This window comes from Podarcis melisellensis, assembly GCF_964234715.1.
Source record: "Podarcis melisellensis genome assembly, chromosome: 5".
In the NCBI taxonomy this organism is placed as follows: Eukaryota; Metazoa; Chordata; class Lepidosauria; order Squamata; family Lacertidae; genus Podarcis; species Podarcis melisellensis.
This window is the reverse complement of record NC_138537.1, coordinates 98,509,009-98,569,842: the sequence shown is the minus strand read 5'-3', so window position 1 is coordinate 98,569,842 and position 60,834 is coordinate 98,509,009. Positions and strand designations below refer to the sequence as shown.

The 60,834-nt window shown below is 44.3% G+C and overlaps 1 protein-coding gene across 2 annotated transcripts; it reads right to left on the bottom strand.

The window, feature by feature from the left end:
- Window positions 1-4,981: 4,981 nt before the first annotated feature.
- FBLN1 (fibulin 1) lies at window positions 4,982-58,953 on the bottom strand. Of its 2 annotated transcripts, XM_081913299.1 has the most exons (17): window positions 58,756-58,953; window positions 52,151-52,250; window positions 49,055-49,187; window positions 46,968-47,136; window positions 45,072-45,131; window positions 44,165-44,266; window positions 42,083-42,214; window positions 41,412-41,549; window positions 41,042-41,185; window positions 39,468-39,596; window positions 38,451-38,576; window positions 37,485-37,604; window positions 36,778-36,909; window positions 35,042-35,165; window positions 23,199-23,341; window positions 22,026-22,157; window positions 4,982-7,016 (listed from the first exon to the last, which is right to left on the bottom strand). In XM_081913299.1, the coding sequence occupies exons 1-17, from the start codon at window positions 58,820-58,822 to the stop codon at window positions 6,877-6,879; spliced, it is 2,091 nt and encodes a 696-aa protein (XP_081769425.1). In that variant the 5' UTR covers window positions 58,823-58,953; the 3' UTR covers window positions 4,982-6,876. The 2 variants fall into 2 exon arrangements, with proteins under 2 accessions (XP_081769425.1, XP_081769426.1); XM_081913300.1 differs by lacking the exons at window positions 4,982-7,016; window positions 22,026-22,157; window positions 23,199-23,341 and adding an exon at window positions 29,716-30,178 and having other exon boundaries at window positions 58,756-58,948.
- Between the last annotated feature and the right edge of the window lie 1,881 nt (window positions 58,954-60,834).

Below are 60,834 nucleotides of genomic sequence, written 5' to 3'. Positions count from 1 at the left end.
CATTATTGGCCAATGTTGCAAATGCCTCAGGGCCCCCAAAATATAAAATGATGATGACAGTTTGTTGGTGCTGAAAGGATAAATTGGCAGTGATTACTTTGCAGTCCGTGACAGTACTAAAGTACTGATTAATGGTTCTGCTGTGTAGGTGGATTGTACATTACAAACTTGCAGTTAAGGTTTACCCGGAGTTTCACTCCCAGAACCTCCATTAATTAAAACATTTGGATGAGTTAATTTACTCATGGTCATAGTTGATTGATGGATTGCTGTCCTCCAACATCTCTCTTTTTCTTCTGGCTCTAGATTTTATTGGTTTATAACTTGTGGTTGCCACTTTGAGTGTGGTTGCCACTTTGAGTATAGGCAGCCTAAATATGAGATAGAAATGTTTTCAACAGTAATAGTTTGGCACCTTCAGGAGGGGTGGTATATGGATGGGGGATCAACACATGTTGAGATTCCTGCATTGCAGTGAGTTGAACTAGGTGACTCAACTCTATGATTCTATATTGAAATAATAACGATAATAAATTTGAGGAAGTCCAGACATGCCCCATGGGAGGTGTGCAGTGTGCATGGATCATGAAACTAGGCTGTACTTGTTTTGTGCATACTTTGCTGCACATGAACTTATTTGTGGTACTTGCAGAAGAGTGTCATTTATATGTGGAATTCACTTTCCTCATACCAAAACAATTTGGCGGGATCTTTATGACTCTCCTTGGTTTGTCTATTACTGTTGCTTTTAAACCTTGAGATTAAGCCTTGCTCCTCATTTTCCCCTCCTCTCTGTCAGAAAATTGTCCATCTTTTGCTTTATTTGCTTTCTCATCTGGAGCATCATTTCTTGAATAATTAATTCAAGAATTAATTATTGTAAGTTCCATTGTCATCTTTACCTGAACAAAAATTATGCACATTCAGTGAAAGACACTGTAAATTTGGAGGGCTTATCAAATATTCAGGGCCAGCATTTCGCCACATAGGAATGGCAAAACATTCTATTCTAATTTCTAAATGCTACACAGCTGGCAACAGTTAAGACACCATCTAATACTTTCTGGTTAGCCTTCCTTAAAGCACATATCGGTAATTTCCAAAGCCTAAACTGCAGTTATGGAGTTATGAAGATATCCATTACTCTGATGCCCTTTTATCATTATTACTGCTTCTGCCCCCAAACTCTGGCAGTCACAAAACAATTCAACTGCAGTATGTAATTTGAAACTGCAGTATGTCACTCCTTATCCGAGGACAGGGTGGTCTTTCAGATCAGCCCCGAGGTTGGTGATAGGGCGGGGAAATCTACTGATTGTTTCACATTTGACCAATGGAGTATGATGAGTCTCTGAGATCATATGTCTTAAGTCATAGCTCATAGGCTGGATCAATGAATGAAAGGGTGAGGAACACATTTGTCTACAGTGCATAAGTAGCAGTGTTGTCATTCGCAAAAAGAAACATCCCAAGCCAGGACGCCCAGCTGTGGGACACCAGCAACTATCAGGACATCTGCAGCATTGATTAAACTGCCAACCATGAAAGACCTTTTCTGGTAGATGAAGGAACACAGCCATGATAAGTTAATACTCTTTGTCAGGAGTGTGTGCAGGAGCCAGGCCCTGTGACCAGTAGGGCTTTGCAGGACTGGGGCCTTCCTGAGTTTGTTCTGGAGAGGCAAGACACGGCCGCACAGGTGAGGCTGATTGGTAATTCACAGCACCTGGTGGCAAGAGCATTTCTCTGTGGCTCTTCACCACAGCAACACATTTCCTGCCTTGCTGTGTTTGGCTTCTTGCTTCCTGATCCTCGGACCTCGGCTTTGTGACTCCTTGCTTCTCGACCCTCGGACCCTTGACTTCGTTACTCCCTGCTTCCTGACCCTTTGATCCCTGGCTTCTGGACTCTCGTTCCTGCTCCCACCCCACCATCTTGCCCCCGTTCCTGACGTCCTCAGCTGGGACTTTGATCGCCCGTAGACCAGACCGTGACACCCTTAATCTTTGGAGGCCAAACCGGGGGGGGGGGGCGCTTCACAGAGCTGGATTCAAATCTGAAGGCCACAATCTCAGATAGACTAAGATTAGGTATACCCTGTGTTGTTTGTAGCTCTTGGGGCCTTCAGAAGTACAAAAGAAAGAGGAATCCAGAAGAGGTGTTCCAACAGAGCTGGGTTAACCACTAAGCAAAATAAGGGAGGGGGAGGTGCCACAAAAAAGTTTAATTGCCAGATTTTTAACATTAATTGTCACAAATTGCTCAGCTGAGTGTTCATTTTCTCAATTGAAGTACAGTCACACTTTGGAAGTCAAATGGAATCCGTTCTGAAAGTCTGTTTGACTTCCAAAACGTTCAGAAACCAAAGTACGCCTTCCAAGTGGCTGCAGGAAGCTGTGCCAGACATTCGGTTTCCGAAAATCACTTCTGGGTTTCAATCATTCAGGAGCTGATTTGTTCGGGAGCCAAGACATTTGGGATCCAGGGTACAACTGTATATTAAAAATCCCAACAGAACAACCATGCAACAAGGCAGGCTGAATATTTCTCTACTAAATATAGAAACAAATGTGTTATGTAAGATTAGTTTTGAGGATTTGATGAAAGATTTTGCAATTTAAAAAGCAGGATATAAATAAATATAAATTAATAATAAAGAATATTACTTATAAGTATGATATGAATGATGTGATATGAAGATTCATATAGAGACAAGATTGATAAGAGAAATCTGTGTGAGAGACAGAATAGAGTTCTTTTTCTCAGGCTGAGAAAGATGGGAGCTGTCCCAGGTAGGACCTGGGAAGATGTGGATCACTGTTTGTGAATTGAAGATTAAGATGGAAGGTTGATAGAATATAAAATTTTGGGTTTGGGGGGCTGTTTCTCCCCACCCTCTTTTCTTTTCCTTTCCACCCTTTCCCCTCTTTTTAGATACTAGCTTTGTTTTATTTTTGTTATCCAAATACAAATAAAGTGGAAGTATACGAAAATAAACATTATTTTCCATCTTACTGAAGGTTTTGTTTTATTTCAAAGAATAAAATTTTATTTTACGGTTTATATCTTTCACTAGGTGCATTAGTGCATTGCCTATTTCTGCCTTATGTTGTGGCATCCAGTAGTTGTGCTACTGTAGTGAATTCATTTAAAGGAGGCCTGACCAACAGAGAATTTTTACAGAACAATATAGAGCATCATGTTAACAGAAAAACAAGCTGAAATTGCAGTGACCAAAATGGTGGGTTAAATGCCATGGACAAATTCATGGATACGTGTTTTCCCATTAGACCCACTCAAATTACTGGCATTTATAAATAACAACTACAAATAATCTTATTATATCTTTGTGTAATTTGCCATTACTGTACTTTAAATCAAAGATGGACTTAAAACAGATGAATATTTTGCCCTTCTAAGCATTTTTAAATAATCTAATTTACTTTCTGGCACAATACATGGGCACAAACAAGTACAGTACACGCTTAAAAATTTTGATCAGCCTATCTACTTAGGACATCAGAATAAAACTGCTTGCAATTGTAATATGATATTTTTTAAAGTATGTTACTTCCCAGGAACATGCTGTTTTCAAGGCCCTTTTCCATTATGTATTATTTGGTTAGAAAAGAAGAAAGGGGGGGGGGAGAATTATGTACATTACAGTAATTGATTGGGAGTGATCCCAAAATGTTACAAATCTCTATCCTAATTAAGTAAATACACATATTAAAATAAATAAGTCAGCATGTAAACTGCAATTAAGAAATGCTAATGGAGCAAGATACTGGGGTGGGGAGACCTCTCTAGGGTCTCAGGAATAAGGTTTTCTAAGTCCTGTTAATTAAAAATAAGCACAGCCCTTCTGCTATACATTAAACTATTCATTTGCTTTTGAATATTTTTTTAATTTAAAAAAATCTAAAGAAATAGTAGATCTAGGTTATTACGTATCTCAAGTAGCTGGGAATTATCTTCATTTGGTTCACCGGTGACCTGAGCATAGGATGTATTTTCTTTTTTATATATAAAAAAAGCTGGCTACTATAGAAGCAAGCATTGCCTTGAAATTCTGGCACGTGTGAACATGAGCTTCAGGGACCCCAGAAATTCCATGCAAGCAGATAATGCTCTGCACACTTCAGTCTAGCAAGCAATGCTCTGTATGTACACCCTCACTGTCCCAGCATGGTCATAAGATATACTTCTAGCTTCAGTGTCCTCTAAAGCTTTTAAAAGAAAGATGCAGCTTGCTCACTTGCAAGACTCTCCTCACAAGATTGATTTGCTTGGAGGAGCAGCCTTGGAGGGGGATGTATTTGTTCCCAACGGCCAGAGGTGGTACCATCTTTTTGGTGATGGAATGGAAGTCAACCCAGCTGGCTCCTCCTACTCTAGATGTCCAGCCTCCCCTGTTGCTAGGAAATATTTCCACTCCACAAAATGGGCAGAACGGGGAACAGTGGAACTGCCTCCCCTTCTCTGGTATCTACAGGAAAAGAGGTAGGGTCCCCATCCGCTCTCTGGCTGCTCCCTGCCAAGGACATTCTCTGCACCAGTGTTTTTCAAACTTGGGTTCTCAGCTGCTGTTGAACTACAACTCCCATCATCCTTGACTACTGGACTTGCTAGCTAGGGATGATGGGATTTGTAGTCTAACAACAGCTGAGGGCCCAAGTTTGAGAAACACTGCTCTGCACCTACTGCTCCACATCTGCCTGGTCAGACCAATAGACCATGGATGGATGGCAATCTTCAGAGGTTCCACTAATGATTCTTAACATTAACTTCTGTTTTAATTCTCTCCCTCACTTCTCTCTCTCTCTCTCTCTCTCTCTCTCTCTCTCTCTCTCTCTCTCTCTCACCCACACACACCCACACACCCACACACCCCTTAACTCTTGACTGCTTATTCCTTATGATGCACATTGTGAATATTCAGTTATATTGTTAAAATTAAGGGAACTTGGATGAACAACTGTTAAAAAAAGAAAAAGTTTATTTTCCTAAAAACGATACATGGTTGAGAGAAACTGTAGATACAAACAACACTCATTTATTGAGTTTCATTACATTATTGGGCCATACTTCAGTATGATACATAAGAAGCCACATACACAATTGCTCCAACCCAGCAAGAAGCCCTCCTGTGTGCATAATGGTGGCCTAAATCCATGCTCACCTGAGCCCTGGTGGGAGGACTCATTGGGATGTGCCTCAGTGTGATGTCCACCCACATCTGGAGCCACCAGCTGTTCTGCAGCCTATCACTGCAACTGGATTGGGTCCTTCACCATGACTAATTTTAAAAATAATTTTAGCTTCTAAAACACCAATCCCAATCTAGTATGTATCCACAATAGGGACGTACTATTTCTATGTACATATCTCTGCTGCTGGATCATGGCATAAAGGTTTCGAATTACTTGGTTCCACTGCACTGTTGATTTCATTCTAGTTTGTCACCAAAGAAATGGGGATCTCAAAAGCCACTAAAAGTAGTATAGTCTAGAGGATGGGAGTCAGAACCTGCCATCCCTGGACAGCTGTCAGGGCCCCCCACTCTGGAAGGGCCCCCTCCTTTTCTACCCTAAGAGGCGTAACTCTAGGGTAGTATCTGGGATCTGCAATGCCTTGAGCTGTTAACGCCTTTGGGGATCTTGCAGATTAAGGAGTACCAAATTCACGCATTTCCCCCTTCAGTTCTAAACCTTCAGGATGCACAGCTAAAAGAAGATGGAGAAAGGGCCTGCAGCCCTACCTTGGGCAAGCTCAAAAAAGATTATTGCTTGTTCCTGTTGCACTTTTTTTTTGTTTGCTTTAAGCAGAAAGCTCTCCTGCCATATCACAGACTGCTTTTGAAACTCTCCTCTGTTTTAAAAGCAGACTGCATTGTGACATGAGAGGTTTCTGTTTGGGGGAAAACCCAAAGTGCCATTTGGACTTTGGATCCAAGACAATGAATCATGAGCACATCCTTCTCTTAGCGGCTGATTTCACATCAGGTACCACATGTTAAATGACATTTCCCCCAATACTGGGGTCATTTAGCCCCTCAATACCTTGGCATATACAGTGTTTATTTTTCTACCATTTACTTTAGTTGGGGCCTACCTGATGCTAATGCCTTTTAATGAAACTTTCAGATTAAAAAACCCCAAAATACACACCTATTTTGAAGCACCAGAGAACTCCACCCACCCGCCCCACTCATTGCAAGAGAATATATGTGGAATATGTGTGGCGGAGGGGTCATTTTCGAGGTCAGTTATGCCCAGTGCTATTTTCCTAAAAGAAGAGGTGCCAGAACTCACAAGAAACGCCTCCCTTGTTCTCTTATAACGGCATTGGTGCCGACCTGAGAGGTGCCAGAACTGAGCTGAACAAAAGCCCTGGTTGTGCCCAAATTCATCAGAGGTGATTTCTGGATTTTTACAATGAAAAAATTAATTTGATAGCCTGGCAAGGTATTCAAGAAGGTGGAAGTAGGGAGGGTGAGGGCAGGCAAGGCTCTGATCCTGCAAAATCTTGCACGCAGCACCCTGCCTAAAAAACCTCAACAAAACAGAATTTAAAACCCCATAGAAGGGCAGGGAGCTGGACACACTGCTTATTTGTATATACAATCCAGCTAGATCAGACTCAAAGGTTATTGCTCCATCCTACTTCTATTTTAGATAGTTCGCTATTGGTCCTTTAATTAAACTATAAACCAGAAATGTTACTTGAAAAAGAAGCTATTTGGTCTCACTCCCAACCCCAAACCCCATCTCACCCCTCCCTGACCCCAAAGGTAGGTCTGCATAATGTTTCTATGGGTTTGTGGTAGAGTTTCACTTGGAAGCTCTCCTGCTTCCACCCAGGTGGCGAGGTGGATCAGAACCAGTACTCCGAAACAAAGATGTGCACGTTGACAACGTTGCGGTGTGAGACAACCCCTCCAATGACGTAGTTCATCTCCAGCTTCAAGGTAGCATGGAAGGGGCCAATGATGGGTTTCACCTGGCGAACCACACCTGTGGGTTGAGGAGGAGGAAGAAGAAGAATTAGTGCCACAAATATAACTGGGATCAGCTCTGCCATACTAATGCCCTTAGTCCTTCTGGTCATTTCATTTCCCGCAGGGGATGTGGCTATTCAATTCTGTGGCCTTTGGGTTATGGAGCGTCACAAGCTTCCAGCCTATCTCCCAGGCTGTGCAACAGGCCATAGTCATCATGCATGTCCTGCTTGCAGAATTATAGAAGAGTCGTGTTGGGAGGGACCACCAAGGGTCATCTAGTCCAATCCCTTGCAGTGCAGGAACCCCTTCAGGTTAGATTCCTGTAATATTCTGTAGGAAAACCTACCTTTGGAGGCAAGTTGGAAAACTTCAGTTTGCCTACAATGCGACTACCAGGGTGTTGACAGGAAGAATGGGGCCTTTAGGAGAGGTGTTCTGCTGTTTTAGCAGTCTGTTTCAGAGGACTGGTTTTTATTTTAAAGTAATTTGGGACCAGAGGATTTTAAGCACTGCTCCCAACCACATGAAATGACACGGTCATGAAGATCAATTCATTGATGCCCTGCTCCAGGTGGTGAAGACAAGAAGCTGTGGCAGCAAGGAAGTTTAGAAGACACCATGGAGAAAAATGCCACTATGAATGTAGTTTCTAAAGAGAAGGGTCGGCTGAATATGCTGCAAACAAAGAGCCATTTGCAGATGTGTTCACAATGCCTCTGAGAGCGCCTGTGAGGTGGCTTCTCGCCCTTCGCACCCCAGGCTAAAACCTTCGTCTTCCATGGTGTCTTTGGGCGAGTTTTGCTGGTCCTCATCTCCAGCAGAATAAGGCCTAAGTAGATGTAGAATAACCAAATTAACCAAATCCAGAAACGTGTCTACCTCATGGAGGCTGTACACAAAGTGAGCGGCTCAGAGGTTGAGAAAGTATTAAAGACACTGTTTTTTTCTTTTTCTTAAGCACATAGGGACGTCAATGGGCTTTGTTTTCTTCCTTATACAAAAAGAAAAAGTTCAAGTTTGCTCTCCACTACCACAAGTGATGAAAAGTTCCACGGACCGTGTAGCAGAAGATTTTTGTTTGCTTGTACGCCAGTGTGGTGTAGTGGTTAAGAGCGGTAGACTCCTAATCTGGGGAACCGGGTTCGCGTCTCCGCTCCTCCACATGCAGCTGCTGGGTGACCTTGGGCCAGTCACACTTCTGTGAAGTCTCTCAGCCCCACTCACCTCACAGAGTGTTTGTTGTGGGGGAGGAAGGGAAAGGAGAATGTTAGCCGCTTTGAGACTCCTTAAAGGGAGTGAAAGGCGGGATATCAAATCCAAACTCTTCTTCTTCTTCTTCTTTATTTACAATGCAAACGCACAACACGGTAGAGGAGTTGACCCTCCTTTCAGCAGATAGTGTAGCCCCTAATGATCCCTTTCACAGCTTCCTAAAGAAAGCAGAATCAGCCAAGGATGCTGCAGCTCCAGCAGCCAGCTCACGGCACGGCACGGCCTCTTTTTTCTTTTTCTCAGGCCAAACTGGGGAGGGGAGAATGCCCCCAAACCATTTCCCTCTTGGCTCCAGAGTATGTCACTTTCTCAAACCTGGGTGTCATTTTAGCTAGCAATAAATTTTTAAACATTTATTATGAAAACTGTAGTGAATGTGAAAGATGCATTAATGGTACTCAACTCTTAAAGGTAAAGGGACCCCTGACCATTCGGTCCAGTCATGACCAACTCTGGGGTTGCGGCGCTCATCTCGCTTTATTGGCCGAGGGAGCTGGCGTACAGCTTCCGGGTCGTGTGGCCAGCATGACTAAGCCGCTTCTGGCGAATCAGAGCAGCGCACAGAAACGCCGTTTACCTTCTCGCCGGAGTGGTACCTATTTATCTACTTGCACTTTCACCTGCTTTTGAACTGCTAGGTGGGCAGGAGCAGGGACCGAACAATGGGAGCTCACCTCGTCGTGGGGATTTGAACCGCCGACCTTCTGACCGGCAAGCCCAAGAGGCTCAGTGGTTTAGACCACAGTGCCACCTGTGTCCCTACTCAACTCTTAACATCTGCCTAATTACAGATAGGTAGCCGTGTTGGTCTGCCATAGTCAAAACAAAAAAAATTCCTTCCAGTAGCACCTTAAAGACCAACTAAGTTAGTTCTTGGTATGAGCTTTCGTGTGCATGCACACTTCTTCAGATACACTAGTAGTTGGAAGGAATTTTTTTTGATCTGCCTAATTAGGCAGCCTTTTAAAAGAAGTTTCCACCATTTATTCATAGAGAGATATTGGAGTGGGAAAGCTCCTAACCCACCCACTTGTTGCACATTTCAAGGTTTGTGTTTTTCAAGGCCAGCCCTCCCATGAGGCAGACTGAAGCACCTGCCTCAGGCAGCAGAATCTCAGTGGAGCACACACCCCCACAGGCCCCCATCCGCCATCACTGGAGAAGCAGCAGTAGGTTCTGGCAAGATCTTGCAAGAGCCCCGCAAAATCTCATGAGATCCTAAAGAGCTCTTGCGAGATCTCACAGGACTCTGCTCAAGATCTTGCTGCTGCTCTTTTCTCACATCTCACTTTTCTGGCAGCGGCATGGGTGCCTCTTCGCACCCCCACCCCCCACAAGGGGCGAGCCCTACTTCCAAAACCTGGAAGCCACCTCTGCACAATCCTGGTAAGCAAGCCAGGGGGGGGGCACCTTACCATTTGATCTCAGGTGCCAAAACAGGATAGGCCACGCCTGGTACTTTCCTCTGTAGAAAATATACTGTTCACAATGGAAACAAGCAACTAAACTTGGAAAAAGACTGTAGCTTTAGAGAAGCTTTGATTGCCACAATGAACACCAATGTTCCTTTCCTTTCATTGTTAAGTTGGGATAAGCAGATTTTTGAAATAATTTAAGAAGAAACCCCCCCACAAAATCCATTTACCAGAAGCTGCAACAGCGGGTTGCAGGTGCTGTCTTATTGATTGTTGAGTTTAATAATAATAAAAAAATAAATATTATTTGTAAGCTGCCCAGTGGATATTTATTGCTGGCTGGTCATATATATTGTTGGGTGGCTATTTTATATATAGTTGCATATAATCTGCCTTTCAAACTGCTTTCTGCTATGAAACCCCCAATACTCTGGGCTCTGGCCTGTGGTTGCCTGACAGCATCTTCTGCTTCTCTCCCTGCAGTTTGCTGCCCTCCGCCATGAACAGAACACATGGCTGACTGTCTCCTACACTGTCAGTTTCTGAAAGTGCAAAATACAGAATAAGGAAGGGTCACATATTCAAAACCTCTGCTGAGCTGAACATTTTGGTATAGAATTGCTTCTTTCAGTTATTAGAATCCAACAGTGGCATTTAATTTGGAAGGAAACGTACAGTTTAAGGAAGGATTATTTGATATGTGTCCCATTTAGATCTTAGTTGAGGTCATGTTTCAAAAGTGGAGAGCTCGGCAGCGTGTATGGCATTCCAGAAGCAGTCTCCTACCAATTCCCTAAGAACACATTGGCTTAGGATCTGATGGGAGAGATAAACGTTTGCTTATGCCAGCTGTCAGCACCCTTTTTTCTGAATGCCGTGATGACCTTAGAGTTTTGTCCTACTTAAATACTGACTAATATCTTCAGCATGCTGAGAAATAGCAGACTTTTCACCACATTCATTTTGCTTGCCATATTCCATAAACACACCTCTCTTTTTAAGCATCCTTTCCCCCCAGTCCCTAAAACGTTACACATAAGATTCATTTCCTTGGACGGATTCCCCTCCCTTATAAAATTGACTTGTATTGGCAGGAACTGAGACGGGGGTGGAGGGTTAGGGAATCTCCCTGGAATACAGCCCTGGTTATGGAAGCGTGTTCTCTCTTTGGCATTATCTTCTAACCTATAACCCATGAATCCATAGGATGCAATCATTTAATTCAGACAATTTCTTTCCCACTCTGCATATGCCCTGGTCAGTAGGCAAGGTGGGGCCCCTCCTTGATCTAGTCAGAGATGAAGCAGCCATGGCTTCTCCTGTCTATTCCTCCTCTGCTCTTGTTATCCTGTTATCCTCTCCTGCCTGACATCTTGCTTATTGCAATATTCAGGATACTGGAGTGGAGGCGGGTCAAGCTGGAAGAGACATGGCTGCCTAGCATACATTTTGGAGGCAGATTTGGAGTCCTAGTAGAATAGCAACTCATTTTTCGTCAGGGCTTTGTTTGAAACTACACAAAGGCTGAAAGGTCAGCAAAAATCAGATCATCCCCCCCCCCCCGAAAAAACCACCACTAGTGTGAACTGGGAAATGGAATATATATCAAATAATCTTTCCTTAAACGCCACTGTTGGATTCCAATAACTGAAAGAAGCAACTCTGTACCAAAATGTTCAGCTCAGCAGAGGTTTTGAAGATGTGAACCTCTGTTATAGCATCAACACTGGGGACAAGCTAAAGAGGTTAAAGAGTCCTGGTAGTCCACTGGCAGCCAGTGCAATACTCTGCCAATTGGGGTCGTGCAATGCCACCTTGCTGCCCTAAGCAGCAAATGGGCAGTGTCCTTGTAGCAACTGGTCTTCAAGGGAAGTCCAATATAGAGGGCATCTCAGAAATACAACCGGGAAGTTCTCAGAGGCTGGATTACTGTAGCCAAGTTACCTCCATCTAAATCTGAAACTGGGCATAGGCCTTCCTCCCAGTGAGGCCACATGGACTTCCAGTGACAAGGTGGGTCTCTTTATCAAGGCCCAATTCAAGGTGCATAATGACCTGAAGAGCTTAGACCCAAAGTACTTTATCTGGTGGCGTCTCTCACACCTGTCAACCCAGGTTCTCAGATCTGATGGGGAGCCCTGTAGGGCATTCTCAGGGGCAGCACCCTGTCTGCAGAATTCCCTCCCTGTACAGATCTGGTGGCCCCAAACTGATTTTCATTCAAGTGACAGCGAAAAACCTATTTATTTGCACAGGCCTTCAGATCATAGAGTGGCCTTACTGAAGGGTGGGGGTCCTCTGGTCTAATGGAGCCCCTCAGGCCTCCTCACCTGGCCCATAAGGCCATTTTTGGCCCATACCACACCCCAGCTGACCTTCACCTGATCACTGGGTCTTGCAAAGCCTCTTGCAAAGTGCTCCACAAGACCCAAGTATCAGCTGGCACTTGGTTCTTTCAGAGCACTTTGCAAGCTGCACATTTCCCCACATAGTTTGATTTCAAACCATAGAGCTGAAAAAGGATCACCGGACATCACCATCAGGTGACTGATAGTTGGATAACCCCACCCTTCTCTCAGTTTTGACCCACGACGATAGGGGAGACAATCTGCTTCCACACCCCTGTCCTATTGAGTCAATTGCAGCACTGATTACTTTATGCCTTTGATTACTGTGTTGTGTGGGACTGTATTACATACCCCTCAACTGTCCTGTTTTAAGGGGGACATCCGGGAATCACAGACGCCAATCCCAGCTTCTGTTTGCATCCTGAGATTTCCCGTTTTTTGTTGTGGTGCAAGCCAGCAGGGTCTCACCAGGGTCCCGGGCCATCCTACTGATGAGCGCCAGAACGCTTTTCATTCCAGCACTCTGACACTTGGCAAAGGTCCAGTGCCAAAGGTCCAGTGCTTGGGCACAACCCTGCTGATGAGCACTGAAGTCCCGTTTTGGGGGGGTGAAAATGTTGGGGTTTTGTTGCGATTTTCAACACCGTTTTTACTGTTGTGTTTTATGGGTAGCTAGCCATTCTGGGAGAGGGGGAAATGCAAGAGCTAAGGCTAAAATAACAACTACAGTTACATGCACTGAAGTTTCACTTTCTGTGCTATGTCAGTTGCTGTGTCAAAGCAAGTGGGACAACATCGCTCTCCTGTCAACAGGTACATTCCAGGCTGGGATGCTGCATCAGTCAACCATGCTGACAGAGCAGCAGATCAGACCTGCCTTTATTCAGACACAGCCTGCCACTCTACGTGCAACAGGGCAAGGCAAGGGCCCTTGGGCCCAGCATGCAGCCTCATCTGAGGACGCACATCAGTGGAACTTGACAACACTGCACTGGAACTCTGGTATACAAATGTTACAAAGCTCAGTGAGTAACTCTTGCTTCGTGAAGGTGCCAAGATGCATATTTCCTGATACAGTCATGTGAATCTCAAGGGCTTGTAAGGCTCTCTTCAAGGCAAGCATGACAAACACCATCATCCTAGTGCCTGGAGAATGACCTGGTCTTCAAGAACCAACCCTGGCAAAAATACTGGATAAAGAGGGGAGACCAGGGCTCAGAGTTTGAAGGCTCACTCTGCCACATTTCTAGTCTGAGGTCAGTCACAAGGCACTTCCAAACCATCACTCTCTTTGCATGGAGGCAATCACATCCTGACAAACTGGTGATTGGGAGGTCTCGTGCAACAAACCCACTTCTCCCAAAGATTGGACTAGACTGTGAGAGTGAGGCACACATGTCAGGTCTCACAGTGAGGGGCCAGAACCAAAAGTGGGAGGCTGGAGAGAGAGAGAGAGGGGGGGGGAATGGGCATTTTCTGCTGAGCTTGATATAAAGATTGTTGGTTTTCTTGGCTAATAACTTTGTGCTCATCCACACTGAAGTTTAATGTGGAGCTGAAGCTTCCTGTGTCTCTTCTATTCTTATTCTTAAATATCCTTCTCATGAAATCATTCTCATTCAAGTGACAGCCACAATTCCTCTCTGATAAATCTGAATTATCCCAATCCGTGAATAATTGCATAAGGGCAGAAAAGTCAATACAAAATTGCACGCTGCATGTGGTGTAGGTGTGGGGTTTTCTTACATGTGTGGTGATGCTTTCCTGCCACACAGCCTGCTACCAAACCCACTACTTCCATTTGGTTTTCATTAGCCAAAGGGAAAGGATACAGCCTTCCTTTGCTCACTGGCTGTTGCTGGAGGGACATCCATGATGTTTCTATTTTTAAAGCAGCTCTTTTGCACAGAACTGCTCTTGCACAAAAAGAGAAAATAAAATTTGGCCTTGCAGGAGGCGGCAAAGAAAGGAAGCAGCAGCAATAAAGGAAATTTTTCTAAAGATGTTTTATAGATGGTACATAACACCTAGCAAAATATTCAAGATGTATAAAACAAAATCCAAAATGTGTTGGAGGTGTAATCAAGCAGAGGGGACGCTGCTACACATGTGGTGGACCTGTAATAAAATTAAGAGCTTCTGGGATATGGTATATGATAACCTGAAGAAAATATTTAAACAAACCTTTATTAAAAAAAAAAGTCAGAAGCTTTTCTGCTGGGCATATTAGACTCCAACATTGCAAATGAAAATAAGAGAATATTCCTGTATGCAACATCAGTAGCGAGAATCTTAATTGGAAAAAAGAGATAGTACCAACAAAAAAAGAGAGGCAAGATAAATTATTGATTACCTTGAATTGGCCAAAATGACAGGTACAATTAGGGGATGATCTAAACAAAAATTCCAAAAAGAATGGGGAAAATATAGAGATTATCTAACATTACTTGTTGCAAGTGCTAGGAGGGCACTGGTTTTAAACTTAGCATTGTTTGTCTTCTCACTCTTCTCCTCATCGGGATTTCTGGTACTGCAGACAGATGCTGAAGGTATTCTTTTGGCTCATTTATGTTGCTGTAAGATATAATTACATTTCCCTCCCTCTTGCCCGCCTTCAAAATATGTCAGCCCCTCAGGCAGTTCACCTTCATGTCTGGTTTCTGCTTGTATTTTGTATCACTTAGCCAGTTTGCTAATAACCTTGCATCTTAAACTTAAAAGAGCCATTCGGTTGTTTAACTCATTCCTCGCAAATACTCCTGAGCTGGCAATATGCGGAGCTGCAGAGCATCCTCCCAGAATCTAGACCTGGAATCCAGCACAGGATCCCCGAGGCCACTAGATCTGAAGTGAAGCAAGCAGATCACTTGAACTATACAAAAGCAGGAGCCAGGAACCTATTCGGGAAAAACTGGCCAACCAAAAGGCTAAATGTTAGCTGCCAATTGCATCAGTTGATGTTGCAGACCCCTGTTTCCTTCTTGTGCCAAAAGTGGACTCTGACATCTTAGCACACACAGACCATGTCAATTAGATGGGACAACGCTCTTAATGCAGCATTTGTGTTTGCATTCATGTCTCACTCAGCTTTCTGGATTTACTAATTTTCTTCACCATACCGTGAAATATTTTGCTTTGGTTAGTTTGGTTGCACTAATTGGGACATACTTAATAAAAATGTGTTGGGCCATATTCAACTGAATCATACCGCTAGTGGAAGCCAGTGCAAGGATTCCCACTAGTGCAACAGGACTTCCCCTCCTCCTGCCCCCCACGCCATCCAGTGGCGTAGCGTGGGGGTGCAGGGGGGCCGGCCGCACCGGGCGCAACATCTGGGGGTTAGGGTTAGGGGGTGCAAATCCATGGGTTAGGGGGCGCAAATCCACGGGTTAGGGGGTGCAAATCCACGGGTTAGGGGGTGCAAATCCACGGGTTAGGGGGTGCAAATTACTTGCCTTGCCCCAGGTGCTGACAACCCACGCTATGCCACTGACGCCATCTCTAAATCTGCTCTGGAGGGTGCAAGAACAGATTAAGCGGGCACGTGGGGAGAGGAGAGAGGGAGAAAATTACACAACACAAGAAAAATCCTTGTGCTGATGGAACATTAGCCTTACGCTGAATATGGAATTTGGAGAGTTCAAACCACACTGCACGTATTGCAAAGAATCTTGTGGCACCTTAAAGACACAGCCTTGCTGCACATTATTTAGTGTCATTTCAGCTTTGGCACAGTACATGGGAACATAAAAACTGCTGGATTGGCCAAAGGCCCATCTAGTCCAGTGTTATTTTTGAACGGTGGTCAGGTTGACTATTTCGGAAGTTTACAGGAAAGGCATAAAGGCAACACCCACGTCTTTTTGACAGTGTATTCAGCTCTACTACCTCTGAACATGGAGGTTCCATCTGTCATAGCTAATATCCATTGATAGACCTATCCTTTTTAAAGAACCTCATCACCACTGCCACATCTCACAGCTGTGGACCATCCAAACTAATCACACGTTGTGTAAAGAAGTGCTTATTTTTACCTGATTCCACTGCCAATCAATATAGCTGGGTAGCCCCAAATTCTAGTTTCAGGGGAGACACAAAGAGAGGGAGCGGAGGGTGGGGGAGAGCAGGATCCTGTTCATAACTGAATAGCATACTCATGTCACCAAGGCTGTGGCAAGCACCACTCCTTGACCATTTCTTGGCTATAAGCCGCACCATGGTGCACACCAGGCCACGTCTGTGTGATTCAATTTACCAAGGAAAATAAAGGGCTAATCCAGAGGATTGGGCCTGGAAGCCATTGCACAATCCCTCCATCATTACCTAGAGATGAGAGCCCAGAATTTCTGAAGAACGAATCCTTTTCCGCTGCTGTGCATTCTAATCCCTGACCAAATTCCAAGAATAAGACTGGGGAAGGGGGCTTCTACATCATCTTTAAACCCTTTAAATGTAGGTTGGGGGGGAGGTGAAGAGACCAAGATACATTGCAGAGAATGTTGTTATTTAACCTCCACAAACTGTGGTTCTGTTGAAAATCATGGGTCCCCACTACTTAGCATTACATTTAAAAAAAGCTCAGATGAGCAGCATCTTATGCACTGAAAGTAATGCTTATGTTGCTGAAATATACTGGGAGTCGTGCAGTGATTTCATGCTCTTTATTGCAGCTTGTAAAAGAGTGATTGAATTCCCGCCCCCCCAAAAAACAAAAACCTCAGGCTTTTATATACATATTTACACAATGAGTCCCGTCTGATTGGCTGATTAACTTCCTCCTGGAGCCTGATTGGTCTTCTCCCGCAAGCCAATCCGTTGTTGCATTCTAGGATCCTACCTGCCTATTGTTCTAGGATCCAAGCTTAGTACATAACAATTTCCTTTGTTCCAAGATTATGCAGTTCAAATATATTTGGGGATTTCACCTATTTTGTGCTATTTTTCATACATATTCCTTACTATTGTCTCCATGATCAGCTGCTTTGGCAGCACAATCTTTTAAGCATTCCAGGTAATTTGGGGTCGCGTTAGGAATGGCGATGCCACAGAACAAAGCAGGTCTTGCCCCCAGTTTGGTCTTAGTCACACTTAGCTTTGATCTGCTCTTTCCAGCCATGTTCTGCTAGTTAAAGCTCCACTTCCAAGCACCCCTTTTCTGCTCCAGAGTTTCCCAGTCTTTAAAGCTGAATCAGAGCAAAGGGGAATCCGTGGAAATCCTCAACTGACATTTGCTCCAATTCAGTGGTAAAAAGTGGTGCATTGTGGGGAAAGCTCAGGGCAAGGGAAAAAAGCACTTGGACACAAAGCCTGCTAAGTGTGAAGAAGCCCTTTGACTCAGCTTCAGTTCAGCATCCCACTCTCTATTCTGTGCCTTCTCTGCAGAGTTAATACCTATGCACAGTTCTGGCTATGCAGATGAAGAGAGGAATAATTATTTTGCTATGCTTTCATAAGGCTAATTGCAGGGCTTAATTTATGCCAGAGCACATCAGGGCGCAGTGCCAGTATCTGTTTTTAGTGCCTAAACTGAACCCTGGAACAGTAAGGCACAAAACCAGATGGCCGTGGATGTAGAGGACCATTGACTCGCCACTGTCTCCTCTTGCATTCGATAAATGCTCTCCTAATACGATTTTGGATTTGTCTGTCTACACTAAAAAGCACAAGTTTGAGAGGTTTACCACTATGTCCCCTGCTTTCTAGGCATGGGTCAGAGTGGTTTTCCTTTTGCCCCACCTCTTTTCCCTGGGAATAGCCACACTTGACCGCTGAATCGGAGCAAGCGTTGATCCAATTCAGTGGTAAAAAGCAGGTTTTCCCAGTGAAAAGAGGCAGGATCAGAGGAAGCAGGAAGAGCCCTGGGGTTTGATTGCTGCGGCAACACTGGGAAAAGGGGTTCCAAAACACACTTGACATCTCCTTTTTCTAGAATGCCATATGCCTGCTATAGGGGCATTCTCCGAATGTGAGCCCCATCATAATATCCTGACGGTGTTGGTTTCAGAAAAAGTTTCCTACTAACAGCAATGTTCAAGGGCAAAAGTTTCATTTTCCATTAACCAAACGTAAGTGTGTAAGTGCCTGGTTGGGGGGGGGGGGGAGAGGAGAGAAAACATCCTGCAGTTGAATGCCCTGCCTGAACACAGGTGGTATTACAGAACCCCAACACAGAGCAGAGGGGGAAAGCTGCATAGTGCTCTCTAATACCCCAGGCTTTAATAGGACCTTTTTGTACAAGCTGAAAACGAATTCTTCACTGACAGCTGGTTAAAAGGTACGAGGGGGGGGCGGAACTAAACAAAACAAAAAGGTATGTAGCAGAAAGTCTGTAAAAAGGCTTAAGGAGAACAAGCTGAGGCTTTACTTCTGTTTACCCTTTCCCCTGGTTCAGCCGTGATTTAAGGCTACAAGGAATATCTTGCAGAATGAACTGCTAAACTTTGGGGCTCCTTGCAAAGGGGCCAGCCAGGTCTCAGAACCCAAGCTTAGAAATCAGCGGGAGAATCCGGCACGTCTAGTTCTTTCCCAGCCTGGTACAGCATGTATATTGTGACCATCACCAGCCTAGGCTAAAGGGAGCTAAATTTTGAGGGCTTGGCTTTAAGGCCTTGCCTTTCATATTATCATAAATGCACAGATAAATCACAGCCAAAATTCACCAGGGCTTAGCCCCAGAAACTGTTTTCTGTGCCAAAGCTTAGAATATTGGGGGGGGGGGGGGGATGGACGACCTAGACAGATAATTTTGCCAAGCATAGTTGTATAGGTGTTCCCTATCTACTACCCCATTTCCATCAGGCTCTGCCCTGAGCCCCCAAATGTGGTGGGGTTTTGCCCACTGATCCCAAAGACAATATCTCTGGCCATTTGCTGTGTTGCACCCCTTCTTCCCTAGTTAGGCTCCAGAACTTTAACCATCGGAGCTTGGGAGACCTGGCAACCCCAGCTGGAAGGGGAGCTTGTCAGGCGAAGAGATTGAGCCATTTAAGCAAAAATAACAAAGAGTGATCCTCATACAGCAGAAAGCAATGAGACAGAACCTGAAATGTCTGTTTACATATCGGTATATATTGTAAACCAATGGTATGATAGTCATCTGGGCTTACAAAGCTCCTCTTTGTTCCCCTCTTTCAACCAGGGGAGCTCAGTGAGGAGGGCACAGAGTGGCCATTCTTCAAAGTGGCATCCGCATCGTGGAATGCACTCCCCAAGGAAACCAATCTCTCCTGTTCCCCTGCCCTTGAACAGTATTTTGCCATCAGGCGAAGACATTTGTGTTCTAAGGATGTTTCCTGTGGACTGATCTGGCTTGTGGGGCATTTTTCACTCAACAGGCTGCTGCTTTTTATTGTTGGCTTTTAGTAACTCTTAAGTACTGGTTGTTACTGGTTTTCAGGAAGGATTCAGTTGCATTCTGGACAATATCAGTTTGTGCAATTGAAGTGGATTAAAGCACTCTGGTGCAGCAATCCACTGGGGGAGAGCACACCACCACCTTCCACAGTTAGAAAAGGGAGGAGGAAATGCATTAAAATGTATCGTGGGGAAATGATTGGTTGATGGTAAAATGTATAATCTCCCAACAAACCAATTGGAATGGATGTTCAATAAAGAGCAGGCATTGTATAACTGCTGCATAAAATCAGGATAAAGGCTCAGTAAACGGGTCACCTGAAGGAGCTGTTCATTTTCAACTTGTGCAGGTGCCTTGGGTGCCATTTATAGTGGTTAATGCAGATAAAAAGAACTACTCAAGATGTAAGAACTGCCTCTTCCCATGCCATGTGCTTCTCTTGCCCTCAGCATCAGAGATCTGATCATCTTTTCCTGCTGCTGACTGAAATTTGCCAGACAGCCATGCGTGAAAGTGCTTTTTCAGTCTCTAGCTGCACCTCCATCGTACATCCCAGGGAAGGAGGACAGCTACTGACATCTTTGATTCTTTTCCTGGCTGGCAGCTCAGGGGAGTTTTGGAGAAATTGGTCCTTCGATCCTTACTATAGTTTTTCTGTCTGCTTTATTCCAGTTGTTATCAGCTACTGTGGATGTCAAATTTTGGACAGAAACGTGGGGCAATTTTTAAACAGTATCTAAAAGTTTCAAGCCGTAGCCCAGCATTGCCCAACCTGGTGCCCCTCCGGATGTTGGGCTCCAGTTCCTGAGCCTGGAGGGCCACCGGCTGCTCTGCAAAGCCATGCAGATAACAGCAGGCCTGGTTTTCAAAGGTTTGGGATGGCAAAGCGTAGGGATTGGCATCCTGTGTGGAGCTCTTTTTTATCCTGTTTAAGCGAATGGTTGCCATTCACTTCTGTGGGAAAAGCTAAGGCCCTGGACTTGTGGGTGCTCTTGGTGAAGAGAGGGAAGCCTGAGAGAGATGCTGTGAGGAGAGACAAGGTTCAGGTCACAGAGAGAAATACCTTCTTCTCCAGGAGCACCCACAAGTCCTTCCATTGACCACAATACAATAAAGAGCCCCACCCATCACAGCAAAAAGCAGGCCAGTAGCATATAAATAAGGAAAGCAAAGAACCCCGTCCACCATTTTTACATAATCTTTATCATAAACACAAAACAACCCTCCAGTTATTTAACTGTCGTTTTCATCAACAAACTCTGTTTAAGACGTGGGAGCTTATAAGCCTGCATTAACATGTTGCCTCTTGGCATGCAGCCTCACATTTCTGCTCGATAAATTATGAAATAAACCTAGATTTATGTTACAAGGATTTGGGTTGCTACAAGACAGGAAAGCCAACAGCGCCACCTTCAGGCTGAGCTACAAAAGGGTCCTCTCTCTGTGTCATGCGGCTCAATGTGGTGCCTTCCATAGTTCCAGTTACAGATAGGTAGCTGTGTTGGTCTGCCATAGTCAAAACAAAAAAAATTCCTTCCAGTAGCACCTTAAAGACCAACTAAGTTAGTTCTTGGTATGAGCTTTCGTGTGCATGCACACTTCTTCAGATACATACCAAGCTCATACCAAGAACTAACTTAGTTGGTCTTTAAGGTGCTACTGGAAGGATTTTTTTTGTTTTGACTATGGCAGACCAACACGGCTACCTATCTGTAACTCTCTCTGTGTGGCAGCTATTTCACCCCAGTGCAGCTTCTAGCAATATTTATTCAAGAAACTAATATCCATATAAGTTCAAAGCAAAAATACAGAAGGACTCTTGTTATGTGACCATCACCAAGATAACTAGTCCAACTCTTGCAATGTGCACAAAATAGCAGCCTGGTCTGCCCAGATACCAGCAGCAGCAGCAGCGACAACGTTAGTAGGAATAGTCACATTCAGTAGATATGTGCATTGCTTACACTGAAGCCTCTTAGGGAGGGTTACTGTTTCATTCTCGTTCTTGTCTTTATTGTGTGTTTTGTGTTTTTATCTTGTATTTTTATGCTGTGGACCGCCCTGAGATCTATGGATGAAGTGTGGTATACACAATTAATTAAGAATACACATATACAGCATAAAAATCCAATTTAAAATACAATTGCTTCTCAATAGCTAACCCCACCATCATCCTCAGGCTGGATGACCAATGAACAGAAGTGATTGGAGGTTTATCGCGGCAACATCTAGACAGCCACAGGTTTTCCTTCTCTAGATAATTGCAGATCACCATGCAGCTTCTTGTGTTGTTTTTGTTCAGTAACAATATTACAACAATTTAGGAAAGAGATACACATGCTTGAGCTTCTTCAGCTTTGCCTGTGTACTCCATACATTCACTTGGTGGCACTGAACAGAAAAATATCGTTGTTTTTCAAACAGGGGAGGCAAAAAGTATCATTTGATTTGATATTGTGATTTCATTTTTATTTATTTAATTTGCTTGAAAGATGCCTTGTAGGATTTGTAACCCTAAAGGCTAGGTGTATATAATGGGTATAAATAAATAAAAATTAATAAAGGATGCAATAAGCCAATGTTTATTGATTATTCCCTTGAATTCAATAATAATAGGAGAACTTTTTCCTCACCCACAGTGATGCCATCCATGTAGCGCTTGATGATGTCAAAGGAATCCCGCAGATTTCCTTCGGTGATGTCAAATATGATGTCTGCCTGGTTGCCTGGGTATGCTGGCGTGATGGCTCGAAGGAAAATAATCTCTGAGGGGAAAGATATTGGAAGTAAGTTAAAAATGGCAACAATAAAACATTTAAATCACTGCAGTACAACCTATTCAGCAACTGCAAATCAGAAAAGTTAAAGCAGAGAAATAAGAAAGCAAGATTATACTTCAGGTTGTCTTCTCCTTCATGAGACTTACAGAAAAGTCTTGCTGGGGTGGAAGGGCAGGAGCTGTGACTTAATACTGCAAGAGGAGTACTAAGACCCTGGAATGACAGAGCCTCATCCTGCAGCCTAGAACAGGGCTCAGCAACCTTTTTCAGCCCTGGGCCGCTCCACCGTCCCTCAGAGCTTGTGGTGGGCCAGACTATATTTGGGGGAGGGGAATGAATGAATTCCTATGCCCCACAAATAACCCAGGATGCATTTTAAATAAAAGCACATATTCTACTCCTGTAAAAACATGCTGATTCCCGGACCATCCGTGGGCTGGATTGAGAAGGTGATTGGGCCGCATCCGGTCCCCGGGCCTTAGGTTGCCTCCCCCTGGCCTAGAACCTGCACAGGTGTGTTAATTAATTCCCTCCCCCCATCATCTGCAACTCTGCAGAACCATCTTGCCCTGAGAGGAGGAGAGAAAAAGCCATTACAGCCTCTTCAGGGTCTTTTCAATTTTATTGTGTTTTTTGTAAAACAACAACAACTTCTACAACATTTTTTCCATTTCATTGATACTTATTGTTGTAATAATATTATGTAAATCGCTTTTTGAAGTCAGCCTGAAAAGGAGTACAGTATATTAATACCTGAAATAAAATAAAACCATAAAAGGAAGCAATTTAGGCATAGGTCCCCTGCTATATGACTGCTGTGCTACGTTCCAGCAACAGGGGCATTGGGGGGGGGGGGACTCTCTGGGGTGCAAACCCAGCAATGGGTCTGGAGGTCCTGGGCTGCCCAGAAGACCAGACCTTCTCAGCCTTGCTATGCATTTGGCTCTTAGCAATTCTTTCTGTAGGTGGAGCTTCTGGGATGTTTATCTCATAGGCTACTTCTACAGAGTGAGGGAAAGCGTTTACCTTCAGGCCTCGTGAAATCCCTGAATGTGGGCAATGAAATGACCGTGTGGGAAATGGTGTGAACTGGATCTAACATGCAGTTGACGTCATTTGGTCGGCAGGACTTAATGCAGCGAACAGTGTCTGTCTTCTCATGTCTGACTCTGAGGGAGAGAAGGGAAAGACAAATATGGAACATTAATTCACTTGTGTCGCATTGCAAGGGTCAAACAAGCAAGGTGCAGTAAAGATGGAAATTATTATTTTAGATCCTGGTCTCACTGTGAAACACTATGCATATGTATATTTTTCTTAGCCTCTGGGATCTGATCTATGTTTTGGACATCCATCTTACACTGGACTAATTCTAAAGGCAACTTGGGTAGAGCTAACTACCACTGGGTCAGAAAAGCTACAAGTCACAAAAATTGTTTGAAGAAATTGCCCTGGACAGTCAAGTCCAATGACCACCTGGACAGCTTCTTCACCCTGTACCAGAATCCAGGCTTTGACCTGATGTGGGCCCCACCGTTGTCCTGCCTGCGTAGCAGAATTTTTGAAATCTGAAGTTGGCAACTTCCACCAGTAGGACTGGACGGTTTATGAAGATCTGCATTTTGGAAGACCAAGGGAGAAGTGATCGGCTTTGCTATGTTCAAGTAATGAGTTTTTGGACTGGGAACTCTTTTGATACTTTATGCTATCATAAGTCCCTGATCCCTTGGGAGAAGGTGAAATATAAATAGAATAAAGCATAGAACTGCCTAATTATGGAACAAAAACAAAAATCGACTGTAACAATTTCCCTACTTTTTCTGCTCAGAACGGTTTCAGTGTTTTGGACTTGGCAACAGTCATCCTTGGACCAGTGGCAAGATGAGAGTAAGATAGCATCTTGCTATTTATTGAAGCTGAAAAAAATGGTCATGGCTGACTACCAGCAGGAAGCAATCATTTCTTCAAAGGATCCATAACTAAAGTTTGGGGGAAAGGTTGGAGTTGGAACTAAGCTGAAGATGTGAGATGAAATTGTGCTTTTACCGGGAAGGGGGGGGGGGGCTTCTGAGGTTGCTCTGGGGTTTTCGTTGCAGATTTTATCTAACTCCTTTGTGTGCAAGTTGAACTCTTTCCAGGTAATGTTGTGGGTAGCATAAGAATATTACAACTGAGCAGGTGTTAGCAGGGAGCCAAGAAGAATAGATTGGCTGCATGACTAATATGCAACCATTTCATTTAAATTTCCATTCCCACACCAGCACCATCAGAACAGATCTTTTTAAAAATGTTGCCAGCATTATTCATCCATAACCTAAAGCCAATTTGTCCCAAAAAACTACTTAGGGTGGATTCTCATGAACAATTTTTTAACTGAATTCAAGGCACATCCACTCCCAACCCCCCAAACCACCAATGGTTTTATGATATGGAAAGCGAGAGAGGAGGACGGGAGAAGCTGCTGCCACCAAGGCCAGTTCTGAGGGGCAGGCAGAGGGCAGGGAGTAAGGGGGAGCCGAGCACAAGGAGTCTTGCTTAAAAAAAATGCTTTGTGCATCTGCACCTAATCTTGCCCCTTTCTAAAATGTATTTATTAGTGTGTGTTTTTCTTTTTGTAAATTTACCAAAGAATAAAATAAAACCGGGATTAAGGGGTTTTCTCAGGGTGGTGGAGGATACATGTGCCCTGCTGTTGGCGTAGTGGTGGTGGAACTGCTCTGCAGGGGGCACAAACAATGGGGGGGGTGAGGAGGGTCAGTGGGAGGGAGGGAGAAATGTCCCTATTTTCATCTGAGGAGTGTTGGAGGGTATGCAGCATCAGTAAGTGGAAGAAACAAGGGTTGAGGGGGCCTCGTGTGGAGAAGCCAGAGCCCAACCTAGTGAAATGGTGTAGTGTATGAGGCTGCTAACTTTAGCCCTTCCTTTTGGACCAGAAAGGATAAAGGATATGCCACATCAGCCCCTGTATAGCAGGCAATCTTCAGCCTCTGCGCTGGCCAGGCCTGGTGTAAACACGTAAGAACATAGGAGCCTGGCTGCTGGATCAGGCAGTGGCCCCTTTAGTCCAGCATCCTGGTCTCACAGCGGCCAAGCCAGATGCCTCTGCAAAGCCCATTTGCAATACAGTGGTACTTCGAGTTACAAACGCTTCAGGTTACAAACGCTTCATGTTACAAACTCTGCTAATCTGGAAGAGTTACCTTGAGTTGAGAACTTTGCCCCAGGATGAGAACGGAAATCGTGTGCCAGTAGCGCAGCGGCAGCAAGAGGCCCCATTAGCAAAAGCACACCTCTTGTTAGGAACAGTTTCAGGTTAAGAACGGACCTCCGGAACGAATTAAGTTCATAACTAGAGGTACCGCTGTACATGAATGTCCTCACATGTTCCACACCAATTGGAGGCCCTCATGGGAAGCAGCCACGGATAGGCTTTTCCTCCATGGTTCTGTCTCCCTCCCTTTTAAACCTGTGGCAGCACCTTCCAGTCCACGCACTTGGGGGGGGGGGAGGCTCCCTTTGTTTGCCCTGATTTTTCCTATATATTCAGCTTCTTTGGATTACCTGCTATTTTTAGAGGAGGAGAAAAAGTTCTCCCCGTGAGGATTGCTGAAGAGACTTCTAAGCTGCCTTCCCCAAGTGGAATATGGCATGAAAGCATTTTAAAACAAACTGCAAAATTACAATTAAAATAATAAGGAACCACTTCACACACCTCAGCCCCTTGGCACCTCCTTACAGGTGAGATCCAGTTATGCAGACAGGCTTCCTCTTCTACTCCAGCAGCGTACAAGTGGACCTTCTCCTTTTTCCTCTAAAGGATGGTCCAGTCTTGATTTTAACATTTTCTATTTTGGAACATGGCACATTCCAATATTTTTCTTTCCTGTTCTGAACTTTTGCTTGCTACCTTTTGGGGGGGGGTATCTTTTCCATTTAATTTGTTAAATCTTTCAAGCAAGGAATCATGTTATCATTCTCATCCAGACAGGCCCCCCAATGGTGCCATATAATTATGTCTATTTAAATGTTCCAGTTAGATGCAACATAGAATTATCCATCTAATATGATTTAATCTGGACTGCAGTATGTTTTTAAAGGCAGTTAGAATAATATATGCATTCAGTAATATACTAGAATGCAGCAGTATTTTGCAAGGCACTGGGCCAAAGTCTTGCGTTCCTTATTTTGTAGCTCAAATAAGGCTTCGTTTAAAGACTTTGAAGCCAATCTAAGCTTTAGTTTTTGCTACTGGCTTGCTGAGGCATCGTGTACAGTTGACCATGCAATGAACCTGTGACCACATATCCATGGATGCTCATTGTCCTTGGAGCTAAAGGGCCTGTATTTGCAAAGGACTGTGCAGTCAACAATGAGCTTTGGGCAGCTCTGGCTACCTGACAAGTATGCTAGACATGTTTGCAGATGCATCTGTTGCAATGGCTAAAATGTTTATGCATACAACTAAAAAAGTAGGTGGAGAGGAATTATTTAGGGTGTGTGAGAGAGAGGGGGGAAGGGAAGGAGGGAGAGAATATTGAGAGTTTGTGAGATGTGGTGCCATGTGCCTGAGGATTATCTGGCCTCATACAACATATGCATCCCATGAAATCCCATAAATATGGCGGGAAGCAAAGGGCAGCCGGCAGCAACAGTGAAGCAGAAGCAACACAGGAAGGACTGGGGAGAGGCCAGGCAAGCCCCCCGCTTTTTTCTTCCACCCAAACTCTTTGGCTTGCAATCCTGAGAGAACTCCTGTCTATGCTTCGCAGCCTCTCTCTGGACGGTTGCCAGCAAGGTGGGAGCTGGAACAGAAGAGAATCAGAAGCAGCCAGGCTGGTGCTGAGGCAGCAGTTTGCCTCCCTGGCATGTTTCTGGCTGATCACGGGATCAGAGGGCAGAGTCTCTGTGATGCACATAGATATGTAATATTTATTTAACAGAATTTATATGCTACTTAATCATCAAAACCTCTAAGCAGTTTACATGAAATATGCTTAAAAATTATCAGTCAACTCATATGTTGAAAACAAGCTGACCTAAAATATTTCAAAATATAGAAGTAAAAAATAAAATTATGAAATAAAACTACACATTAAAATACACGCCAAATTTGCATGTCTGGGTAGACTTGCCTAAACAAAAAAAAATTCTGCCAGGTGCTGGCGGGGGGGGGGGCAATTCAATGAAGTCACCTGCTTAAGATCAATTAGCAGAGAGTTTCACAGTGCAGGTGCCGCCACACTGAAGGATTAAGTGGAGAATAAACATTATGTAGCATTTGCAAAGTGGTCATTTCTGCAGACACAAGCAGCTGAGTCCATATAGTATAGTCTGCTCTCCTCTGAATTGTGGATGCACTTCACAGAGATGTACATCCAACTTCATTCTCTTATGCTTTTCAATACTTTTTAGGACACTTTGATAGAACTTTGCTGCCGAACTTTGGCCAAAGTAGTCCTCTTGGTCCACATTGAAGATGTCCAGTTTAATGTATGGTCCTGATTTGGCCCAAGTAACAGAAGTGTTTGAATTTAGCTGAGACATCTACATGGCTCTGTCAAAGCAGCCTGGAGATACATACAGGATGTACTAAAGTTAATGTGAATTGTTTAACAATAGCATTTATAACTGAAAGGTTTTCAGGGCAGTATGGTGAAAACTCAAAAACTGCAGTCCAGTTAACATCATTCAAAGAGTATATGTCATCGAACTACATGATTTTCTCTCTCACTATATAGCTTTGATTTCTTTGGCACATGGGATATCCTGACCATAGTGCACATAATTTTGTAGGATCTAGCCTGTGGAAATATTGAAAACATCCCCCTTTAAGGATGTGCCAAGAACTTGTGCTCTGTACATCAGACCTCCTTAACAGAATGCCATGCAAAGTCCTAAAACAGTGGATTTGGATGTGTGCAGACATAAATCGAACAGTGCCAACCCATTGGACATGCTTTGAAGCACTTGCTAGATGAATGGTTACATTTGATGGGGCATAGCCAGGTGTGCAAAAGGTCCAAGAATTGCCAGTAAGTTAGATATTATGCATAAATGATAAAAGCTGGGTGTGTTATCCCTGGCAAAAAAGTTCTCTTCTTAAGAAATGTGCAGAATATTCAGGAAAGTTTTCCATCACACCTGTGCCCTGCATGAATCACTTTGATTCCAACAAAGCTTCTGCATAGTTTTTTCCTTATGTTGTGGTAATTATAAATAGGAAACGATATGTTCTGTTTGAAGGTGGATTCCAATCAGACTTTAGCATTTCACCCTAGGCAATGTCAGCCATAGGATTTAAAGGGGACTTAAAATAATTCAGGAACAGATTTTGACTACTTTGGGAGAGTTCACCCAGCACCCCAATAGTCTCATCGGCTGCCCCCAAGAGTGTAACTGGGGCAGCAGAGAAAGCCCAGTTACTTCATACAGGACAAAAGTCCATGGAAGCCTTTAACAATCCTGTATCTGCCATGGTGAACTCTGGATTGCCCTACGGCATTTTAACTATAGTTCCCACACCTGATTCTTTCTGTGAAAATAGATCCCTAGTTGTTATTTATGGGGTGCACTTAACAAGTCCACTCAATCTAGAAATGACACACACTTCTGAACTTCTCCAGTCCTGACTTACAGTCAAAGTCAACAACTCATTTTCAGCTTAGTAAAGACTGAAAGGTCAGCAATGCTGGATTTGGCAACTGGCATCCTCCCACCCAGGATGAGACACTGGTAAAGTTTACACACACACAGAGCGAGAGACAGAGAGCACACAAGCCCCATGCCCTAGCTACTCCTTTGCCTGTCTCTTGGGAAACTGGCTGAGGAACAGTGTGGCTAAGAGCTCTTTGCCTATGTCTTCGTTGCTGCTGAAGTGGTTAAATACAAGAGAGAATGGTTGCTTTTCCCATGGGGGCATGGAGAACAGGGGCAAAGTAAGGGGGGGCTGCCAGGGCAATGGACCCAGGCACTTTTTTAAGGGGGCACTGCGCATTTGGCTCCTCTTGCCATCCTGCCAGCCCTGCAGCGCTTTGCAAGGCTGGAATCTGATCTGAATGACTGTGATCCCAGCCTCCCAAAGCGGTGCAGGGCTGGTAGGGCAGTGTGAGAAGGATGCAAGTCATGCACCCTTCAGTCCTAGTCTCACCCTCGCTTTGCCTCATCCAACGTGGTGGACTCCGTTCACCCACCCACACACCCTGCCCCACCCCCCTGGCACACATGTGCCAGAAAACCAGACTACGCTGCTGGTGGAGAATGAAATTGCCCTTTGCTTGTGGCTTGGCTGTTACAGCAGAAAGCAGCTAAAGTGCCCCACTAAAAGGGGATATACAGGGAGTTGGGCACGCAGGATCTGAGCCCCCCACCCCTGACACCACCCCAACTGCTTGCTGTTGCTCCCTGATGCTGACATCTATCAGCAAAAGCTGAGTTATAGGCAGAGCTCATCAAAATGAGAAGTAAACAGGAAAACTAGAATGTTAAAAATGCTATGGCAAAATGAGTGGTGACAAATAAAATGCAAATGCACAGCATGCAGGAAGTGATTTACCACTCAAACTTTATTTTTTAAATGGTAAGAAGGGAACCAGTGTCAAAAAAGAGAAAGGGAGCGGGGGAGAAACTGCAAGGGGTGCCAGCATGCAAGGAATCAAAGCTGCGCAGAGACAAAGACAAACAGCTTGGCTATGAAGGTGGTGACAGTTCCGTGGCGGAAGAGCTGCATCTGAATCGTCAGAAGAAGATCTCTGGGCTCTGTGATCGGCTGCTGCATGGACACTACGTGGCTGTGGCTGCTGACCTTTTTGGTAGTGAAAAAGCCCTCCTCATTCCCGCTGATGATGGAGAGCTGAATTTTATCCCCCGGGACAGCACTGGTGGGGCCCATGCGGAAAATGTCAATGGGAACTTGAATGTTGGTAGGAAAAGAGAGGTGATAAGAAGTTATTCTCAAGGGCAGGCTCTGGCATTCCATATTTTCGTGACAAGGCAAGCGGTCGCAACGACTGCAAGAAAAGTGAAAAGACAAGGGAGGAGGATTAGCAACCATTCCATAAGGAGGAAAGGAAAGGAAAGCAGAAAAGCCAAGCGTATCTTGACTTGTAACCTACTGGCCCATGAAACGAAGGAGGAATCATAGCTCAGCGGCAGAGTTTTACGCAACAGAGCTGGCACAGCCTAATAAGCAGGGCAGAGCGAGCCAAAGTCCATTGGCTCCAGGCTAACTTTGAAAATCCCTCATTGGGGTATGCAGAGCCCCTCCCATCTCAATGTGTTCTGAAGCGGGGTGTTCCATTTCCCTTGACTGCAGCCCCCTTTCCTTCATTCCACAGGTAAATCGAGAGTATGTCTTATCAGGTATTTGGAGAAAAGCAAAAGAGCCTTCAATCCGGGAAACCCCCAAGCATGGGCGTAGCCAGGATTTTTGTTGGGGGGAGCAGACCTTTTGTTAGGGGGTCAGAACTACAGTTAGCTATATATTTTAATTGATTTGGGGGGGCAGCTGCCCCTTCCTGCCCCCCCTTGGCTATGCCTATGCCTCCAAGGATGAAGCATGGGTGCAGGTGTCCCCACATCTGCAGCCGCACTCTCACTTTCAGGAAACAGATACCAATATTATATTACATAGTGAATTACCTGGAAGACTGATGTCTTTTCCTCACCACAGAGCAACTGCTGACTAGCCCTACGCACTTAATTCTACTTGCGGGAATCAACCTGGGTCTGGGCTGTACCATGTCAGACATACTTGAATCTCAGCTTCCCAATAAAAAAATAACAAATCAATCTGCATATAAAGCTAGACAGCAAAGCTTAGTGTTATAGGCTATCTATCAATCCCCCCTCACATGCTAGATTTGTATGTGAAGGAATTTCTCTTTTTTTCTGCATACAGGAACATTCAGTCGTGCATTCTGAAGCTGTATGGCCACAAATCCTGTTTGCCACTCCAATGAGAATCAGGCCATAAAATGAAAGAGAGGGCTTTCTTCCAGGTCAAATGGTGGACTGCTTATGGAGGCCTAAGATTGGGCAATATTTTTGGGAAAATAAAACTGCCTTGACAGCATTGCGAGAACATGATACAATTTTTAAAAACACAACTATACAACACAGCTATAAAATGTATAGATTATGGGGCAGTTTCTGTCCACCTCTCCCCACCCCCCACCCCCGTATATAGTAATGGGCAGTAATCCTCACTGCAACTGTGAAATAGCTCAAATAATTCTGCTTTTAAACAAATCTCCTCTCTTCTTTGCCCGTGTAGTCAAACTTTGGTGATGGGACCATGCAATGCAGATGCTTCTGGGAATCCCCATACCATATTTCTGAATACGCCCCATGCTGTCCTTTTCCTGTGATTTAGAATAATGCTGGAAAGCAAAAATAGTGGGAAATGTAGAATGAAATTCTGCTGATTCTGAAATATATTGTTGGAAGCAGATTTGCCTGTGGCGAATTAGAATTGTTTAGAAATCATCAATCTCCTTATCTTATTGTTTGGTTCCCCATATATTCACCACACACTTCATTGTGGGTTTACTTAAATGTGTGCTAATGATTCCATCCTGTAGCCACAAAGAGATCTGGCAGATATTGCTGGTTTCAAAGACCAAAGTTCAGGCCTAGGTCGTCCACCATAATGACTATAAGCCGCTAGCACTGAAAGACCAATCTGGCCTCTGGCTTGCATGGGCAGAGGTGAAGTGTGCCGTGGGGACATGTAACCTCAATACTGGGGCCCAGCACACTAAAGCGCCTGAGGTGAGTCCAAACCCACAACATTCTCCAACATGCTGCTATTCCATGGGTTGTCTGTAGGTGTCACTAGATGTTTTCCAAGAGCGGGAAACAAATGCTGAGCTAAAAAGGCAGGATAGGATTTCATGCATCACAATACAGTGGTACCTCCGGTTAAGTACTTAATTCATTCTGGAGGTCCATTCTTAACCTGAAACTGTTCTTAACCTGAAGCACCACTTTAGCCAATGGGGCCTCCTGCTGCTGCCACACCGCCGGAGCACAATTTCTGTTCTCATCCTGAAGCAAAGTTCTTAACCCGAGGTAATATTTCTGGGTTAGCAGAGTCTGCAACCTGAAGCATATGTAACCCGGGGTACCACTGTAGTTCCATAGCTGTCAACTTTTCCCTTTTCTTGCGAGGAATCCTATTCAGAATAAGGGAATTTTCCTTTTAAAAAGGGAAACGTTGACAGCTATGAATAGTTCTAAAGAGCTCTTTGCAACCTCGTCAGCCTTGTGTTGTAGTGTTAGTCACAGAAACCTGAAAAATAAATGTTAGTGCAAAAAAAAAAACTCTTGGGTTTCATTTCTGATCATTTAGCTTACCATTTGGGGTTGGTTTAAAAAACACAAAAACACTCCCTCCCCCCCACCGCACAATCAATGACTATACTTGACTTGATTCCAAGCCACAGAGCATGAATGTTCTTTTTTTTTTTTTAATGTTAAATATTGGGTCATTTATAAAGAACAAAAATTAACCAAAAATGCAAAATTCCTTGTTCTTTAGAGAGAGCACAAATTTAGCACTGTTGAAGTTTATTGTTTGTGAGCTGTGTCAGTGTTTGAATGGCAGACCACTGAGAGCCTGGTGTATTAAGTACCTTGCGGTCTTATGAGGAACAGAAAATAGTATAAAAGGTAAGGTAAAGATAAAAGATGGTTAAGTCCAGTCAAAGGCGACTATGGGGTTGCAGTGCTCATCTCACTTTCAGGCCGAGGGAGACGGCGTTTGTCCACAGACAGCTTTCCAGGTTGTGTGGCCAGCATGACTAAACTGCTTCTGGTGCAGCGGGACACCGTGACAGAAACCAGAGCGCACGGAAACACTGTTTACCTTCCCACCAGAGCAGTACCTATTTATCTGCTTGCACTTTGATGTGCTTTCGAACTGCTAGGTGGGCAGGAGCAGGGACCGAGGAATCGGAGCTCACCCACCCCTTAGCGCGGATTCATAGAATCATAGAGTTGGAAGAGACCACAAGGGCCATCGAGTCCAACCCCCTGCCAAGCAGAAAACACCATCAGAGCACTCCTGACATATGGTTGTCAAGCCTCTGCTTAAAGACCTCCAAAGAAGGAGACTCCACCACACTCCTTGGCAGCAAATTCCACTGTCGAACAGCTCTTACTGTCAGGAAGTTCTTCCTAATGTTTAGGTGGAATCTTCTTTCTTGTAGTTTGGATCCATTGCTCCGTGTCCGCTTCTCTGGGGCAGCAGAAAACAACCTTTCTCCCTTAGCCGTTCCTCATAAGGCATCGTTTCCAGGCCTTTGACCATTTTGGTTGCCCTCCTCTGGACACGTTCCAGTTTGTCAGTGTCCTTCTTGAACTGTGGTGCCCAGAACTGGACACAGTACTCCAGGTGAGGTCTGACCAGAGCAGAATACAGTGGCACTATTACTTCCCTTGATCTAGATGCTATACTCCTATTGATGCAGCCCAGAATTGCATTGGCTTTTTTAGCTGCCGCGTCACACTGTTGGCTCATGTCAAGTTTGTGGTCAACCAAGACTCCTAGATCCTTTTCACATGTACTGCTCTCAAGCCAGGTGTCACCCATCTTGTATTTGTGCCTCTCATTATTTTTCCCCAAGTGCAATACTTTACATTTCTCCCTGTTAAAATTCATCTTGTTTGTTTTGGCCCAGTTCTCTAATCTGTCAAGGTCGTTCTGAAGTGTGATCCTGTCCTCTGGGGTGTTAGCCACCCCTCCCAGTTTGGTGTCATCTGCAAACCGCCGACCTTCTGATCGGCAAGCCCAAGAGGCTCAGTGGTTTAGACCACAGTGCCAAGGTCATCTTTAGATAAAGTTACCTCATTTGTCTCCCTACAACCATAGTAATCAGAAATGGCAGACAAGTTCCACAACACCCCCCCAAACCCCCACATGCTTCTCCTGATATTTTAGGTGGTGCAGAAGGAAGCAAATGTATTAGTGCTGCTGCCCCCTGCTCCAGTCACACGCAGACATCAAGGGCTGTCCTCCTTTGGGTCAGGCATTCCTATAGCATTTCGTAATTGGCCTCTCAGCATGCCTGACTGCTGCCGCTCTCAGCGTCTTTCTTGTCTCAAACTGAATGCCTTCTTCCCCTCAACCATGACATGACGTGGCCATTCAGACTGAGGTGTGTGAGTAGGTCACTGGAGCAGGGGCGCTAGCTCCTAGGGGCAGAGCCCTTTTGGGTCCCCCAAATATTACAAGACATTGTAGCTGCAGATATTGCTGCTGGGCTGCATCTGATACATGTAATTTAGTTCTTAAAGCAGTAAACATATAGAATTCAGCCTCCTCGTGTATTTTTCTGAATTATATGCCTATTGTATTGTAACAATCAGATGATGAAAATGGATTCTACGTGCCCTAACTATGGCCAATAATATGGTACATCATTTTGATGTGGACTGTGCCATGTGGATGTCGTGCAAAATTAGCCACATATGAGCAGATAAACTGCCATGTAGAAGTGCCTGGAAGAATAGCGATATGATCCCCTTATCCAAAGGACTGAAAACATGACAACACTCACAACATATGAACAGATTGCTTATAGATGCAGACTTTGTTGGGATGAATATATTGATATTTGGAATGAGTTTATACAGAATATAGTAGATGACTAATAATCATATATATGTTAGGACAATAACATTACTTATGTATCTATGTATGGAAGTGTACTTGTTTATATTCGGTGTATCACATTATATCTTTTTTCTTATTGTATTTTTAGTTTTATTTGCATTTTTTCTTTTCTTTCTTTCCTCACTTTGATGATGATGATGATGATGATGATGGGGACTAGTACAGGCTGCCTAATGAAAGAAAGAAATGTACTTACGTATCTCCAGATTTGCGATAATTTTCTGGGCATTCCAATGAAAGGCAGCGAAAACCACCCTGAATATTAAAGCAGGTCTCATTGTATGAGCAACTATGTGTTTCTGTAACACACTCATCAATATCTGTAAAAGCAGGAGAGGAGAACAGAGGATGCTTATTGTGAGGGTATAGATTTGGCAATGATGAAGTTTGCTCTGTGCCTCAGCTAGACTACTTCACACAAAATTGAACAACCCTCCACCTAGAAAGCTAACCTTTCGGAGAGATAGGGCATAAACTTCCATAGACTAGATGCAAGAAAGGCTCTCTTTAGTTGCCAGGGAGTCATTTTGGACTCACAGCTGTCCATGGAGGCGCAGGTCAATTCTGTATCCAGGGCAGCTGTCTACCAACTCCACCTGGTACGCAGGCTGAGACCCTACCTGCCCGTGGACTGTCTCGCCAGAGTGGTGCAGGCTCTAGTTATCTCCCGCTTGGACTACTGCAATGCGCTCTACGTGGGGCTACCTTTGAAGGTGACTCAGAAACTACAGCTAATCCAGAATGCGGCAGCTAGACTGGTGACTGGGGGCGGCCGCCGAGACCACATAACACCGGTCTTGAAAGACCTACATTGGCTCCCAGTACGTTTCCGAGCACAATTCAAAGTGTTGGTGTTGACCTTTAAAGCCCTAAACAGCCTCGGCCCAGTATACCTGAAGGAGCGTCTCCACCCCCATCGTTCTGCCCGGACGCTGAGGTCCAGTGCCGAGGGCCTTCTGGCGGTTCCCTCATTGCGAGAAGCAAAGCTACAGGGAACCAGGCAGAGGGCCTTTTCGGTAGTGGCGCCCGCCCTGTGGAACGCCCTCCCATCAGATGTCAAAACGATAAACAACTACTTGACATTCAGAAGACATCTTAAGGCAGCCCTGTTCAGGGAAGTTTTTAATGTATGATATTTTAGTGTTTTCTGGTTTCTATGGAAGCCGCCCAGAGTGGCTGGGGAAACCCAGCCAGATGGGCGGGGTACAAATAATAAATTATTATTATTATTATTATTATTATTAAATATAGGTGAGAGTGGAGGCGGAAAGAAAAAGAAATACAAGCAGGGTGGTCAAGCAGTCTGAGATTATTCTGCAGTGATCATCCACAATGGTAGGGTTGCCCTACATCATACAGATTTCCCCAGACATATGTGGAATACTGCAGCCAGTAGCAGTGTCCAGGAGGAAATTGGGGAAATGTTGGGTGAAATCTGAACGTATGGCAGCCTATGTCAAGAGTGCCGCTTTTCCTTAAAAATAGCTCAAAAACAGCATTTCCCCCCCTCAACAACTTTTCTGTCTGGATATGGAAACCCTACACAACAGGGATAATACAAACATCTTAGATTTGTTGTGCTATTTAACATCTGTAACCCGCTCCCTCCAAAGAGGGACAGATCTCAAGCTGAACTGCACCAAGCTTCTCATCGTTATAACAACATTGTGCATTAGTCATACACAAAAAAAACCCTGCCAGTTTTGATAGACCCTTAAGAAGAAGACAAGAAATTTCTGAATTCAGAAGGCCAGTGAAGAAGCATTTAGAGAACGAACTTTGGGAATGATTTGTCAAATGCATTGTCAAATGCATTCGATCAAGAAGTTCTTTCTTTGTAACAGAACATGACAAAAGAATTCTGCCTTCTCTAGATCACAAGCTTCTTTCTTATGAATGTCACACTTGCACATCATTATGCTTTAAACATACCTTGACAGTTTCGTGCATTGGGGGCCACTTTGTAACCGGAGGAGGGGCAAGTACACTGAAAACTCCCCGGAACATTAATGCATCGATAGGCACAGATATGTCCTCCAGTGGGCAAGGCACATTCATCAATATCTGAAAAGCATATTCACCAATTAGCAAGTACACAAGAGACTTGGATCTTAGACTTCCATGGAAACAGTCCTGCTCCCCGCTCCCCTCAAAATTCCAAGGTAATCAATTCAGCTAGCTTCAGCAGTTTATAGGAGAACACTTCTGGAAGAACAGCAGAAACTGGAATTCGCTCCCATTACTGGATGGCTTTAAAAGAGCATCAGACAAATCCATGACTACTGGCCCTGGCAGATAGGTTCTCTCTCCCGTGTCAGAGGCAGTATGCCTCTCAGTACCAGCTGCTGAGTATCCCAAATTCGGGAGAGGGATGTTCTGGTCTTGTAGACCTGCTTGCAGGCTGCCCATGGCACCTGGCTGGTCACTATGACAGCAGGATGTTGGACTAGAGGGGCCTATGGCCTGATCCAGCATGACTCTTCCTATGTTCTTCAAGTGCCCACGCGAGGGAGTGAGGCCTCCACAGAAGACTCCCCTGCCTGAACCCTTGGGGAGCTGCTGCCAGTCTCATTGGGATAGATGGACAGTGCAGCTTCCATAAGTCAATATGAGCCGTGTGCATAACGATTGCTACCCACCTTCACAGGTGATGCCATCTATGTCACTCAGCTGGTAGCCCCGACGACAGTAGCACTGATAAGAACCATATACATTAGCACACTCCTGGCTGCAGGGATTACTTTCACATTCATTCAAGTCTGAAACCAACAAAAATGCATTAATGCAAAGCAATATTTTTTACCTTATTTGTCAGCAATTGTTGAGGAGCTGAATTAATTTAATTCCATTCCTTTCATATCCTGGCTTTCATCCAAGGAGTTCAAGACACCACAAAATGGCTCATTGATTTTTACCCTCACAACAAACCTGGGAGGTGGGCTAGTCTGAGATCCAGTGATTGGCCCAAGGTCATCCAGTGAGCTTCATGGCTAAGCAAGATTCATTGCTTGAATCTAGGTCTCTCCAGTCCTGGCCTGATAGTCTAACCATTCCTTCACACTCACGCTATAGGGCTGCAATTCTATACGCCACACCAGAATTTCCCAAGGTGGTCAGTATTAATCCCCTGAGGTCAATGAGGCTGTGCAGGGGAGTGAATAAAGAGTTAGGGGTCAAAAGGGGGGAAAGGGTGGGAAAAGTAGCTTACACGATACAGTGTGATAAAATTAATTAGAAACTATGAGCCTCAGAAATAAAGGGTGTGGGCATGTACAGAGTGTGCATCCTTTAACAGTGAGGAACTTCTGTATTTAATAAGGTTATTCCACAATCCAACAGTATTCCTTACATTTTGTATTTTATGATTCCTAGTAATGGTGACTGACTAACAATAAATGCTGATTATATATCAATATTTCTTGACTTAACTTTATCTACACGCCTATGAATTTGGTTTGGGGTTGCTGATAACCTCATGAAGAGACCAATAAACTCAGACATTTGGAAAACCCTGCTGAACACATGCCCAGGAGTAAGCTCTACTGAACCCAATGGAGTGTACTTTGGGGTATGAGGCAAGGATACGATTGCACTGTCAATGTTACCTTCACATGACCGCCCGTCAGTTGAAAGTTTGAAGCCCATCGTACAGCTGCAGTAATAAGAGCCAGCCGTGTTTTCACATTTGTGAGCACATAGGTGACCAGGGTATCGTCGGCATTCATTAATATCTACGAAAATAAACATGTCATTCTGAAGATTTCAAGAAAAGCATATAAATCAGAGAGTTCACAAAAACATTTTAGTCAATCTCTGAATGATTCACACTTCACTATAACATTGGCTTGAGCACATTATTCTATCTTAGACCTAATTCATATTGTAGCAAGTCAGTGTGGTAGCTGCTGAAAAGTTGTATTCTAATATCAGAGCCAGGATCTTCACTGGCTCCCAGTATGTTTCTGAGCACATTTCAAAGCATTGGTGCTGACCTTTGAAGCCCTAAATGGCCTCAGCCCAGTATACCTGAAGGAGCGTCTCCACCCCCACTGAACACAGAGATCTAGCTCCAAGCGTCTTCTGCTGCTTCCCTCACTGTGAGAGGTGAAGTTACAAGGAAACAGGCAGAGGGCCTTCTCGGCAGTGTGGCGTCCTCCCTGTGGAGTACCCTCCCATCAGACGTCAAGGACATAAAGAGCTACACAACTATTAGAAGACATCTGAAGGCAGCCCTGCATCAGGAGGTTTTTAATGTTTGATGTTTTACTATGTTTTGTATGTGCTGTAAGCTGCCCAGAGTGGCTGAGGAAACCCAGCCAGATGGGTGGGGTATAAATAATAAAATGTATTGGTGATGGTGATGGTGATGGCGTTGTCTCCATTGCTATTCTATGTTATTTCTGTTATTTCTGTTTATGCTGTTGTTTACTTTGTAATGCTATTTCAACTGTTCTTAGAAACATGTAGTGGTGTGTTTTAATTTGGTGTATGCCTTCCTGTGACTTCGTGTGGCATAGGAATACCCAAATAAAGCAAAATACTACTGATTTATCTTTTTTTTTTAAGGGTTAGATGGCTGAACTAAAGGAAGGGCATGAGCCAATGCATGTCCTGTCACTTACCAGCGCAGGTTCTACTGATTCCCTCAAAATAGTAGCCAGCTCGGCATTCGCAGCGGTAGCTTCCAGGGGAATTGGCGCAAGTGTGGCCCTCTCCGCAAGGCTGATTTGGGGGCAAACACTCGTCCACATCTTGTAATACAGAAGGGTTAGAAAAACAATTTGAGGTGAAAGCATAACATGACAAAGTAAGAAAAAACAAGAGGGCTCTGGTTCAGAGAATCTACACACGGGTTTGCGCATGGAGTGCATGGGTTTCCCAACTCATCTCACAACTGTACATAGACCAGTCATGCCAAGAGTGTCCTTGGAGCACAGTCAGTGTTTATGTGGTCTTGGGCATTCTTGATGCTGCCACGCCACCTAGGGGAACCTTTGCTGACAAATGCTGCCTTGGCCAGTTCTCTATCCTTTTTAAAGTGATCTGCAAAAACACTTGGAGGTCTTTTGGTCTTTGGAATGTTAAGTGGCTGCTAGAAATAACTTTTAGATTTTGGGACTGTTCTTGACCTGTTGTGAGCTATTGTAACTTGGCATTTTATTGCTTTACTGTGTTGATTCCTTTGCAAATATTAATGTTGATTACACACCCAAGGAAACATTCTATAATGCAGCAGACTCCAGCAAAATTTCCATTGATGTTGAAGTGAGTACGCTGAAGAAGCTTTTGTTGAACAGTCAAGCAAACCTGTAAAAAAATTCAAAGCCTTTCTCTGCATTTAGCCCAAGTCCTGGGCACTACTGTACAGGCGGACAAGGCCATGCAAATTGCAATGCAAAAAGCTTATTCTTAAGATGCCAGGTTTTCAAGACTCCAAAGATCTGTCTAATACCTGATCCATGGGTCCACTGAGTACTGCTCAGAGAAACCTGAGGATCAAGGGGGACTATGCAATCCTTGGGCTGGAAACTCTCCAAGAAAACAGAACCAAAGCTTAGGCAGAGATTCCAGCCTAATAATTGTAGGCAGGGCTGGGGATCGGTGCACGGCCGCTAATAACTCTTGGGCTGAGAGAGACAGCACATGCCATGGAACCCTGCTCTGTCTGGATGGCCCTGTGTTTCACAGCACTTTTGCTCCCACGGTTCCGAAGCTTCTTTGAGCTCTGCCCTGTGGGGCAATCACTTGGGTAGGTATTAGCAAGCTCCTTAGAGTTTTATAAAACAGCCTTTGGGGTCCTAAATATTTATTTAGGAATGTTATATAGCACTCAAGATTTTTTAGCAAAAAAATTTCTTGAAAAATAGCAGAAGTGAAAATGACATTAAAAAGACTGTTGTGGCTCAGCTCTATTCTAAAATATGGCAATTTTTAAAAGGAAACAAAACAAAAAGGAGGGTGTGAGCATCACTTCTTCATGTGATGGACATTTAAGTACTTTTTCATGCAACAGCCACAGGTTGCAGTAGTGGCCTCCGGCTTAGGTGGCTGTTTGTGAACAGGTACATCAACAGCGGAACTGAGCTGCTGTGTCCAGAGGCAATATACCAGGGAGCACCAACGGCAGGGTGGCTGTCACCATGCCTGACCTCTCCAGGAGGAAGGATGCAGGATTAAATTGACATTATGTACCAACCTACACATCTTGTGCCTTCTTCGTTTAGATGGTAGCCTCGCCCACAGTTTGGCACATTCCTCTGGCAAGCGTAAGACCCATCCGTGTTGATGCAAGTCTGTCCAGCAGGACAAGGTGCATTCGCACTCAAGCATTCATTGATATCTACAACAGTACAAACATTAAATTAAAAGGGAAACTTTTAAGAGCAGAACACCAACCTTAAAATCTTAACTGAGCATGCTCCCTTGAAAAGACAAAGCATAGGCAGGGACAGCATAAACAGAGGAAATATCCCAGTGGCAATAGTGGGGCAGCTGTAACAGCAGCTAGCCTCTCAGGAATGACATGCAGTTCAATGGTACTGGCTTTCAGGCGCAACATGCCTTACCAATACAGTTGCCCAGTGCATCTTGTATAAAGCCGCTCCTGCACTGTTGCTTGGGTCGGCAACGGAAGGATCCTGGAGTATTCTGACAGATAAAATCGGGGAGGCAGTTATGAGTATCAGTCTCACACTCGTCAATATCTGGTACATCACAAAAGAAAGAATTTGTTAGCGTAAGGTCTTGCAGAGCCATCTTGTCATGCTTCAGACACAAGCAACATTTAAGCAAATCAGACCAAATGTGGGCTTTTAAATTATTATTCTAAAGGTATAACCACACTGCAGGATTAAGGTAGAACTAGGTGTTATAGCAGTAAACATGTGGTGCCAAAGCCACATTAGTCACTATAACAGGAATCAAGCTGGCAAAGGGCTACACTTTTAAGGACTAATGGTAGGAGGGCTTATCCTGCCTACGCTACTCTGAAAATGCTCCCCAAATTCATTTTCACCTCAGCTGGGTGGGCTTCTAATTTCAGAGCCCAGCATGAGAAACGGTCTCCCGCTTTGTAGCATACACTACAGCAAAGACTAGCGTACATGTGGCAAACAAGCTTCCTGCATTATGTGTGAACTGGGCCTAACACAGCAAATTTCAAGAGAACAGGATACATTAGTAGTGGCTAAGAACTACAGCAACCATCTATCTCTCTTGTGAGAAGTCTGAAACATACCTTTGCAAAGGTTGTTCTCTGTCAGTTCATAACCAGTCCCACAGCTGGTCTCCCGCTGACAGCGGAAAGATCCTGCTGTATTGATACAAATTTGTCCAATGGCACAAGGGTTGGTAAGGCATTCATTCATATCTAGAAATAATCAAGAGGGAAATATGTGAAACGGCAACTTTGCCATACCATACGACCATCAGGAAGTCAGAGAATGCTCGCTGGTGTTCAGGAAGTAAGCAGTGTGTATGATTAGACTCTCAAAGTAACAAAAACTTATTTCTCATGTAATATTCACAAAAGAAAGAGGCAAAACTAAACTTGACGAAGAGAGTCATTCTTCTCCTTTTTGGTTAGATACACTTTATGTCCCTCCAGTTTCCCCAGCTCTGCTGACCTCCTGCCAATCTCATGGCAGTTTCTTCAGAGGAAAAGAATCAAATTCCACACACTGCTACTAATCCTCAGCAAAATACACCTCATGCCACAACATCCCATCCTGTGGATTCCCTACTGCCTGCATGCGCTGCACAGCTCTGGCTGGCGCTGGTGGCGGCGGTCGGAGCAAGAAAATGCACAACATAATGATTTCTGCTTTCCCAGAGCTAAGAAAGCTAACCAAAATAACTGAGCCGCAGTTTGTCTGAACTCAATCTTAACTAAAAGTTTATTCTTTTATCCCTCTTATCCTTTCATAAATGTGCAAGTTGCCTATTTCCTCCTATTCAGTTGAAAATCTGCATCTCATTAGTCAACTGCAAAAGACCCAGTGCATATAACGGAACTCAGTTACACCCAGTATGTAATAATAGTTTAATTAGCTTTTAAAAAATTATCTTATATATGTTTTTAGCTTTCGGTGTTTTATCCATGTTGATTCAGTTTTTGTAAGATGCCTTGAGTCCTGGTTCTAGGGAAAAGATGGGGTGATGATGATGATGATATAATATTCTTTCTGTCCCTAGTGCCAAAGATTTTTCTGATCCATTTCAATTCATGTTTGCTGCAGTCCTGACACCCTGCACCCCCAGTGCATATATTAGCCTCCTATTCACCCTAATCCTATTCCAAGTTAGCTTTCAGGGATTTGGGTCTGCCTATCTTGGTCACATGTTACATTTGCCACGTGAGAGCAGGCAAGCCATGAGAAATTCCGAAAGCTCCTGCAGTAGCCAGAGAAAGCTACACAACACCGGAAGGAGCAGGGGAAATTAGCTTCTACACAGAGATATAAGGTGAGACAAATAAGGGATGAAGAAAAGGGGCCAGTAGCTGACCCTTCACTGTATGTGTTGTGTGTGTGTGCACGTCATTTCTATCCTGGGCAGTATTCTCCACTTCTTAGTGTAATAGGTGGAGACCTGGGTTCAAATCCTTACTCAGCTACGACTATTACTGAGCTACCTTGGACCAGTCACTGGTTCCCTATTTTCAAAAAACCAAGTTCCTTAAAGGAAGGTGGGCTGCAAGAAATGCAGCATGGAAAGAATCCCCCTTGAAGTAATAGGTTGTCCCTGCGCAGCTCCACACTCTCTCTCTAAAGCCATGACTTCAAACCTAATGGCTTTAGGGAAAGAGAGGAAGCATAAGGCACCTGCACTGTCTGTTCTTCCCTGCAGCATCTAAAGCCCCTCGTGGGCCGTACTCTTACTGATCTAATAACCTGTAGCTAGGATGAACCACCCCAGGCAGTTGGAGAGTATTTTTCATGACACACACACACACACTGCTGCATATAGAAAACTAAATGGCAGCAAGAAGTGTTGCAGCATCGCTTTCCCAGCGAGTTTTCTCTGTGCACGATTGCTCTTTTATGAAGGAGCACTCAGTGCAGCAAGTTCACAGCTGCATACTGAAGTGGTATCGCTGAGATACACAGGCTTTCTGCTTCACCAAGAACAAGGCTTTAGTGCTGCCCTAAACATAGTGATACAATGTGTGCACAAACTCACTCTTATTTTCTGTTCCTCTCTTGATTTACTCCGCAAGCTTACTTTGAGTACTTGAACAGCAGGACACACATAGCCAGAGTTATTTCTCTAAAAAAGGGACAAAACTATAAGAGAAAAGCAAACGGCAACCTTTCTTTACCTTCGCAAGTGAAGCCATCAGGCTGAAGCTGGTAGCCCATGAAGCAAGAGCAGAGAACACTTGAGCCGGAGTCCCTGCATTGCTGGGTGCAAGGGCCGCCTCCTGAGAAGGACAACAGCAGAAGATAGCTAGTTCTTTTAAAGTTCATCATTGAGAAACCCAAAGACCAGCATCAAGCATTTGCCCTTTAACAGTATTGTATCTTCCTTCATTTCTTTTGGAGAAAGCAAACAATTAACTACAAATTAGTGGTTCAAAACCAGAACAGAATACTCTGTGTTTCCACTATTATGTGTATCCTGAACTTGCATTGTTCAGTCAAGGTAAGCCCAAAATGGAAAGAGGGATCTGTGAATGGGATGGTTGCCATCATTCATGAATTCATCGAATTGTAGAGTTGGGACACCAAGGATCATCTAGTCCAACCCCCTGCAATGCAGTGCACATGAAATGGCAACACTGACCATAGCTAGCAGTCTGCATGCATTGCCAACAAAATAGAGCTAAGCTGCTGTGGAGGACTTGTGCCTTGTGCCTTCTACACAGCCCACTCAACCAAAAAATGGTAGACAATATTAATTTTACAGGGTGTCTGACTAAAGGCTTGAGAGTGACATTAGTATTAGGAGCAAACTATGCAATATGGGCAAATGCAGTAGAGCTGGGGTGGCTCAGTCAATAAAGCAAGACACCCCTGATCTCAGGCTCATGGGCCCCATGTTGGGCAAAATATTTCTGCATTGCAGGGGTTAGATGACCCTTGTGGTCCCTTCAACTCTACGATTCTATGATTGTAGTGGTTTCTCATTGAGCTAGGAGGCCTCTGAACAGATTCAGTCACAAACTCACAGGCTGGTCTGACAAACAGCTTCTCTCTCTCAGCCCTCCCCCCAAATTAGTGAATTACCTCTGCAGCGGTCATTAAGGTAATGATCCTCATTATCAACTTCCACTGGTGATGCTGCATCTCAAGGGAGAAAAAAGCCAAACATCAGGAGAGGGAGACAGAAAGGTCAAGCCTGCTAAAACAAAATGGCCCTTTGTCCTGTTATTTGGAAGGGATCTTGAAGTACGAAGTCTTCTTTATGACTCTGTTTTAAATCTGAGGTTTATATGACCATTTGTAACAGGTCAGTTACCACACAGTGACTCCTGCCAGACATTTTCTCGTAGAGAAGCTTTTTAAGGGTACCTCCCAAGATAGTTGGATTTAGGTCAAATCTGCCTCAGAGTGAGAATGTTATCTGTAGTCCTATTCCATCCAGAGTTTTGTAAATGTGGTTGTTAGTTCCTCAACTGCTGTCTGGCCTAGATTTTTAGTTGCTGAGGCTAACTCATTACATGCTGTCTCAGGAAAGGCGTTGTCTAAATGTCTTTGACTGAGAATTAAACAAGGACAAGGGATCATCAAACAGGTCCTTGACTGAGAATTGCCAGGAACCTCAGCCACACAGGTTGCTTCTAAATATTTGCAGATGCAACTGAAGTTAAAATGACTCCAAAAGCAGACTCAGTAAGTATTGTTGAACATCAACAGAGTTATTTAGTAACAGAGTTACTTGAGTTATAATGTTTAAAAAATAGATTTGTTTTGTTTTGTTTTTTCCACTCTGTATGCTCCTTTCTCACAAATGGACTGAATGGTTCTGAATTAAGTGTCTGTAGGCTAGGCAAGGAGAGTAACAAAACAATAACAAAAACAACATTTTGTGAGGTAACTTTGACCACTAGCACTTCATGTTCTTTTTGTTCCTCTGGCATCTCATGAGATTTAAGGGCGGGAGATTGGGACGCCACATGGCAATGCAAGCCTCATAATGGTTAAGGATTACCTAGAACATGGAGTTGTTGAAGATTTAGATAAAAGGGGAGCTTTTTTTACTTCTTTCAGCATTGCTGTAGCACATTGAAACTCCAGCTATTGGCAGAGAGAGAAACAAAACACTGACCGATGGCTTGTGCAGTTGTGAACCACACCAACAGCAGCAACCTGATCAAGCAACTTTTGAAGGTGTTGTTTAGGAACACACAGATATCTCATAGAGCAACTACAGAAGTGGCAGTTTGCTGCCCACTAAGGCTGTGTCGACATGAACCTGCTTGCAGAAAATGTATTTTTTCTTAACCCAGAATCATTCATGCTCATTTTCAACATGCTGCTTTCAAGCTAATTGATTCTAGTTGTGTTCACAAGGGTGATGTGCTTACTTGACATGCATGTGAAAGCCCTTCCCTTGGTGAGGTTATCCATGAAGAAGGAAGTGGTGACTGTGGTCTTGGTATATACCCATCCACAATGTCATTGGGCAGCTATGGATACATAGGTATCCTCACAAGGTCCATTGTGCATTGCACTGAGTTTCACAAGAATGGCTCCTCTAGGGCAGTAGCTTTCAATGCACTGTTCAGGGGTGATGCTGGAGCCCCCAACACCGTCTTCTCTTTGGTGTGTGCATCAGCAGAAAGTGAGGAAATGATGAAGCCTCATAACTGGCCACTCCTTCAGGTGAGCTAAGTATGTACTCAGGTGTGTAAACTAGGCCAGGATCTGCCCCTAAAACCCTTGCAATGCACAGAGATGCAATGTGGAAATGCCCAAGCAAGACAAGCTGATTTGGAAGGTGTTCCCTGAAGGTAGACAACTTCAAAACCCCAGCTCTGAGACATCAACCATTTCTGCACATGGTGAATTCCTAGCACAATCTCATTAAATCTCATTAGTTCTGAACTGAACTACATCTGAAACAATTCCCCTCTACGTATTTCAAAAATAAAGTTATGCTGGGGGGGGGGTGTAACTTACCTAGTTCTTTGTTAGGATCATCAACAATTAACGTGTCAGAGTTTTCTTGCCCCTCAACACAGCAAGCTCGGAAGACCAAACCACACTGGTATCCCATCAGGAGGCTCTGCTCACAGCTGTTCCCTTGCTTTTGGGCCACCTTCCCCATAAAGCAGCAATAACAACATTTCTGCCAAAACGCAATACAGACATTATCAATGAGCTTTATAGCATTGTATTAGCAGCCACATTCAGGTTCCTTTTTGCAGCACAGTGGCCCCTCAGGTTGGATGCTACTCTAAACCACGTCCTCTTCTCTTTCCCTCAGTCTCCTCCCCTCCCCTGGTGTTCATCACATCATGTATTTATTTTAAAAATATTTCTATACGGATATAAGTTCTCATAATGTATTTTGGGGGGTCTCTGGGGAAATTGAAAGGAGCTGTTATGTAATGTAATATAATAATAATAATTTGTATTACATTTCCCAACATATATTTCACAAACAACCAAAAGTCAACCTGTGGCATATTTCATACATTACCAAAGGCCTATATGATGCTCTCAGTCCAGTGCTTCCCTCCAGAATATTTTTGCTCTCATACTCCGTACATTATTTTTGCTTCTTTGATGCCCACTTAATACATATACAAGAACAGATCTTAACTATGACTTAAAAAAATAAATCTTCATATAAACACAATAGGGGAGAAATGGCAAATCCCATTTTGATGGACAGTAGAGATAAATAATATAAATGACTAGTATGCCTGTCGGCTGTATCCAGCTGTGCTATCCCCACCCCCAAAGATGGCTGTGACTGGTGGACAAGTTGTAGGTTAGGCTCGGACGAAGCACTGAAATAACAGCAGCCCTTTACCACTCCTCTAACCTCCTCAACATCCATGGATACTCAACTCATGCTGAGATGTCAATGCAACGAGATTTTCCCCACCTTCACCACCAGCTGCTGCGTCTCACTACAGGGGAAACTCTCGATGTGCTGAGGATCCCAATTATTTTCATTTATTACATTTAAATCTTGCCTTTGTTCTGTGATGGGCACCAAAGTAGTCTCCCATCTGGCTCCTGACCAGATTCAGACCTGCTTAGTTTCATCCAGGTTGGTGCATTAATCTATTTCACGCCCTAGAACCAATTCTGGGACACAGGGAAGGTTATTTTGGGTAGCTGCCACACATCAGCCATAATATTTAGTTCCAGTATAAGAAAGAGCAGCATAAAGCTTTGTAATCTCAACAATGGGTGATATTGCCAATTAGCAATACCAGCAGCATCGAGAAGCAAACATTGTGCTAACGGTACGTTAAGGAGTTGCCACAAGAGGGCTCTTGCTTGTTGACTTAAACAATGTTGTACGCGGAAGTATATAGGAAAACTTACGAATTACAATGTTTTAGAACACACCATTCATCTAATGTAGGGTACTGGCCGGGTACCTTAGGGCACACCCAACCTAGATGCTACACACTATAGGGGAATAAATACAATACAATACAATACAATACAATATGGTAAAGGTACCCCTGCCCGTACGGGCCAGTCGTGTCTGACTCTAGGGTTGCGCGCTCATCTCGCTTAAGAGGCCGGGAGCTGGCGCCGTCCGAAGACACTTCCGGGTCACGTGGCCAGCATGACGAAGCTGCAGCTGGCGAGCCAGTACCAGTGCCGCACATGGAAACGCTGTTTACCTTCCCGCTAGAAAGCGGTACCTATTTATCTACTTGCACTTAGGGGTACTTTCCAACTGCTAGGTGGGCAGGAGCTGGGACCGAACGACGGGAGCTCACCCCGCCGTGGGGATTCGAACCGCCGACCTTACGATCAGCAAGTCCTAGGCACTGAGGTTTTACCCACAGCGCCACCCGCGTCCCTTATAATATAATATAGGTATAAAGGGCAAGTCTTCTTACTGAGTCTTCTTACTGAGGAGCTGATATGATTCCCGGAATGCCATGTTCCAGAAACACTGTGGAAAGCTAGACTCCAGGAGGCTTGAATACAATGCTGTGCCTAAGAGGTTAAATTCTGAGCCTTAATTCAAGGCAAACGGTTGATATCAAATAATGGCAGCTCTGAAATCTCACCTTAATGACTTTGTCTTCACAGGTAGTATTGCCTTCATTGGAATCACAGTCTTCATGCTTGCTGGCAATCGCTATTCCTGCTGTGCAACGCAGCTCTTCCAGTTGATTGAGGCAGCATTGTTCCTGAGCTATGCTACAAATAAGTAAAAAGAATGGGAGCGGAGGCGGGTGTGTCTGAGGCCAAGCACATAAAGGCTTGTATGGTAATATTTGCCTCAAGCCAAAATCTCAGCATCTTCAGACAGTCCACAAGCTGTAGCCAAGGATTCTTTCTAATGGCTTATGGTTTGTCTGGAGGAGACAAACCACGAGTCGAAGTTCAGACAATGCACCAAGCCCAAACCATAGTTTAGCTTGCAGCAGCACAACAATAGCAAGACCAGAGGAAGAACAAAGTGGTCATGATTTCCGCTAGAAGAGGTCGCTAAATTGTGGTTTGGCTTGGTGTTACATGTGACCTGGGCCAGTGAAATCTATATTTAGTTAGGCTTTACTGAGAGTTTAATAGCAAAGTATGGAGAGGTAGGGAAACTGCCCTGAAGATGTTGATGATGATGATTAGTGTCGCACCTGCCCTGAGTTAGAAAAAACCATAGTTCTAAATTAGAATTTGACATCTGCTTTCAGCCAAGTATGGTTAGTATTCCACTTAGGGCAGCTTAGTGTGGGCAAGAGAAGTGGGGAGTGGGGGTTCACAAGAGAGCAGGGCAGAAGGATACATGAGCCTGAGTTGTGTCCTGATTTCTTAATCTTGGTTAAGAGCTCAGGAAACCATACATCTGCACCAAACCAGCTACACAACCTGATTTGTCGATAAAGTTTGGTTTTAGTTTAATTAAGGTTAGCTGGTGTAACACCCTCCAAATGTTCTTGGACTACAGCTTCCATCATCCATGACCATTGGCTATGCTAGCTATGGATGATGGGAATTGTAGTCCAACAACACCTGAAGAACTTCACACTGGCTCTTCCTGGTTTAGATACATACATAACACCAAGCAACATAATCTGTAGTTAAGTGTTATGTTTTATATCCAGCTAAGTCACATGTAGAGCAGACCTACTGAAAGCAATGACTTGACAAACTAAGTGCATTGGTCTACTCAGAGTATAGCTTAGTTGGGTACAATTCTTGGACAGGGCATACCTCTCTTTCCCAACCCTCTCAATACTAACAGCATACTTTTTTAAAAAAGTAAGTCTTTTTTAAAGCCAACCAAGAGATCTTTTAAGGAACAGATCTGTGGGCTTTTACTTCACCTCTTCATCAGATTTACAATTAGCAGAGAAAGCCTGCATTCCTGTTCATTAAATGAACTGTAGCTCCAGAACTCTTTCATGTCTTCTGCTATCCCCTCCAGAGGGTGAATGCTTAAAAACAGCATGAATTTCCTAACTGCATCAGGACTGCTCTTATTTCCCTTTCATTCATTTCCATAAAAACCATTCAAAGTGCAGGCTATAACTTAAGGGGGGAAATTCCTCTAGCACCAATCTAGTTTCAAGTGGTTGGGAGGGGAGTCCCTCACCTTCTCATTTCCATCATTTTCCAGAGAACATTGTGGTTAAATAAGGAACTTGCTAAGTTGGTATTTAGCATTTCAACATTAAATACAAAAGGAGGGACCTGCTGCTCTTTTCAACAAACTCATTTATGGAAATCAATTTGAACAGGGTGTTTACAGGGTACGTGTAAGCAATATCAGCCTAATTCTGTGTAAGGCAGTAAACCTATTCTAGCTCAAGTTTCTCTCTGATGTGCCAATTTTTCATCCCCAGAGGGATTTTAATGGGGGGGGGGGGTTGCACAGAGGAACACTCATTCTTAGTGGACCTCAGCTTCAACTTGTACAAGTGGTACAGTCAAGTCACAAATATACCACCTCGGCTAGGGGGTGGTGAGGTGGGCCCCTGCCAGGGGCACAGGCAATGGGGGGGGGCAAAATTGGCTTTAAAATATGTCCATAAATATAAATATTGATTATTGCCTCATAAGAAATAGTTTTAAATAGAGGGTGAATTGAATGGGGGGGTTGGAGGAGAGGCGGAAAGAAGAGCTAATTTGTCCATGGCTAGGGGGCACAATCTGGACAGTTCTGCCAGGGGTGCAAGATCACTCAGCTACTGCTCTAGCAACAAACATGCCCATTATGTGACGTTAACAGAGTAGCAGTTGTAATAACCTAGGCCCAGGCGAAACCCGTGTGCTGGTGGTAATCTCATATGTGGAGTGGAGGAATGAACTCCCCCCACATTACATCAAAATACATGAGTGACATGGAGCCCTGAATGCAGAGCCCAAAGGCACAGCCACTGGGTTTGCATGATTTTTAGGCTGAAAGATCCTGAAAATGAGGGTCCATGCAGCCCCAAGATTTCACATTCTTAGTAAAAACAGTTATACACCATGTTGACTATGTACAAAGTGACCTAAAAAAGTAAAAAAATCTTTAAAATATAAAACACAGTTCAAGTAATAATAATATTTAACGAAGTATGACTACCCACCAGGGGAACAAATACTGCAGTACCATCCATATGGTGCCAGGGCCATGTGACTTGAGGCACCAAGAGGAGCCAGGCTGCGTTCCTCAATTTGATTTCTCAACAGGATTTCCCCTTTTCCTGACCCCTGTGTATGTTTCATCTTTTTAAATTTTTATTGTTATTCAAGAAACTTCAAATCAAGTTACGTTTTATCTGTCAACCACGTTGTGTAGGAGGCCGTATTCAATGCCAATACAAATGCAAAAATTCACCAAGTACTAGCAGACAGGATTGCAAAACACATTCTTTCCATTCTTAAAAAGAAATCAAGCCAGGACATCTACAATTACAAATCTGAAAAGCAAGACAACAAATATTTTCCCCAAAAAGGTTCTTTTCAGAGTGCTGTTTATAGATTGGGCAGGAGGCCCCTATTTTTCCACTAAAGACTACTATCATGGGAAGAAGTCCCAGGTCAGTGTCCAAAATGGGACCCTACAGTAGCAGTGAAAACTTAGGACACTGGGCTTTCAAGGCCAATGCTTTATCCCAGAGGAGTAGTCTATCTGTTGCTATAACAACAAGCAAGCAAGCTGCTTTGAAGAATACCTGCATTCTTTGGAATCAGGATGTGATGGCAGAGAACTACAGTCCCTCTTCTGACTTGCCCATTCATATCCCTGTGAGCAGCAGCTCTCCACTGAAGTTTCTGCAGAAAGAAAAAACCATTGTGTTTTAGAAGCACTCAGGAAATGACATTGTGGAATCATCTGTCCACCCTCCCTGCAGAGGCGGAGCTAGCTCTGGCACCCAGAGTGGCACACATGATGTGCACCAAGGGGCAGGGCGAGTGGCGAGCATCCCAGGGGGGTGGAGCTGCGATGTCCCCCCCCCCAGGGATGATGCCCAGGGCGGGCCACAGCCACCGCACCCCCCCTTCCTCCGCCGGATGACATAATGAGGGTGCAATGGAGGCAGCAAAGTATGCCACCTTTGCTGCCTTCACTGACACTACGAAGGTTCGATGCTGAGCCCTCGCCAGTGTTCAGTTGCATTCAGCCGGACCTTTCTCCCACTTGCATTTAGGTTGTCTCCCAGCTTGTTTCCTTGCCCTAAATTCTGGAGTATAGCAGGGAGCCAAACCTGAACCTACTGCCAACCAGCTTTCTTGAGTGACCTAATGAATGAAGAAAAATGTCTCAGTGGTCCTCTTTTAAACTGCTTTCAACTGTATAATCATAAAAATGCTGTTACTGCTCTTAGATTGAAATAATCCAGTTGGAGTAAAGATGTGGAAAAAGCACCCTAACACAACAGTAAAATCTTATGAAATCAAGATGAATTAAAAACTATTTTTAAATGAAAAATGCAGAAGTGAAAAGACAGAACACATGTGGGAAATTAAGGAATTTAAAATTACAAAGAAAAAGAATTTAACTATACAGCTGACAAATACATCAAAAGGGGAAAGAATACCAAAAAGAACTAAACTGAACAGACTGCAATCCTGAACACTGACATTTAAGCAGCCTAACTGTGCGCACATTGCAACCTTAGTTATTTGGACTTCAGATTATTTGTGCACAATGGCCAGGTCTAGCAAAATAAACACAGTTAATGAGCAACAGGATTACAGACATACTTAATATTTCATGCACAAAAGTTCACTACGCAGCAGGAACATTAGAACTAATAAACGAGTCACTCTAATTGTTATTTTTAAAAAATTATTGCAGTCTTACAACTGGTTCAAATCACTGTCGAGGCTGGCCAAAACTCCAGCTGAAAGAATTTCAGTGACACTGGATTAGACACAGTGGCATCCCAAAAAAGAGGGCCAGATTTGATGAAGTGAAGGGCCATGAGGGCCAACCAAAGTTGTTGACAGTTGTTTTTAGGATTTTACCAGATTAAACGGACTGGCGGGCCAGATTAGGCCCCCAAAACAGACTTTGGACATGCCTGGATTAGAACGTCAACTAACTCCAATATGCAATACCAAGGTGTCAGTCAGTAGGCATTACAACAGCCGTCTTCCTTCTTTCATACCATTCGAAAATTATGAATATTCTGGTGCAAATCTTATGTCAAGCTGCCCTTGACAGTTTTTGTTGTGTCTAAAATGTTGAAACTGACCAGATGACCTGAATTTACAATCTTGGCTGAGAGAAAAGTCTAGCCTTAAGAAAAAAGCAGACACTAATACTGCAGAAGAATTAGCCCCTTATCATATACAGTGGTACCTCGGTTTACAAACTTAATCCGCCCCGGAAGTCCGTTCTTAAACCGAAACCGTTCTTAAACCAAGGCGCACTTTCCCTAATGAGGCCTCCCGCCACCGGTGCCCTTCCACCGTTCAGCTTCCGTTCTTAGACTGAGGTATAGTTCACAAACCAGGACACTACTTCCAGTTTTGAGGAGTTCGTAAACTGAATCGTTTGTAAACAGGACTGTTCTTAAACCGAGGTACCACTGTATGCATATCCAACAAAGCCCCATATATTATAAATATATATCAAACAAACTGGGGGCCTTTCTCATGCTACCGAGGTTCACATACTTGAGCCAGCCTGGGTAGCCAGATAAAATTTGTGGTTGCAATGACCCCCAATAGTGGATGGTACAATCTTGCATCTAGTAGGGTTGCCATATGTCCTCTTTTTCCAGGACACATCCTCTTTTTCATGGATATGTAAAATGAGAGTCATCATAGTGATCCATAGCTAAAAGAAGTCGGCAAATGTGTCTTCAAAATACAGCAACCCAAGCATCTACTGCCATATTGAGTGCACCGAACAGAGAGCAAGCATGCAGATAACACATCTATTTCATGCTGAATGTCAGGAGCAGGTTGGCAATAAATCACAAGTTAACTCTTTAGTCAAAGAAACATGGTCAACTCAGGAGGCCAGGCCTAGTGAGCACAGCAACTCATCCCAGTAGACTGTGCCCCTATGAGCCGTTGTGGGGACTGAAGGTCCCCACCTTCCCACAGTTCCCTAAGTCTTCTCCTCTCCCGGGTCCTTCCCAGGCAACCTGAGACTTTGTCACCTTGTTTGTTTTTGCTTCACCCTCTTCATACCCCTTCTGGTTCTGAGAGACCAGGTGGGAGGAGATCAGGTCACAGCAGGAAGGGGAAACCCCCTGGCTTCTTCACCAGCCAGACTCATCTCTGCCTCTTGGCCCCTCTCCTCTTGAGCCTCTGATTCTGCCTCCAATTCTGGACTGCTCTCTGCCACAGACTCTTCCTGCTCACTAAACCCTGTTACCTTTTCACCTTCTGATACCTTCTCTTCCCAGTCTTCTCTCTCTCACCATTCATCATCCTACTACTACCAATCCCCAGACCTTGAGCCTTCATCTCGTGGGAATTCTCCTAGAGATTCCTCAGCTGTCGCCTCCCACCACTCCTCAGCATCCAGCCAGTCCATGACAGTGAACTTCCAAAACATTCAGAACATAATCTGCTTAGTGGTGGGCAATTCGCCCCTAGTCTTGTGTTTCTCTCTTGACATTTCCTGAGCACCTGAGAATCACAATGTAAATGTAGCAAATGAGGAAGGTGATGCTCCATCAGATGAGCAAATCTGTGGTTTGCCCACCTACCACACACCCCACACATTATTAAACCATCTTCAGGTGAGAAAGTAATGCCTTTATTAGATCCATGAAGTTGTTGGCCTATATGTGGTAATTACTATGACAACCCTCAATACTAGTCCCTTCAATTTAAAAATTGCAAATTAAACTGTCACACGGTATGTTGAACTCTTCAACTTTCAAATTCTGAAAATTGAGGGATGCTAAAAAGTTGTAACACGACTTGGGAATGCAAAAGATATTTTGGTTAAATTAATATAACTTTGTTTTGTAAGTAAAATATACATTAAATTGCACAGAAATCATTTAAAATGATTGCCAAGTACTTGCATATTATTATTATTATTAAGCATCACCTAACATTTTCAGAAGGTAAAATTAATATTAGTTGGTTTTCCAAAAGCAGTTTATATGCTTCTTCATCAAATTCAGACTTACCAAGCTAAATGTTGTCCACTCACAAAAATATTGGATTTGAATTCCTCACACCCAAAACATATTTTAAATACCCCCTCACTGAATAAATTTGCAAAAAATAAATTTTATCCCCTAAAACAATATGCCCTAATGGATTATGCCATTTGACAGTACCAGCAGAGAAGAAAACCTGGGATTACAGTAGCGCCATTTACTCATCCTGCCCCCACACTTCACCTCACCAGCACACAGAGAGAGCAAGTGCATGGAAGGGGAAGCAGGACAACACCCACTGGACCAGCCTCAACAGCTATGCACTCAGCGCAATGCCTGAAATGAAAGCCTACATTCATACAAATGTACGCCTATAACCCTCAGGGTTCCCGATCGCATGGAGAGTCTACCCATCAGCTGCCCCTTCAAATGTTGTGTTGAGTGCACAGAAGTTAGGGGTAAGTGGGCACATCCCTGTTGAGACCGTTCCTTTTCTCCTGCAGAGTACTATATGCATGGAGATCTATATCTAGAGAATCACAGACTTGTAGAGCTGGAAGAGAGACAAGGTCTAAGAATGTTTAGACTGGCAGGATGGGAAAGGCCTTTATGAGCTCCAACCCAAAAGCAGAAACAAATCATAGCCTCCAAAAACACAACTGCACAAGGTTGCTGTGATCTTTTTCCTGTTACAAACCATAAGATCACCCATTAACCCCATTGCACACATTTCCAGATGGTTACTTGGCTATATTACTAAGCTGGCTGTTTTACGTACCCAGATGAACCAGTTTACAGGATTGTGCACTGGATGATTCACTCTTGACTGAAACTCTCATGATCAGTCTCAGGGGTCCGCTTGTAAAGTTGGAATTATTAACCTATCTGCCAGGGTTGTCAGAACAAGATGATGATAACTTTGGAATTCCTCAAACAACAAAGGTGCTTTGTAAATGCTTTGAATATGGGGTGTGGCCCTCATCTCCGCTTTCAGGCCAAGGGAGCAGGCATTTGTCTGCAGACAGCTTTCCGGGTCATGTGGCCAGCATGACTAAACCGCTTCTGGTGCAACGGGACACTGTGACGGAAGCCAGAGCGCATGGAAATGCCATCTACCTTCCTGCCGCAGTGCTACTTATTTTTCTACTCACGCTGGTCTGCTTTCGAACTGCTAGATATCTAGTCATTAGTTAGCAATGTGGCTCTGTGACCTGAAAGTCTTAAGTAGAAATGTCATCTCAGTCATGAACTTGCAAGGTGACTTTGCTATCTCTCAACCACTGCACTGGAAACACGGGGGAAATAGCGCTGGCCCACCTCACAAGAGTAAGGGTTACTGAGAAAGAAACTTATTTGAACCTTTCAGGTGCATGACGACATCAACAGTAAGTAGCATTAATCTTACCTGGGTCCTTCCTAGGTTATCTTCACAACCCCTCTGTGGATTAGACTGATTGCCCAAGACCAGCCAGTTAGCTTCAAATGTGAATGTAGACTTCCCAGAGGCCAACTCTAATACCCAACTACACTACACACTGCAGTGTAGTGCAGGGCGTTGGACTAGATGACCCTCATGGTCCCTTCTGACTCTACAGTTCTATTATCCTAGTCTGGCTCAGGGGTGGCATTTGGGTCCACACTGAGGATTGCACACCAGTGGTACGCCAAAGTGGCCAACCCACATTTCCTCTCCTATGTGCAGACACTATGGCAACATCTAACTTGAAAATTGACCTGGTGAACTTGGAAACTTACACCCCACACCAGACTTTTTTGGGGGGTTGGTCCTAATAAAGGGTCATTTTAATCTCATTAAATCAAAATATTCTAATGATCCAACAGTGGCTCAAGAGCCGCTGGTAGGCTGGCAGCCCAGGAAGAGCATTCTGGCAAAGGGAAGACCAGCCTGTTCCCAACCATCAACCAGGGGAGAGCAGCTGCGAGGAACTTTGCCTCCCCAGCCCTGTCAGACAGAGCACACAGCTCCACCTGCCCATAGCTCTGGGAATGCAGAGGGAATCCATAGGGAGACATTCTCTAGCCACAAACATCAGCCAGAAGAATTTGGGTGCTGGGCCACGTATGTGTCACATGTATATGTGGAGGGTTTTTTCTGAGTTATTATAACCTGCTGCAAGCCCCCTTGAGAATCTACTTGTCTTTTTAATCTTAACGGAATCACAGTTTCCTCCAGAAAAATGCTTCCCCCCTTACACATCAGAAGGGATTGAGAACCTGTGGCTCCTCAGACGTTGCTGGACTCCAACTCTCGTCAGCCAGCAGGGCAGATGACTGGGGTGACAGGAGCATCTGGAGGGTCACAGGTTTCCCCAAGGCAGAACATACAGATCAGCACCTAAACCTTCGTACATTTAACAGGGCCATACTCTTCTTCCACCACACAGAGAACACTGAATGTGCACCATGCCCTGAGGGTGTAAACTGGGCGTCTGTTTAACAGGGCATTTAGGAGGAATGCCTGGTTTGCACTAGGGTCACACCCAGTGCTATTTTTCAAGAAAATGAGGTGCCAGAAGTCACCCTGAATGCTCCCCTGGTTCTCTTAGAATGGCAATGGCGCCCACCTGAGGGGGCAGGACCTGAGTTCCAGAGAGTTCCGGCTTGAAAAAAGCCCTGCTCACATCCACACTCGGAGCATGGATGACCAGAAAGGCAAAAGCATCTCTTATGCTTAAGTTATAAATAATGTTACACCTTACAGATTTATCAATTAGCATATTTACTCGGAAGTAAGCGGCACCACATAAGTGAGCAAGAGCTGGCTTCTGAAATGAATTTGTCTCCTCCTTTCTCCTTTCTGAAAATGTTTCTGAAATTTCCAAGTATTGGGTATCGTAAAGTAACCTCAAGGAAAAATAACTTCAGTCTCGTCGAAATCAACTGCACTCAGAATAGGGCAGACTAGGGCGCTTTGGTTTAGTTGCAAGAAACTAGTAACCTGCACGCCAACTCGAGGGGCTTCAGTCCCCAGCCAGGCTCAAAGATTAGAAGACACCCCCCAAAACACACACACACACACACACACACACACTTTCCACGAGAGCAGACTCTCTTGCTCCGGGTCAAATCTTGGTTTTCGCAGCCCGTGGCGGGTGAGGGGGGAGGCAGCCGGTCTTCTCCTCCTCGTCCTCGTCCTCGCCCTGCAATTCAAACATTTTGCAGCATTGCAGCTGTTTGCTTACCTTGCGCGCCGCACAAAGGCGCCGAAGCCAGAAAAAGGAGAAGCCGGATCCTGCGCAGATTCTCCATCAGAGAGCGGCGCGGAAGGGTCCCGGGAAGGAGAGCGCAGCAGCCGCAGGCAGGGGCTTCACTCTGGCTCGCTCCCTCCCTGGCCCTCTGTTTGAGTTTGAGTTGACTTTCCTGCTCCGACCTCGGCTAAAGTCCTCCTGGCCACTCAGGGCGGGTCGAGAAGGAAGGAGCCTGCGAGGATTACCCGCTACAAAGTCACTGCCTTCCTTTCAATTATCCCGCTTGCAGACGTTTAAGGCGAAACATAGCCTGGAGGCGGGGCCTTTTAAAAGTCCTCTGCTGGATCCCGGGGTGGTCCTTCTCCCCCCCCCCCCGATTTTCTTCTTATTACAGAGTCTCTCTCTCTCTCTCAACCAACTTGGGAAACAACCTCGTGGCCAAGACTGTTTGGTTCAGGTTTCCTCCTCCAAACAGAAAGGGAATTCTCGAAATACCTTCAGCGCAAGCAAAATCCCACATAAACAAAAAAGTGGGATGCCGGAAAAAGTCAAGGCCGCTTCCTGGCCGCTCAGTGGAAAGTTTAAAAGTCTCCGTTCTTCCTTCAGATTGTATATGTCTTAATGGCTGAGAGAAAATCTGGAGCTGAAAAAAGGAGGCAAAGGAAGCAATGCAAAAATTCTCCAATTAAAGGACACTCGCTAAAAGGGTATCTCATTTTTATCTTATCCAAACAAGATGCAGAGTGATCTTTGGTCAAAAGGAGGATCTGGCCGGAGCCCGTCAGCCTCCCTCCGGCTGCGCTGTTTGTGTGGGGATTAGATTAACTGAGGGTCAAATGTTATTTCAATAAGAGCAGATGGTGCTGAGTCCTATTTGAAGAGAGGAGCTGCTTCCCAGGCATGCAGGTTACCCTCCACCCCATTCCTCTAAGAGCGCTCTGGGCTTCCCATTTACACAGAACTCTAGTAATCATCCAAAGTGGCCAGCAATCAATGACTTACAAAACTGGACTGTTCTACATCCACATTTAATCTTCAACCAGTGAGCCCAAAAATATTGTAGTTCATTCGTTTAATAGTTTAGTTGGAACTCTAAGATGTTATTGTTATTATCATTACTTATATCTGGATGGTTTCTTAAGGCCCTATGAACTGCCATCTGATCAGACCAATGCCCATCTCGTCCAGCTGTGGGCTGATTCCAAGCAATGCCTGGAGAGGACCACCTGCTTCTGCTGGTCCATGGGCAATGCAATTAATATGGGTGCTGTTAGCAACTGATAATTGCCTTCTATTGTCCCCCCCCCCAATTGTTATTTCATTATCACAGGAGTGGAATCTGGTAATTTTTTGTAAAATGACACCTTGCGCAAGGCACCCCCAAATAGATCTTCACAAGTATGGATCTTCTCAATATTGCGCCGCCTCAGCTTGGTGCCTTCTAAATCTGGCACTGGCTTACCACACTGCACAGCGCAGAGAGTTGCCAGGTACAGGAAATCAGTTCCAAAGGTTAAAGCAGGGGTCAGCCACCTTTTTCAGCCAAGGGCCAGTCCACCGTCCCTCAGACCATGTGGTGGGCCAGACTATTTTTTTGGGGGGGATGAACGAATTCCTATGCCCCACAAATAACCCAGAGATGCATTTTAAATAAAAGGACACATTCAACTCATGTAAAAACACCAGGCAGGCCCCACAAATAACCCAGAGATGTATTTTTAAATAAAAGAACACATTCTACTCATATAAAAACATGCTGATTCCCAGACCGTCCGTGGGCCAGATTTAGAAGGCAATTGGGCCGCATCTGGCCCATGGGCCTTAGGTTGCCTATCCCTGGTTAAAGGGTTGTTTAGTGGAGGCAGAAAGGAAATACAGAGATACCCACTTGGTAGCAGTAGTGAGGACCAAGAAGGAGGTGCTGAGCTAGCTGTTTCACTTGTCTGCCCTCCTTCTCATGGTGTAGGCTGTAGCCCACTCGCCCCCCGCCCCCGTTACCCTGGCCACTGCCTTTTTGAGCAGCTTGGATGATGCACACATACAGCGGCATATCTGCATACACATTTGCATATT

Excerpts from the sequence above, each read along its gene's own strand:
- FBLN1 (XM_081913299.1), bottom strand. The coding sequence starts at position 58,822 with ATGGAGAATCTGCGCAGGATCCGGCTTCTCCTTTTTCTGGCTTCGGCG. Across the intron at positions 52,251-58,755 it reads GCCTTTGTGCGGCGCGCAAG|AAACTTCAGTGGAGAGCTGC; the intron begins GTAAGCAAACAG and ends TTCTTTCTGCAG. Across the intron at positions 49,188-52,150 it reads CCTGATTCCAAAGAATGCAG|CATAGCTCAGGAACAATGCT; the intron begins GTATTCTTCAAA and ends ACTTATTTGTAG.